Below are 72,089 nucleotides of genomic sequence, written 5' to 3' on the forward strand. Positions count from 1 at the left end.
AAGCGGAGCCTTTAGTCTCTCGCTCTGCTTTGCAGGCGAGACAAAAACGCCCAAATTCAACTATTGTTAATTTTGTATCAATCCTTTCAAAAGTACTCAGAATATTCACTTTTCAGAACGTAAAATTAAAAGATAAATAATTATTATCAAGCTTCGTTTCAATCGTTTGATTATGGCTACAAAAATTAGGCCTACTTTAGAATATCAATATTTCTAGTCGGGAAATCCAAAATTTTCAGCGACCGTAAAAATAGTTGAGTTGATAACTACCTTTCAATGATTACAAGAATTACATTTTCCGTTTTCTAGTCGAATGTGCTAAACGCTAAACATTGCTAGTTAAAAGTCAAAGATTTTCAAATTGTACTTCGCGCTCGCATCAGTTGTTAGATACCTATTTTGTTAAGGGTTACAAAAAGTGCTAAAATATGCAGTTTAAAAGTCGGAAAATCAATAAATTCCAACTCGCGTTTCGCAATCCCATAAATATTGAAGTTAGATACCTTGTCTTTACATGGTTACAAAAAGTACTCAAAAACCTGCAGTTTACAAGTCGGAGAATCGATTTTTTTCAGCCAACGCTTTGCGCCCGCATATTATTGTTGAGTTAGATACCTACCTTTTTAATGATTACGAGAAGTACGTTTTTCAGTATTCTAGTGGAAAATCTATTCTTTTTTTTTTGGGGGGGGGGGGCTCGCGATTCGCGCTCGTATAGATATATTTATTTTGTTCATATTTACCAAATGTGCTAAAAATTGCCAGTTTGAATTAAAAGTCGGAAAATTCAAACATTTTCAGCTCACATCAGTTGTTTAGTTGGATATCTAATTCTGTTCATGGTTACAAAAAGTGCTAAAATTTTGGGTTTAAAAGTAAAAAAATCGTACATTTTAAGCTCGCGCTTTACCCTCGTATCAATTGTTAAGCGAGACATCTATTCTTTTCATGGTGACAAAAAGTGTTTAAAGATTGCAGTTTAAAAGTAAGAAAATCAAAATTTCAGCTCACGCTTCACGCTCGCATAAATTGTTTAGTCAGATCCCTATCCTCTTAATAATTACGAAAAGTATATTTCCAGTTTTCTAGTCGGAAAATGAACATTTTAAGCTCGCGCTTTGCCCTCGCATCAATTTTGTTTGGTTAGATACTTATTATGTTTATTTTTTACTAAAGCGCTTAAAGGGGAAGTTCACCCTGAAGAAAACTTTGTTGTAAAAATAGCAGAAAAAATAGTAAAAAATATTGGTGAAGGTTTGAGGAAAATCCGTTAAAGAGTAAGAAAGTTATTAGAGTTCAAAGTTTTGGATTTGTGACGTCATTAACGAGCAGCTTCCCCATGTGTTATGTAATATAAAATGCATGAATTTCAAATTTTGTATGGTTCCTGATGACTTAATTTTGTTTTCCATTCATGATCGGGTGTGAAATGATTGGTCTATTGATATAAAAAAGGTACAGTGAAAACCATTTTCAATTTTCTGAGAAAATGACATTTCATTGATTTTTTACCATTCGCTATGTAGAAATGCTGCTCGCATATGACGTCACAAATCAAATAATTGAAATTTTAATAACGTTTTAATTATTTGATGAATTTTTCTCAAACCTTCGGCAATATTTTTTATTATTTTTTCTGCTATTTTTACAATAAACTTTTTGTCAGGGTGAACTTCCCCTTTAAAGTCATTTATACTGTTAGCACTTCGCGCTCGCATTATGGTGATATATACATGTATATCATTTTAACATGTTTAATGAGTAATTGGAAACCGTCATAAACAGGTCGCTTTTTAGATCAGTATGAAATATCAGCTCGAACTCGCACAATTCTAGAAGGGCCTACTCTGGTGAAAAGTTAAATGAAATTGAAACTCCGAAATGCTTAAAACAGACATTTGGTGGCGCTTCGCGCTCGCAAAAAGTCGTCTTCAATTGCCTTTTTTTCATGTGATTGTGAAATAAGATAATTCAACATGCATTTGAAGGCACTCATGTTTGCATAGCGGGGAAGGAGGGGCCGGGGAGTGGGCGTCATTTTTCGAAAAGTAAAAAGGGGCCCAAAATCAGGTCAAATTTGGGCCCCTCCCTGCGAAATCCTGGATCTGGGCCTAGGCCCTATTGGTTATTGGCCTGCTTGTAAATGTTAGCTTCGCGCTCGCATCAATTATTTCTTAATTATCTACGCATCCTGTCCTGACAGATTTTATGCGAACGAGAAGCGCAAGCTGAATTTTTTTGATATTTTAACCTGAAAATGCCCTTTTTCCATTCCATGATTATAATAATTTTCTTATTTAATAATATCACATCGCGCTTCGTGTTGCATTATATATTTAGGCCTTGTGAGATACCTCATTGTGTTTTTAAGAAAAAATCTCAGATTTTTTTAACTTCGGTCTGTACACCATTTTTTATCTTGGTCCCCCTATGAAATTTCACCCCCCCCCCCTCCATCCGGCATGCTCCTGCTGAATCAATTCTAGCTACATCACTGATGAGGAGATTAAGTCGATTTCCTTCGAGATTGAAATATTTCCAAGAGGTAATCAATTAAATTATTTAAGGTAGTTCTAAAACGACAAATAAAATAATACAGCTCCCACTCACACAATTCTAGAAGGGCCTACTCTGGTGAAAAGTTAAATGAAATTGAAACGCCGAGATGCTTAAACCAACAATTGCCCTTTTTCATTTAATTATGGAATAAGATAATTCAACATGCATTCGAAGGCATTCATGTTTGTCTGGCGGGGAGGGAGGGGCTTGGGGAGTGGGCGCCATTTTTCGAAAAGCACACATTGATTATTAGCCTGCTTCTAAATGTTAGCAGGCGAATAATACATTGACTTCAGTGGGGATAATTATGTATTCATGAGGTCCCCATGAACCGATTCCCATCAAATTTTGGTAGTGGGCATTTTTTTTCTCGGTTTCATGCCCTGCCGAGATATGGTTTTAAAACGCTAAAATGCAACAAAAAAGGTTGTTTTTGTTGTGACGTCACCACTTCTGTACTCTTTATCGTCACTATCGTCCACATACCTGAGCCGTAAACGATTTAGCAGCAACAGGAGGGGTATCCATGCTGTCACCGCAGACCGTACCACGATGGATATCTTTGACGGAAACGTTTTTGACATTGAAGCCGACGTTGTCTCCTGGTAGCGCTTCGGTGATTGCTCTGTGGTGCATTTCTACAGACTTCACTTCAGTGGTGATGTTAGCAGGAGCGAATTTAACAACCATACCAAGCTCCAGTCTTCCAGTTTTAATGAGACCAACCGGAACCGTTCCGATACCTTGATATTGAAAAAAGGAAAATATATACATGTATAAATAAGTTGAATTATTAGGGCAATCAAAGGAAATCATGCAACTTCCAGGATGAATATTCTAAAACCAGTCTTCCATGAGAATTCGCCCAGGGAACGAATTTTTTTCGACTGGGGGTGCTGATTTGATAATACCCAATTAGAAATGGTACCTTACACAAAATTTCTTGGAATAACAGTTGACAGTAAACTTTCTTGGAAAAATCATATTGAAAATATATCTAAAATAATTTCACGAAATATTGGTATTATTATTAGGCTAAATTTTGTATTCCCTCCACATCATTAATCATGCTCTACTCATCCCTAATCTTACCTTATTTAAACTATGGGATTCTTATTTGCGGTGATACCCATCAATATTTATTAGATAAATTGTTGCTTTAGCAAAAGAAAGCACTTCTTATTATTCATAGTACATGTTTCCGTTCTCATACGGACCACAGAACAAAGGTTCTGAAAAAATGTATATGATTTATAGTTAAGCCGTTGTGTTTTATTTTTAGCCTGTCATTGAACACTGGTTGTTTTCCTAGTAGTCTTAAAATAGCAAAAATTATTCCTATTTACAAAAGAGGAAGTAAACAGTCGCTTTCAAATTATAGACCGATATCCATTTTAACAACATTCACAAAGATATTCGAACGTTTGATATACAATCGTTTCATGCCGTTTTTTGTAAAAATAACATTCTGTATTCAAAACAGTTTAGTTTTAGACAGGGCTACTCCTCTTACATGGCATTACTTGAATTCACTTCCACAATTGCAAAGGCCTTTGAAAACAAACAATTCACAGTTGGTATATTCCTAGATTTATCAAAGGCCTTTGATTATATGTCATTCAATATTATTTTAAAAAAATTACAACATTATGGTGTAAGAGGAGTAGCCCTTGACTGGTTTAAGAGTTACCTTCAGGACAGAAAACAATGTTTCTTTTTAACAATGTCTCTTCTGAGATGAAACATGTCAACATCGGAGTGCCCCAAGGTTCTGTGTTAGGCCCGTTACTTTTTTGTTATTTTAATGATTTACAGCATGCTAGTAATATCTTACACTCTATATTTTTTGGAGATGATACAAACTTGTTTTTGTCTGGGGACGATATATAGATGATTTAACTTCAACAATTAATTTAGAACTGAAAAAATAAATGAGTAGTTTCTTGCCAATAAATTAAAATTGAATGTTGACAAGACATGTTGTATGATGTTTCAACCTAAAAATAAGAACATTTCATCTGACAACTTTGACATTTTTATTCAAAATATTAAAATCCCTGTAGTTAATTCTACGAAATTTTTGGGTGTAGCCATAGACAACAAACTGACTTAGAAAGACCACATAAATTATATATCTTGTAAGATTTCTAAATCCATTCGTGCAATCAACAGATTGAAAAAATTAATTCCATTAAACATACTTCTAATGATATATCAATCAATTGTCTTGCCTTACTTCAATTATTACAATATACTCTGGGGTAATTGTGCAATGGTCCATTTAAGTCGAATAATTGTTTAACGGAAACGTGCAATAAGAGTTATTACCAATTCCTCCCCAAGAATCAGTACACAACCTTTGTTCAAAAACTTAATTTACTTACTATTAGTCATATAAACAGCTATCAAATTGCACATTTCATGAACTTGTTTCTTCACAATGCTCTTCCCTCTTTTTATGATGATTTATTTGTGAAAAACAAATATGTTAGTAATTACATTACTAGACAGTCTGAAAACTTTTATTTTCCTAATTTCAAATATAATTTCTCACGAACTACAATATGTTGGACTCACTCTGTGGAATAGTTTACCCATTGATCTTAAACTATGTCCAACACTCAACTCTTTTAAACGAAAGTATAAAAAAAATTCTTGTAAATTCATGAATTGTTCTATAAGCCGTTTTGTTGTTTGCTTTTGTGTTTGGTTAGTTCTTTTTTTTTATCTATAATACTTTTCTTTTCTGCTTACATCCGTTTGGGACTTGCCTTTGGCCTTTGTTAAATTCCACACATTTGTATTCTCTGCATTTTGTGTGATCTCATGTACTATATGCCTTTTATCACTGTAATTGTATGTATTGTCTTTTTATGCAAATGTGAAATAAATTGAAATGAATTCTGTAAAATTGTACTTGATTTGTATTGTTTTGTATTGCTTTGTATTGTGTTTTGAATGGAAATGAAATAAAAGAATTGAATTGAATTGCTTTAAATTTGACAAGCAAAGAAAAAAAATGCTGTGATTTTCGTCCCGAGCTATTTGACAAAAAAGTGCGTTCGACAAAAAAGAAATCGAGAATTATCAATGATTTATAATTACTTAATTACAAATACGACAGACAAGCGACCTACCACTTTAAGGTTTAGAATCTCCTCTTTCATTTGAAATTACTTAGATTATTTCCCATTTAGGCATGAGTGAGCAAAAACAATTTAAAGAGGGGATACCAAAAAGTCATTTGGCGGGCTTTATCTGGGTTTCAAAACGAAAACCACATTTCCAAAAAGTTCAATATCTTCTCTTTAATTTGATACCTCAATTACAGAAAATGATAAAGGAATAAAAAAGTTCTGGTTATTTGAAATAAGGCTTGAATTTTAACAATTTCATGAAATGAAGAGGTTTTACAGGCTAGCGTCCATGCAGACTCACTCGAAAATCCATTTTGTTGACGATCAGCCATGCATTAAGTCTTTTGTTAACCATGCGATAGCTTCTGTGGAAAACCGGTGAATATATGTTTATTTAATAAAGTTATGGAAATACAAGCATTGTTTCGAGGGAACAGAACGTTTTTACTTCTTGACCATTTTTATACAAATAGCGAATAGGCACGAGTGCGATGGTGCGAGATTTCGCATGAGGTGAAAGAAAGATGCTCTATTCAACGAGGCGGTAGCCGAGTTGAATAGCCGGGGGGGGGGCACTTACATTGACGAGTGGATACCATGCGCGACCAAAAAACACATAAAAAGGATGTCTTTTTCACGATAGGGCACGTTACGTACGTACGTAACGTGATAAGGGTGTCAAAAACAAAAAAATGATGAAAAAGGGGTATCTATTTCGCTAGGAAAATTACGTGTTTAGGGTCGAATTTGCGGGGATGATAAAACAAAATTAAAATGTTTTATAAAGGATGTCCTTTTTGCCCCAACACTTCGTGTTTAGAGTCCGATTTGCGCGAGGTGTAGAAGGTGGGGTCGTACTAAACTAAATAAGGTGAAGCCAACGACCGAAGGACCCGTAACAATAAAACATTCGTTCTTGTTTAGGGGTTCATTTCAGGGAATATTTGCCAAGAGCATCGTTTTGTTTCCAATACATGTTAAGGGTAGTTTCACACCCCAATACTTGTTAAGGGTAGGGTTTCACACGCCAATACTTGTTAAGGGGAGCATTTTCAGAATATGGAAATTACGTGTTTAGGGTGCTTTTCAAGACCCCATGGTCGCGCATGGTATCCACTTGTGAATGGAGGTGGCCCCCCCCCCCCCCCGGTTGAATAGAGCGTTTCTTTCTTTCACCAAATGCAAAATCTCGCACCATTGCACGAATAAGAATATTCGCTATTTGTGTTGTACAACGCCTCGGAATCTAGCGAAAATATGAAAAAACAAGAGTTTTTCCCTCCGGTAATCTATGAAAAGGGAGCAAAAATATTGAAAGCAAAAAGCAAATCCCACAAGCGCACATTCATTTTGGACAGCATTGCGCATTTAGCCAGCGTTCTGTACGCGCATTGTCACCTTATTCATTGAAATCGCATTGTGACGTCACCTCCTAAAGCCGTGCAATGGTACATTTTCGACGGTACATTTTGGATGGTACGTCTTGTTATGTGTGCAACGGTACGAATGTGTGACATTCAGCCTCCCATTTGATCGCGTACAACAAGCTAAGTAGGCGTTGTACAACTGTGATTAAGGGATCAAATGAAAACACAGATATTGAACTTTTTAGGCATATGATTTTCTTGTTGAAATTCAGATACCCCTGCCAAAAGAGTTTTTGCTCATTCATGCGTGAATGAGGAATAATCTTAGTAATTTCAGATAAAAAAGGAGATTCTAAGCTTTACATTTGTAGGTCATTTGTCTATTGTATTTATGATTAATGTATGATAAATCATCGCTAAATCTCGGTTTCGTTTTTTTGTGGGACGCCTGTATAAATTATTTTGATTACATTTCTTGATTTTTTCACACCGTCAAGAATTCCGCGGGTGCTGCCTATGGAAATAATACACGCAGCACCCCCTAAGATTGTCCTTGGTGGGCTGCGTGTATTATTTCAAAAGAGGGGGCACAGCATGGCGCACACGGAAAAAGTTGCTTAATATAAGTCCCGAGGGGGCGCAGCGAGCGAGAACAAAATCTCCTTTTCATGAGTAGTCGATTTGACAGTCCAATAGGCTCAATACACCAACCTAGAAATGTTTTTTCCGATGAAGTTTTTTCTTGATTCGTGTTCCTATGGGGTTCTAGAATAAACTCAGATTGGTTGCCCAAAGTTGCCGTTTGAGCAATTTTGCTAATTTGCATAAATCGAAAATTGCCCCCAGACATGCCAGATGACATCTTGAAACCCTAACTTTTGAACCCCTTGACCAAAAATGATGAGAAATGACTCTTTTTAGGGGGTAAGGGGTGTGCAGAACAGATTTCTATTATCATTTTTGCAATATAATGTTATCTTCAGGTTTAATCCAGGATGGCCGCCAGAAGATGCCATTTTGAAAAATTGACTTTTGATCCTTTGTCCCGGAATCATGATTAATACCCATTTCCGTGAGTTATTTGGTATGTTGATTTCTGTTAATAATTTTGCAATATAAGATCATCTTCCGATTAAATCTAACATGTCCAAGATGGCCGCTAAACTAATAAAAAAAACTAGTTCCCGTGACTATTGAACCTTAAAGAAGAACTCTCCCTAAAAGCGTACACGCTGAAGAGGTTAGTATTATGTGTAGATCATGTAAGGGATTTTCAGTAAGAATGATTAATTTCTTTTAATCACTCCATTTTTAGTTCGAGGTCAAGTCATGTCTAAGATGGTCAGATTGTTGATAGATTTCATCATATACCGCTCACTTTAGAATGAAACCATTCAACATGACGAATATCTTGCTTTGAAGAGCAGTATACCCCAGTTTGGGCAGTTTCCCTTATCATCAAATCTCTTCTCCCAGTACTACAAACCCTATTGCCCTCAAGCATGAAATTTAAGTATAGAAACACCTGTTTCTTGACCTCGGTCCGAAGATAATACACCCCAGCATCAACGGTCACAGCAGGGGGCCACACACGATGGATTGCAATGTGTGTAGTTCTGGTGAGTGCATGGAGTTCCATGTATACACGCGTTGATAGAAACTTTTTCTTTCTCTCTCTCTTTCTCTCTCTCTCTCTCTTCCTTCCTTCCTTCCTTCCTTCCTTTCTTTCGTTAAGACTGTATCATTGCGTGAGTGAACGGCATGCATCCCATATTTTCTTGCTGGACGGACAGAAACTATATGGGATGCATCGCGGTCCTTGCATGCTAAGCATACCGTAATTCTTATTCCGCTTACTTTCCTTATTTCGAGGTCGAAATTGAAAATGGACTAGTATTGGATGTCTGAATGTAATATACTTGTTGAAAACGTGATTAATATCGAATACAATAATTTCATTCCGAAGATCCTTCTACAGGCAGACAAGTCTTACGTAATAGCACAGCTGCTGTTTATCATTTCGTCCTTGGCTCAACGCTCGTTTAGCTGGCCCTTGGTGGTTGAGACAAGGGGATTACCTGGCCAAGATGGGTTTATCGGGGTTGGAAATGTTGTTTGAGATTTTCCAAAAAAAAGGGTATCCGACCGCAGTTTGCAGTCCGAAGTGCGGTCGAGAATCAAACGGGAAATTTTCGTAATGAGGTTTTAGCTATGATCTATTTCGGGAGTTCTAATTCTTGTTTATGTCCTACCGTACTTTTCTAGTGGAAGGACTTGTATTATTGAATTAAAAAGTGATTTCTCCGTATTTTTCAGAAAAATAATTAGGTTGTTACCTTCCTTTATAACTATCATTGGACCTTTTGTCCTGACAAGAGCCATTGACTTGGTGAGCAGGAGTGCACTATTTAGACTCCTGCAAAAGTTCCCCCAAGACTGTTCCCTGGTCATATCATTCCATTGGCGAATGCACAGAGGACTTCTATATCCGTACCAACAGAGATGGGGAACTGAACATCGACCGACTACCTGCCAAAACAATGGTCAGGATGGTTGTCATTCGTGAGATATTGCAGGGAGACGATGTCGCCCTGCCTCTCAAGAAGCACGAGTACAAGACCTAGGCATACAGCCGTCTGTCCATTGCATGTAAGGAGTTTTGATCACCCATCAGCCTCTGAAACAAAAATCCTGATAGACTCAAGACACTGACTGTCCTCCAGCATGTCCAGATATCTCTATCAACAGCACGCACTCGGCTGGTTGTGATGGACTCCTTTACCTTGGATCACCTATCTATCTCTAGCTCCCTTTCACTGGATAAGGAGAAGAACCAGGATAGGAAAATCTGCCACAGTCATGGCAAAGCTCTTGTACGGAAGTAAGTCTTGGAAAACGTACGCCAACTAAGAAAAGCGGCTAAACACCTTCCATGTCAGCTGCCTCATACGTATCATGCACATTAAATGCAGGACAAAGTGAAAAATACAGAGGCCCTTCAGCGTACGTACTAGGCGGTTTCAAACCGCCTCGATCACAAGAATCCCCGTTAAATTACGAGAACTTTTTAAGGCTAAAAAATACCCGTTAATTATTCCTGCATTCACACCGCCCCAAAACACATCCTTCGGGATAAGTTCCCGAAGTTACGAGCATGCGCAGTGTGGTCTGATAAGCAGGCAAGGCGGGAGATTCAAAATCTCTAGCCCAGCAGCCACCCACGCCGCCAGGCCCAACGACACGCTGGGATAAAAGTTCCCGTAATTTGCTTTCACATCGCCAAAATACCTGCGACCTTGGAAAAATCCCCATGAAAGTTCTCGTAATTTCGCCAAGTACCTACTATTTAGCGGGTATTTTCTTTCGGGAGATTACGCGTAGTTTGCTTTCACATTACCAAAATACCTGGTATTTTCTGATCGGGTAAATTTCCCGATCAGAGAATACCTGGAACTGACGAACTTCGAGGTGGTCTGAAACCACCTTATGTCACCCCAGCTTATTTTCGCTCCTTTATGGTCAAAGGTGCCTCAAGTTGTTGGGGAACGTTCGCCGCATGAAACCTTGGCGAATCCCAGAAGGGATTCCCCAAGATAAGGTGAGCTGTGTGCTTGGTCTCACCCCATTTGTAGATCACAATTTCGTTTAGACACCTGCTAACTCACATAAAACTTGCCGGCATAGACACTAACACTTATGAAGATGTATATGATAGTCGCCATTCTATGGAGAGCTAATTACAGGGGTCAAGACGTCAGAAAATAATGATAAATTGGAAGACCAAAGACCTAGGAGGAAGGCTAGGTCAGCATTTGTACCTATACCTGTCTCAGCGCCATCCTCCTTCACCTGTACAAATTTGCTCTAGAGACTGCCACTATAGAGCTGAGTTCTACAGCCACTCTCGAAAATGTAGGACCTACCCAGGTAACAATACAGCGTTGGACAAACGTTGGATCAACGTTGGGAATTTTTTTTCCAACGTTGTGTTAACGTTGGCAGGCAAACGTTGCAACATCGTTAGAAGTGCACGCGCATACATCGTCAGACCAACAACATTTCCAACGTCAGTTCAACGTTGTCTATCAACAATGTTCCAACTTTGTCTGGCAACGTTGATCCAATGTTGGCTAAATAGTCAAATACAACATTGCTATAACGTTGGCAAGCAACGTTGCATCATCGATAGAAGTGCACGTCCATACATCGTCAGACCAACATTTCCAACGTCAGTTCAATGTTGTCCACCATCAATGCTCCAACGTTGATATAATGTCGGCCAAGTCATCAATAACAACGTTGCTGCAACGTTGATGGGCAACGTTGAAGCAGCGATGGATGTGCACGTGAATACATCGTCAGTCCAACTATGTTTACAACGTTGGTTCAACGCTGTCCACCAACAATGCTCCAACGTTGTCCGGCAACGTTGCTCCAACATTGCTCCAACGTTATTCCAACGTAATTAGCAAAACATTAATTGGTTTCAAGGTGAAGTCCACCATTATAACTCTATACTCTAATATTTATCATGTCTTATCCTATCCTAAAATCTTACATCGTAATCCTATTCTTATCATCCTACACCTAACCACTGAATCCTGTCATGGAATCCTATATAGAGAGCAACTTTGCTATACTTGGCAGAACACAGTTAAAGATAAATTCCAGTATTGGTAACGATCTCAAAATGACTTTTTACAGAATCTAATATAATGACCACCCAAGTGTCTGTTTGTATGAATAAAAAATATGTGCCAAAGGATTCTGGAAGAAATTGTGTAATTGCTGAGAAATAAGCAAAACAAGCGCGGATTCGGTCACTTCCGTCGGGTCTTTATTCCAGCAATAATAATACACTGTCCCACGTGTGCCTATCTGTGTTGGTGATCTTCAGTGTAAACATTTTTCAGCGTAGATTTCAAGATTTCACAAAGTTCAGTTTATGTAACTGTACCAGATCTAGATCCTCGATGATATACTGACAATTAAGCCTGGTTTTACAGACTTTCTCATGAAATCAGTGTTTACTGCAACTACTGGAATTTCTCTTTAATATCATTTTCCACACTTAACCTTGAAAATTTCACTTAGCATATGTTTTGATTATAAATGATATGTTAATGGAGCCACATACTTTTCTGAAAGTTTTCATGGTGGAAATATTGAATAAACATAAATACTCTAATTGTCGGGTGTGAAATATCGAGACTGACGTCAGAAGCGATGATTTCGAAGCGAAATACAAGTTGGAAAGTGAGGGCGTTGTCAAAAATTCTGAGTTTGGAGTTGTTTTGTTGCCCGACGATGCCATTGATTTTGGTTTAAAATTGCATACAAGCCCAATGACGTGAGTACACGAGCATTCAGTCTTGAAGTAAAATAGTTTAATTAAATATACAACCGATTCAATTGTAATTTTATGGGATTTAAGTATGATTATTTGAAGTGCCAAATTACTGTATCGTGAGTTTCAATATGTCAATCAAAGTGCATGTGACAGTGCACGCTATGTGTGTTACATAATGGATAGTGAATCGGGTACGTGGGCACTTACCTGTACGTGAATGTGTCGTAGAGTGCGCTATTCCTTATTGTATTACAACACCAAATACTTGTAGGGTTTTTTAATTACAAGAAAATATGACTATGAGTTCTTTGTTCACAGTTAATATACATGTATTATTAAAGGGCTATGACTAAAAAAAGGCCTGTATAAATTTGGAATACATTTATGATAATTAGTGTAGTTCATGTGAGACAAAAAAGGGCAATGTCAGACAAGGTTGAGATATTTCAAAGCTGGTTGAGGCTGATGAGAATGCCTTGAGTAGAGGTTTGATTTAATCGAAGAAGGTTGTGAGAATACAGCTGATGTAAGCCTAGGCTATATTGAAAGAATTACACTTGATACAACAAAATATTAGTATTTCAAGCAAGATAGATATTTATTTGCATGATGATATTTAATTGCATATAAAAGGAAAAGAAATTATTCATGATACATGTGAGAAAATGTATCTGTCACAAGACATGTTGACTTAACAAGTGTTTATTGCTTAGATTAAATTGCAGACTGATTCTGCACAGTCGCACGGTACTGTACATGGACTTGGCTAGTTCTGCAGTCGATGGTGTGAGGGGTTGTACGTCACACTAATTATTATAGCAATATTTTCTAAAATTGTGGTCATTTACTGATGTAATGAATATTCATGAGTGCATAATCATTATGTCCAGATGAGGCAGGTATGGCAGCGTTGGTCCAACGTTGGTTGACGTTGATCCAACGTTGGTCTAATGTTGGTCCAATGTTGATGGAAAGTTGATTCAACTTTGGTCCAATGTTAATGGAAAGTTGATTCAACTTTAGTCCCATGCTAGTCCAACTTTGCCGTAAACGTTGATTCAATGTTTGTCCAATATCAGTTAAATGTTGTTGTAACAATGATTCTTTGTTGGTCTAATTTTAAACAAATCCAATGATGTGCCATCTCCATCAAACAGTTTTCAACACTGTGCCATCATCATCTGTAACCTGTTCATGATTCTGTCCAAAAAACATTACAACTATTATTACAGCTATTCATTTTCTTTTCATTCTCTCTGTTTCAAGTCTCTTCACATAATCAAAGGTCAAGTCCACCTCAGAAAAATGATGATTTGAATCAATAGGAAAAAAAATCAGACAAGCACAATGCTGAAGATTTCATCAATATTGGATGAAAAATAAGAAAGTTATGACATTTAAAAGTTTTGCTTTATTTTTAACAAAATAGTTATATGAACGAGCCAGTTGCATCCAAATGAGAGAGTTGATGATGTCACTCACTCACTATTTCTTTTGTTTTGTATTGTTTGAATTATACAATATTTCAATTTTTATGAATTTGACGATTAGCATCTCCTTGCCTGAAGCACAAAATGTTAAAATAATGGAATTCCACGTGTTCAGGGAGGAATGAAACTTCATTTCACATGACTATGGCGAGAAAATCAAAATATTTCGTATTTCAAACAATGAAAAATAAGAGAAATAGTGAGTGAATGACATCATCGACTCTCTCATTTGGATGTAGCTGGCTCGTTCATATAACTGTTTTTGTGAAATGAAGCGAAATTTTTGAAATGTCATAACTTTCTTATTTTACATCCGATTTTGACGAAACTTTCAGTGTTATGCTTGTTGAATTTTTCTCTTTTTATTCAAATTAATTTTTTTTTGTTGGGGTGGACTTGTCCTTTTTAGAGGAATCAAGAGAATTACGTGTGATATTTATTTAGGCCTTTGTAGCATTCAAACTTTTTTGACAACCTCTTTTTCTCAAACAAGACTAATACCAAAAAACGTATGCATATGTAATAAGAATTAAGATGTATTACATTTTCTTGCGAGTTGCAATCTCTGTTTCTGTCTACAATTGTTTGATGACTCGGTATGCAATGCCAATTGCAATATCAGTAATCATCACAAAAACTCACATGTGTAATTGCAGTCTCTCAGTAATTAACAAAATCTAAAAAGGAGGTCGTGTAACTTGGCCTCACTTAGAGTAATGTAACTACGTACTGCCTACTGTAACTAAAGAGCGCCTCTTTCTGGTTAAGATAGAAGTCAACTGATATCTCAATATGCATGGCCATGGCCTAGTCTCGCTCGTGCCATAACTCTTAAATGATATTTCAGCGTCAAGTGTATATAAGCATGCCCAAGGGTGGTGGGGGGCACTCGACAAAAAAGTGGTAGGGGTGTGCCGCGGGCGAGACAAAAAACGGGGGTCTTGGAGCGGGCTTATTGTAAAAAGGAGGGTCCTCGGAACGGGCTTCGGAACGACAAAAATATTTGTAAAAATGGGGGTCCTTGGAACGGATCGCCAGCGTGTGAGTTTGTATGCATCCCTATGGAACGGGCATGCGTGCAAGATGCAGCTAGCCCGGCGGCACGGCCGCCAAGTGCGCTCACGCAGAGGCGATGGTCGGATGGCGCTCTCGGTCGCGTTTCACAAAAATTTCAGCTTATTGTAGCCGAAACAGCGTAACGAAAAATATGCGAAACATTGGAGCGGATTTCTTTCTTCCTTTTTTTCTCGATAAGAAGAAAATGCTATGCCTTGGAGTGGCTTTCTTTGTTCTTTTTCTCAATAAGACAAATATGCTATGCCTGAAATTTGAGTGTAAAAATGGGGGTCCCCTCCGCGGCACATACCCACTATGCATTATAAACTGAGTGCCCCCCCCCCGAACATGCCTCACGTAGCAACTACAGGATTGACTGCAGTTGGAAAACACTCGGTCCAGGCTAGGCCAGGCAGGACCGACCAGGGCAATTCAAGCTAGCATATAATAAATAATGCAGGAATGCCAGGTAGCAAGTCATTGGGTGATTTCAAGTACGGTGTACGGTGTTGAGAGCGCCAAATAAGGGCTGCTGAACTGAGCTCTAGCACCACGTGTAATATCTTTTTTCATTGAAATGTATTAAAACTCTAATGATTTGCTCTCATCTTACGGAGATGGTTCGTCGTGTTCGCCCCCTAACATGCTGTTCGTGAGCTACAGTTCATCAACATCAACACCAAACTTTAAATCACGATTCTCCCAATTCCTGGGGTCTGTGTTACTCTGTTAGGCCCCCATCTCACTAGGATGGCGATCATGGCGACCATGGCGACCATGGCGATCTGTGTAAATCCCGCAAATCGTAGCAGAATCGTCTTCGAATTCTATTTTTAGCCTGCGAGGCGATTGCACTACAACTTCACTGCGACGGACCTGCGCTGAAGGCGATGGTAATACGCTGGTCTACGACGCTGCCACTCTCTTGCCACGAATTGAGGCAGATGTGATGCGCTGCTTCTGCGATCGAAGCGACCTTACAACGAGGCCCATACGCTAATTAGGACCTCGGTACGGTGGTGCTACGAATGGAACGATTGTGTTACGTTCATGATGGGCTCTTGAAACGATTTCAAGCAATCGGCATATTGATCGCGGCACATGAGACATTTTTCAGTCGATTGCCAACCTCCGACCAAGATGGATGTCCAGAATTTGGTTGGACTTATACATCTTAGCAATATACAACAACTTCAATTAGAAGTTGAATACGAGGACCTGATACGAGGACAGTAGAAGGAGGAGGCCAAAAAGATACTGGGTCCGATCCTGGCTGTCACTTAAGTCATAATATACAACATATATTAAAATTTCACTCAAAAGATGTCGATGAGCCTAATAGTTAATATGAGGGATGCATCCAGAATTTCATAAAAGAGCATAAAAATGTTTTATATTTTGTTTATTTTTTTCCACAAAAGTTTGTCACTCAAAATTGTTAGGTAAATTCCTTTCAAATTTGCTTTCAAGAAGTAGTCTACTGATGTGAGAGCTCTCATAAGGGTGGGGGGGGGGCACAATGCCAGAATCCCCATAAAGTGTGCTTTCCCAACCAATACATCAGTGATCGAATCATTAAAATTTTAATATTGTTTACTGTCACTGTAGTTAGAATTCATTCTATTTTTAAAACATATTCAATTTATATATTTTTGCGGAGGTAACCCATTTCGTCATCAAGCCATGCGAGCGTCTTTTTTTTCTCTCTTTCAAGCTGGCTCAGAAGTTAGATTTTCATCCTCCTACTATACCTCCTCCTCCTCTACCACCACCATAACCTCTTGTTCGCTTCCTCTTGGACCGCCGGCATAACAGATTGGGCAGCTTCCCTTTTTGGTCCTTTTTCTGGGAAGTATATTTGAAAACGTCGTGGTGTCGCCTCGTAATCTGTTGAAAATGTGATAATCCGCTACCATCGGCACGTTGTTTCATAGCAGCGCAGACGGTCGCTGCTCAATCGCTGGCCAGTCATCAGCGGCGCAGCAAAAGCGCAACGCGAATGCCTGCAGCGGGCTGAGAACGTGTGCCACATGCCACCCAAAGGGAAAGCGTCGTGGTGGAAACGGTGTGAAGCGTGTCGAGCGCAAGGCAGTCGCCTCGTAAACGGAAGCAGCGTAGCAGAATTGTCTTGGGAACGGGCCTGAAACACACGGGCGATCGGTGCCGCTTTTAATGCGCTTCTACTACGCTTTGTGCGTTGGAGCTTCGTTACAGCTACGAATATGTCGTTTGTAATACGCTCTTGACTCGATTATGATGCGCTTTAGCACCTCCGCGATCTCGCTACGTAAGTTTTGAACATGTTCAAAATTTTGTGGCGACCAGGAAGATGGTGGCGATCCTAGCCGCTTCAGAAAAGATCAAGGTACGACGGAGAAGATTGAAAAGATCAATCCACGTTTAAGCTACGATATACCACGCTTTGTCGATTTTTGACGATCGCAGCGGAATCGCCATCTAGTGAGAGGGGGTATAATTAAAAAAAAATCTCAATTAAGGTTGAAAGGCTGTAACTAGCACATCAATGATGTGGAGCTCATCCGGCTTCTCACAACACAATTTAACACAAATTTAATTTCAGCCCAGTTGACACTGTACATAGTGAATTATAATGGTGACATAAATTGAGGATATAGAATTGAAATTGATGAAGAAATGACATAGAAGCATTTTTTGTGATACATGAATAAATTTCATATGAATTAAGTATTAATTATTATCTAGTCAAAGTTTCTTAACTCTGTGTAGGACCTTGGTTAATCTAATGTAGCTCTCAGATGGAACAAAAATAACCAAAATCAATCAACAAATAAGTAAGCAATTTTTGTGAGTTTTGAGAATATATACAAATAAACAGCAGATTCAATGAGTTTCAAAATTCTATGTTTAAATTTTGTATCACCACCTCGAGCTATCATATAAAGCAAACAAAACTGATCAACAAATGAAGAATAATTTTTTTTTTTTGTAATTTATTAATAAATTTTTCATAAATTAGAATAAATAATTTTCCAGACAAAATTTCAAAATTCCGTGTACATGTTTGGTGAACCTCATGAAGCTCTACCAGATGGAAGCAAAAAATATCAAAATCGGTCAGCAAATAAATCAGAAGAGGCATTTTATGTGAATTTTTAAGAATATGCATAAATTAGCAAAAAATTTGGAGGTCGGCCATCATCGAGACTTCGATAAACTTTCAAATTTGGCGCGAAAAGAACAGTTCCTACGTCTCGTCTCGACGAGACGTAGGCTACGCTCTATATGCAACTTAGTTAAATGGGTACTAAGTACGGTACGCGTCTTAGTGGTCTTTGTGAAACTCCCGCTAAGATGCATCTTACACTAAGTCCTATAACCGGACTTATGGATGCTTAAGACGCATGTAAGCGCTTAGTGAAACAGGCCCCAGGAACTGTACTTATAAGCTGCATATTTAGGACCTACAATCGACAATGGAGTTTTATTTGCACTTACAAATAATCGGTAACTGCAACCGTTGATCCCCTAGATCCGGAAGATCGCAGAGTCAACTTCTGTGCGCGTACAGTTCAACGCTAGTATTTTCGTGTAAGTACCGGAACTTAACACCAGTCACTGCAGTATAACATACTAATTAACCTCTTACTTGTGTGAGTGTTTAATACTAACCTCGCATTACGTGTGAGTGGGAACGAGTATGCGATACCAAGGGCAAGGCAACAGTCATTGGGTGATTTCAATAATTTTAAGTACAGTGTTGAAATCTGGTGTTGTGACAACACCGTACTTGAATCAGGCTGGTGTTGAGATTGACCATGTTTACCTTGGAAAATATGGTGTATTTCCGGCAGTTTGTGTTGGAGGCTAGTGTTGATTGTTATCTGCTGAACCCAACACTCCACTGCGGCTGCATGGTGTTGATGATCTACCTGCAATTTCCCCATTCAGTAATGGGTGTTGGCCATTGCAGTAATGGGTGTCCCATTCAATGATACAGAGTCAGATATCATACTCGTAGGCCTAGACTATATTCATGTACAGTAGACCTACGTATGGCATCATCATGATCAAATTCAGGGGCATGCAATTAATTAGACAGTGTGAATAATTAATGAGCCATAGTACTGCCATAGACTATATAGAGATCTAGATCTATTCTAGGTCTAGTCGACATCCACACTATTTCTCACGTACGACCAATTGTGTAGATATAGGCCTAGAATCTACAAAATATTAATTTCAATTTATAAATAGGTCTAGGGTCTAGTCTGAATCTAGGTCTATAATGCAGAAACATTTTCAGTTTTATTGCTAACACTAACACGAAGAGTAACAGTTAGGCCTACATTAACAATCTTGTCCAATTCCTAGGCCCTACTTCTATTCTAGTTCTACTAGCAGGCCTAGATCTAGTCCGGACACTTTATATTTTTGAAGCCTTCTTTTTCGTCTTTGGATTACACTAAAAATACAAATTCAATGGAAGTAATCATCTTCTATTTTGTTCTCTATAATATTTCCTAACATTTTGCACTAAAAATTAAAGAAACTTCGCTTGTAAATTTTTTCAAATGACTTTCTAAAATTGATCGTCCGGACACACAACAACTGGGTATACTGCCAATGGTACTGCTACTGCTAGTATTGATTATAGACCCTGTCCCTAGGCTAGGCCTAGTCCTAGATCTAAATAAATCTAAGAGTAACACTAAGTTGCTCACTAAGGACCGTAGGTCGGGAGTAGGCCTAGATTTACTACTAGACTTAGACCCTACTTGTCTAGGGTCTATAGTCTAGGCCCCAACTAAAAGTCTAAGAGTAAGACTAAGATTAACATTAGATTTAGATCTAGATCTCTACTAGATCTAGTAGTATCTAGAAGTACTAGGCCTTTTTGTAAGTTGTACTTGTAGGCGGCGTAGCCTAAGCCTAGACCGAAAAAAATGTCTCTTTAGGCCTAGGCCTAGACTAAACTTAGAATTTACGACTTTACTTAGTAAAGTTAGTTTCGTTCGTTAGCCTCCGACTCCGAGGCGAGGGGTTAGGGTCGGTCTAAAGAGAGGAGCCGACCCTACCCAAATCAGAGGCTAACGAACGAAAGAGACAAACAATTTAGGTCTAGGCCTACCGCCAGTACCTCGGGCCAGTACTATACTAGACCTAGGCCTACTACAACTTAGTCTACTTAATATAATAGTTTGGTCGTGCATGAGAAATAGCGTAATTGTAACGTAATCCACGACCACACTGTCCACAGACTGACAGCGGGCTCGCTGCCGCCACACGCACTGTTCACTGTTAATTAATTATTAATTATTAAATCGGCCGCGATTCGTCGAGGTATCAAATACAACTTCCATCAAAAACTTCCACTGCATACATTTCACTTTCAATATTTTACTTCTATGTTGTCTTAAGAAAAAGGTTAATACCATACCTTCCCCATTATCCTCCTACAGTAGGGCCTAGTAAAAAAAGTGACAAAATTCCTCCTTTCAATTTTTAGTCGCAGACGAAAACTTGCGGGAAATTACTTTGTTTTTATCTTCACACAAGGTCAAAGGTCACGAAATTAGGCTTCGTAGACTCAAAATCGAGACGTTTTATTGTTGAAGACGCGTCGCACACAGGACTTAGTAAAGAACTGTTTAGTGGAACTGACGCACCAACAGGACGTCAGTAAGACCCGTCTTAGTGTATGACGCGTCGCAGCGACACTAAGTCCCGTTACACTAAGTACTGTTTAGTGAAACAGGCCCATTCCGGAATTTAATTGTCTATATCCAGATCAAATTCTGCCAGATTATTCAAGTTCAAAATTGAAGGAAGCAGACTACACAGAAGTCCGACGTCGCGACTAATTCTGCGCATCAGAATAGTATGGTATTTTGAATAGGCACATTTGATGCTTGTATTTAGTTCTTCAATTTCTTCTAGTTATGAACTTATGTGGCGGTAGGCCTATATATATCTCGTACTTACTGTGAGAGGCCTAGCCAGCTGCAATTGAAAGGACGAGGGCGTTTCTGGAAATTCTGGTCTTGAACTACATTTGTTTTCCTGTTTTTCTCCTTTATTTTCTATATTTATCGACACATTAGCATCCGGCCCCGGTGCATGCAGCCTTTGATCTATTCTACCCCATCTTTATTTTTGTTTTCCCCTAGTTTTAGTTCCTCTTTCCCTTGAAATTATATATGCGAGTAGTCGTCTGTTTATCAATTCTCCAATGAACCAGTTTCTAACGTTCTCAACACTGTGTATATTATGCCGGGATATTATGTTGATTTTCAAACAAATATCCAACAAACTATAGTTTCCAACATTGTGTCAATGTTAACTGTCAACAACTCTCTAATAAACTATTCCAATTACGCTGTCCAAGAAGTTGTGCCATCGTCCGTTGTTCAACAACCCTCCAACAAACTAGTTTCTAACTTTGTCAATGTTGTGCCATTGTCGACCGTCCAACAAATCTCCAAGAAAATAGTTTCCAACGTTGTTCCATTGTCGGTTGTTCAGCAACTCTCTATCAAACTAGTCTCCGACGTAGTCAACGCTGTGCCTTTGCTGGCTGTTCAACAACTATCCAATCAAACACGTTTCCAACGTTGTGACGTTGTTGGCTGTCCAACAAATCTCCAACACACTTGTTTCAAATTTTGTGCCATTGTCTGTTGTTCAACAACTTTCCAACGTTGTGTCATCGTCGACTATCCTACTGATCTCCAACCTACCAGTTTTCAACGTTGTGCCAGTGTCAGTTGTTCAACAACTTTCCATCTAACTAGTTTCCAGCTTTATCAAAGTTGTATCATTGTCTACTATCTAACTAATCTCCAATCTACCAGTTTCCAACGATGTGCCATCGTCGACTATCCAACAAATCTCCATCGAACTAGTTTCTAGCTTTGACAACGTCGTGCCATAGTTGGTTGTTCAACAACTTTCCATCGAACTAGTTTCCAACGTAATTGCCAACCTTGTGTCCAACGAATCTCCAACAAACTGGTTTCCAACTTTTTCAACTTTGTCTCATTGTCGGTTGATCAACAACTTTCCATCGAACTGGTTTCCAACGTTGCGTAATTGTTGGCTGTTCAGCAAATATCCAACCAAACGTGTCTCCATCGTTGTGACATTGTCGACTGCCCAACAACTCACCAACTTACTAGTTTCCAACGTTGCCAACGTCGTGTCATTATTGATTGTCCATCATCTTTCCATCAAACTAGTTTCCAACGTCGATTCGACGTTAATCCATCAAGTCTGTCCAACGTCCAACGACTTTCAAGTTTCCAACGTTGTGCCAGCGTTGGCTTGTTACCTGGGTAGCGCTACGCCATCGTCTTTTAAAACGAACTGATGCCTACCAATCAATGGACACATTGATATAGGAAAAATTAATAAAAGATATTAGTATTCTTACTGAAATTCCTTTACATTAGCTCTCACACGTAGTAAGCCTGGGAAAGTAGTTTTTCAAGATGGCGTTTGGCGGCCATCTTGACTTTCATCTGAAGATTATCCTTTATGTGAAATTTAATAAATTGAAGCAACGTACCAAATGACTCACCAATGCAGTTAATGCTCATTATTATGGGGCAAAGGGTTCAAAAGTTAATTTTTTTAAGATGGCGTCATATGGCGGTCATCTTGGATTTGACCTGGAGATAACATTATATTGCAAAATAGATAGCACACACCCGAAAATCCCGAAACAAAGGTATTACTCATCATTCTGGGGCAAGGGGTTCAAATTTAATTTTCAAGATGGCATCTGGCGGCTATCTTGGATTTGACCTGAAGATGACCTTATGATGCAAAAATAATACTAGTAATAGAAAATGATTCTGCACAACCCTTAACCCCTAAAATTAGTTATTGCTCATCATTTTGGGGCAAAGGGATGAAAACTTAGGTTTTCAAGATGGCATGTGGCGGCCATTTTGATTTATGCAAATGAGCAAAATTGCCCAAAGTTGCCGTTTTGGCAACCAAGCTGAATTTGTTCTAGGACCCCACACGAACATGAATCAAGATGGAGCGTTGTGGCCCAGTGAATTAGTCTCCGGACTTTGAAACAGAGGTTCGTGAGTTCATATCCCAGCCATGGCGTAATTTCCTTCAGCAAGAAATTCATCCACTGAGTGCTGCACTCAACCCAGGTGATGTAAATGGGTACCGGCAGGAAATTCCTGAAAAAAGCTGTGTGCGCCTTAATCGGTTGCCTAGCTTGGCTGGGGTAATAATAATAGCAGTGCCTTTTAAAGCGCCATGAGCACCGAAAGGTGGACCTGTGCGCTATATAAGTAGCCACCATTATTATTATTATTATTAAGAAAAAAACTTCATCGGATAAAACATTTCTAGGTTCGGAAAATGTCAAATCGACTAAGAGTCTACCGTTGAAATTGATTTTGATATTATTTTCAGAAAATAACGCCATTACATCTTCCTTTCCTTTCCATTTCTTTCATCTTATCTTTTTTTGTTCTCGGTTGTAGAACTTTTGAGGTCCAGTGCTCTGCGGATCGAGTCTGAGTCAATGGCGGCACCAGGATTTTCAACATAGGGGGATTCAAAATAACACACAAATATTTTGCATATTTTACAAAATCGAGCGAGAAGTTATTTTTCAAAATGATTATAGAACCTACTGACTTGAAAACGGATTTGGTAAGGACTAGCTGTTTGAATTGGGTTAAAAAGATGATATCTCAACAAATAAATAATGCGAGCGCGCGAGCTGAGTTTTTGTTTATGTTTGGAAATGACAACTGGACGTTCTAAGCACTTTTTGAATGCAAGCGCGTAGCCCGAGCTGAAAATGTTTGATTTATGTGTATGTCGCTCAAAACAAATAATGAAAACTCTAATCGTGAGAAGAATATTGACTTGAGCATAGGATTTTTAAGCCCCATGTGAATATAATTTATTTATCTCAGTCAACTGTTAATGCAAACGCGTAGCGCAGGCGAAATTTTGAATTTTATATAACGACCTGAAAGATTTATGTTAGTGACAAAAATTGTTGGGAGCTAACAGTGAATGGATGAGAACATTTTCAAAATTTTAAGAACGACAAAGTTGTTTTAGAGCACTTTGCATCTTCAGTAGGATGCTTATCAGCTTATGACAACATCAATAAAATAAGGTGAGGGGAAGAATTAGATTTTTCAATCTTTCAGGTCAATTTATGAAATTGTTGCTCGCGTTTCGCGCTCACAATAAATGTTTAAGAAATATTAACCCATGCTTAAAATGTGCAGGCTTTGATATCAACAAAATTCACGCTCTCATTTGGCTTATTAGATTAATAAAAAGGACAATAACATTTTCAGGAATTCCTAATAACTAAATTGTCCTCTTTTTCAGAATTGAATATCGACAAATTTCATCTCGCACTTAGAAAGATGAATATAAAGATTGTCATCATCAGCTTAAGATAATAATTCATATTTTTCAATTCAATTTATTTATTCAAAATCATCAGGTAAGTAGAAACAATTGCACCACTACATACAATTATTTATAATCGTATAGTACAATAATGATATATTGCAAAAAAAATAATAACGGTTCGGTGACCTTGGAGAAGCAGTGATTATAAAAAAGGGCCACCGAGTAAAAAATACACACTGAAAATATACAATAAATATTAATAATTACACTACACCGATGCAACAGCAACAAAAAATGAGGGGTGGGGACTTTCAATGAGATACAAACAAATGACTAAAGGTTTTCTTTTTAAACAAGTCTCTTGAATATAGAGAGAGCGTTGAGCTGGATTCTGTATCAGAGGAGAGGTTATTTCATAACCTAGGAAAACAAGACAGTTTTAAAGGAATTTAAAGATATAGTTGATCAAGCTAAGGGTATATGAATTAGATTGCTTTGACGAGTACAATGAGAGTGTATGGCAGAGGTTTGGACAACAATATCATTGAAAAGGAGAGGCAAAATTTTGGCATAAAATTTATACATACAAAAGAGGGAATTAAATGATATCAAGTCATGTAATGGCATTGTGTTTAGTTGATAAAATACAGCCTTTGTATGAGTACAGGGTGGAAGGTTTGACAAAATGCGAATTACCCTTTTTTGTAAAATACGTAGTTTATCTAAGTGTGTTTTGTAGGTTTATCCCCAGACAACATTGCAATAATTCAAATGGGGTAGTATGATGCTATTATATAAAGTAATCAAAATTGATTTAGGAACATAATGTCGTAACTTGGACAGAACAACAATGGATCTTGATATCTTTGTACTAATACACATAATATAAGATCTCCAAGAGAGATGTTCGTTTGAGGTTTTGATAAAAAAAAAATATTAGCTCTCGCCTCGTGCTCGCATTATTTAATACGTGCGATCCACACACACTTCACAATTTTCATACACAGTGCTTGAAATAGAGCTTAAATTGAACCTTTTACAGATCGGAATATCAAATATTTTCAGGATTTCAGCTTCATGCTTTCTTAGCAATCAGGAAAAAAATCACCACCATTAAAACTTGTCGGACAAAAATGTTGATGAAACGGCCGGGCCCTGCGGTATAACGGTTAGCATCCCAACACTTTCTCTCTTTTAGGAGGTAACCCTACCCGAAGATGACCTGACATCAGAGGGTTAACCTATTAGCAAGCATCGCTTGTTTGTTAGTTTTTGCATTTCCCTGTTTAGGGTATTTGCACGAGGCGGAGGATCCCCCCCCCCCCCGCACGAGGCAAAGGATTGCGTTTGTCTAGCTGCATCAAATTATATTCTGCTTCGGGTAATATCATATTATTTTGAGCATTCCTTACACTTACTTTCAAGACACGCCCCGAATGTGGTTCAAATAATTACGGTGTTTTCTAGAGTGTGCATTGGAAGCATAGAGTTATTTATTAAAGGATTTTTTTTTGGGGGGGTGTTGCACCCACAAATGTAATAACGCCCACAAATGTAATAACGCCCACAAATGTAATAACACTTTACCCACAAATGTAATAATTTCACCCACAAATGTAATAATGCACTTTACCCACAAATGTAATAATTTTTGATCGCCCACAAATGTAATAATGACTTTACCCACAAATGTAATAAATTTGAAGGGATTTTTGGCAAATCCGTTCTGAACTAAAATCGTATAGTAATGCGTTCATATAGCACAAAAGTGCAGTCTCTTTTCCTGACCCGGTTAATTAACAAATTATAATATAAATCCAAAGTCTTTATTCCAGACCCGGTTGTTTCAAAAATTATAATATGAGCCAAAAGTCTTTATTCCAGACCCGGTTGTTTCAAAAATTATAATATAAGTACAAAGTCTTTATTCCAGACCCGGTTGTTTAAAAAATAATCATATGAGCCTAAAGTCTTTATTCCAGACCCGATTGTTTCAAAAATGATAATATAAGTCCAAAGTCTTTTCTCCAGACCCGGTTGTTTCAAAAATTATAATATAAATCCAAAGTCTTTTTCCAGACCCTGTTGTTTCAAAAATTATAATATAAATCCAAAGTCTTTATTCCAGACCCGGTTGTTTAGAAAATAATAATATAAGTCCAAAGTCTTTATTCCAGACCCGATTGTTTCAAAAATGATAATATTAGTCCAAAGTCTTTTCTCCAGACCCGGTTGTTTCAAAAATTATAATATAAATCCAAAGTCTTTTTCCAGACCCGGTTGTTTCAAAAATTATAATATAAATCCAAAGTCTTTATTCCAGACCCGGTTGTTTCAAAAATTATAATATAAGTACAAAGTCTTTATTCCAGACCCGGTTGTTTAAAAAATAATCATATGAGCCTAAAGTCTTTATTCCAGACCCGATTGTTTCAAAAATGATAATATAAGTCCAAAGTATTTTCACCAGGCCCGGTTGTTTCAAAAATTATAATATAAATCCAAAGTCTTTTTCCAGACTCTGTTGTTTCAAAAATTATAACATAAATCCAAAGTCTTTATTCCAGACCCGATTGTTTCAAAAATGATAATATAAGTCCAAAGTCTTTTCTCCAGACCCGGTTGTTTCAAAAATTATAATATAAATCCAAAGTCTTTTTCCAGACCCTGTTGTTTCAAAAATTATAATATAAATCCAAAGTCTTTATTCCAGACCCGGTTGTTTAAAAAATAATAATATAAGTCCAAAGTCTTTATTCCAGACCCGATTGTTTCAAAAATGATAATATAAGTCCAAAGTCTTTTCTCCAGACCCGGTTGTTTCAAAAATTATAATATAAATCCAAAGTCTTTTTCCAGACCCGGTTGTTTCAAAAATTATAATATAAATCCAAAGTCTTTATTCCAGACCCGGTTGTTTCAAAAATTATAATATAAGTACAAAGTCTTTATTCCAGACCCAGTTGTTTAAAAAATAATCATATGAGCCTAAAGTCTTTATTCCAGACCCGATTGTTTCAAAAATGATAATATAAGTCCAAAGTCTTTTCACCAGACCCGGTTGTTTAAAAAATTATAATATAAATCCAAAGTCTTTTTCCAGACTCTGTTGTTTCAAAAATTATAACATAAATCCAAAGTCTTTATTCCAGACCCGATTGTTTCAAAAATGATAATATAAGTCCAAAGTCTTTTCTCCAGACCCGGTTGTTTAAAAAATTATAATATAAATCCAAAGTCTTTTCTCCAGACCCGGTTGTTTAAAAAATTATAATATAAATCCAAAGTCTTTTCCAGACCCGGATGTTTCAAAAATTTAATATAAATCCAAAGTCTTTATTCCAGACCCGGTTGTTTCAAAAATAATAATATGAGCCCAAAGTCTTTATTCCAGACCCGGTTGCTTAAAAAATAATCATATGAGCCTAAAGTCTTTATTCCAGACCCGATTGTTTCAAAAATGATAATATAAGTCCAAAGTCTTTTCACCAGACCCGGTTGTTTCAAAAATTATAATATAAATCCAAAGTTTTTATTCCAGACCCGGTTGTTTAAAAAATAATAATATAAGTCCAAAGTCTTTATTCCAGACCCGATTGTTTCAAATATTATGATATAAGTCCAAACTAAGATACGATAATGATGTTCCAGTGGAATAAAAATGAGAATCGAGCTTAGTCTTCTCTCCAGACCCAGTTAATTAAAACTGGTGGAATCAAAGTCTTTGTTGTTGTTTTAAATTATACTGAACGTATTGTGAATATACGCGCTATGAGTTAATTGAGAATCAAGCATAGTCTTTTCTCCAGACCCGGTTATTTAAAACTAGAAACTAAAACCCTATAGTAATGCCTTCATATAGTTTTCAATTCAAGGTTTATTAAAAACATGAGTCGCAGCCAAATGGCTGAATTGTTCATGTATACAAAGTAAAAACAATAAAAAGACTCATTACATATTTCAAACATTAAAAAACAGTAAACTTTGTAAAAACTGACATGAGAAATATGTGTATAGGCAAGTAAGAAAATTTATATAAATGTACATAAGATAATGAGGAAATAGTAAATTAAAAATAATAAAAACAAAATACGTAAACGCTTGTAAAAGATCAATAAAAATATATGGATATTAAAAAGAGTTGATTTCCTCATTCATTAAAAAACTTGATGTTGCAAGAAGGCTGGTATTGCTTTCAAATGAGTAATGGGTTTATTGATTGGGCATGTCTTTATTCAGGAGATCTATGAAATATGGTATGGGGCTATTGCGAAATCGATTTGTCTTACATTTGTATTGCTGATATCTAGGAGTATGTCGGAGATTGATGGTTAAGTTTTTTGGAGGAGGTAACCAGGTACTGAAAGTTGGATGTTTGGTTAAAGATATTGCAAAATCCAGGCTGAGTTTCTCCCTTCTGTATTCCAGAGTAGGAATTTCACATGATAGGCAAGCACTGGCATAATCTGTGTAGTTTGGGCCCAACATGATTCTACAAGCTCTTTTTTGAATTTGCTCTAAACTTCTTACATGTTTCTTTGTAAGCCCACCATTAAAAACTGGGGTGCAATATTCCATAACAGGACGAATGTAGCCCATGTATACCAATTTCAGATCCGATAGAGACAGCCCATATCGCTTCAAAAGCCTAAACATGTACAACTTCCTGTTACATTTTTTGATGATTTCCATTATATGTAGGTCCCATTTTAGATTGGATTGGACGATTACACCAAGAATTTTAACAGATTGAAGTTTTTGTAGAGGTAAGTTATTAATATGAAAGCTTGGCTCAGCAGGAGGATATTTGGAGAATGTCACAGTTAGTGAAGAACATTTTGAAGGGTTCAACTTCATGTGGTTAAGGGAGGACCACTGATCCAGATTGTATAATGTAGATTGTAAGTCAGAAGGATAATTTTCTTTACGACATTCCAACAAAGTAAGATCGTCTACATATTTATAGCAATCGACTGATGTGTTTTCACAAGCATCATTTATCATAATCAGGAAGAGGATAGGGCCTAATTTAGTCCTTGGGGCACGCCAGCGTGATTGGGTGAGTAATTAGACAAAGTGCCTTGATATTTTACACATTGTTGACGATTTTCCAAAAAACTTATAATCCATTTAATGATACAAGGTCGAACATTGAGTTTGATCAACTTCCTAACGAGGATGTTATGATCCAGCCTATCAAAAGCCTTTGTGAAATCAGTACACACAATTGTGGATAGACTCTTGCTCTTTTCGCCATTCTCATACATTTTGTGGAGCAAACTCACAAGATAATGAGTGGTCGAAAAACCAGATCGGTTTCCGAATTGTCGTGAGTCAATTTTGTCAGTGATATCTTGAAGAAGCCATTTGGCTATAAAAGATTCTGCAATTTTTGCACAAAAGTCCAGTCTTTTTCCAGACGCAGTAGTTTCAAAAATTATAATGTAAGTCCAAAGTCTTTTTTCCAGACCCAGTTATTTCAAAAATTATAATATAAGTCCAAACTAAGATACCATAATGATATTCCAGTGGAAAAAAAGAAAATCGAGCTTAGCCTTTTCTCCAAACCCTGTTATTCAAAAATTGTAAATAACAATACAACAACAACAACAACAAAAACCGTATAAAGACCCCATAATCTTATTAATGCTGGATAACATGGACATATAGCGTAGTCTTTCAGCCAGACCCAGTCATTTGTTTTTCAAAAGGCTAAGAGTAAAAATATAAATAACTCCAAATCTAATACCAAGCAATCCTTGAACCTAAGAACATGTTTTTAAAAAGAGGTTTAGAATGTTGTCTTTATTCCAGACCTAATCATTACAAAAATTACGAAAAAAAAATCTTCTAACATAAGACCCTATCATATTCTCTTGGAATAACATGAGTTGTAAAACGTACTCTTTCCTCCAGACCAGGTTATCTAAGAAATGAATTAAAAAAGAAAATCAAATCTAAAACCAATTTTTAAAATTTACACCCAGTAAAAAATATGTCTGTACCCCACACCCAGATTCTTTTGTATAATAATACTAAGACCCCTACAAAACATTGTAATTATGCATTTGCAAAGAAAACGTCAATTTTCCAGACTTGGTTATTATTTAAAAATAAAATTGTCTAAAACAAATACCCAATAATCTAACTACTGTGGAATAACATGGAGATCGATTGTAGACTTTCCTCCAGACACAATTATTTCAAGAATAAAAAAACAATAAAACCCAACCCCAACAACGAATCTAAGAACCAACAATCCTCCAAATTAAGACCAAGTACAAAAGCACATGTTTAGAGCGTTGTCTCTATTCCAGACCCAGTCATTTACAAATTAATTCAAACAATCTTAAAAACATAAGACTTTGTCATATTCTTATTCCTGTTGAATAACATTATTATTATGCTTAGACCTTCGTCTAGACCTAGCTATTTATAAGATAAACAAATATTGAAAAAAATCAAAGCTGAGACCAATCTTTAAAATCAAACCCAGTTAAAATGCTTGGGTTTAGAGAGTTGTCTTTACCCACATCCAGTTCTCTTAAAATACAAATTAAGCAAAAGATTAATCTAAAAACTTAGACACCAGCATCTCCCAAACTATACAAGTGGAATGCCTCTGGCCGTCTCACCTGCATCACGCGGTTCAATATAGCAGCAGTGCTCACTTTGAATACTACTCTAACTCGCACAAGATGTTCAGTGATACATGGTTACTCTTATTTCCCTTCTTAATGAACTAGACCAATAAACTTACAGAGATATGATGGTTATTCAACAAAAAACCCCAACATGGCCATGGTCAAGTTCATTGACCTTACATGACCTTTGACCTTGATCATGTGACCTGAAACTCGAACAGGATGTTCAGTGATACTTGATTACTCTTATGTACAAGTTTCATGAATCAGATCCATAAACTTTCAAAGTTATGATGGTAATTCAACAGATACACCCAATTCGGCCAACGTTCATTGACCTTTGACCTTGGTCATGTGACCTGAAACGTGCACAAAATTTTCAGTGATGCTTGATTACTATTATGTCCAAGTTTCATGAATCAGATCCATAAACTTTCAAAGTTATGATGGGAATTCAACAGATATCCCCAATTCGGCCAAAGTTCATTGACCCTAAATGACCTTTGACCTTGGTCATGTGACGTGAAACTCATGCAGGATGTTCAGTGATACTTGATTAACCTTATGTCCAAGTTTCATGAACTAGGTCCATATATTTTCTAAGTTATGATGACATTTCAAAAACTTAACCTCAGGTTAAGATTTCGATGTTGATTCCTCCAACATGGTCTAAGTTCATTGACCCTAAATGACCTTTGACCTTGGTCATGTGACATGAAACTCTAATAGGATGTTCAGTAATACTTGATTAACCTTATGGCCAGGTTTTATTAACTAGGTCCATATACTTTCTAAGTTATGACGTCATTTCAAAAACTTAACCTCAGGTTAAGATTTGATGTTGACGCCGCCGCCGCCGTCGGAAAAGCGGCGCCTATAGTCTCACTTTGCTTCGCAGGTGAGACAAAAACTCTGTGATAAGGCATACCGTAAGTTGGTATTGAATACCACAAAAACGTCAAATTAATAAAAGGTGTAAATATTCAGATCTGAATGGTACGCGCCTTAAAAACCCAAAATAACAACAACAACGTTATTCTACATCAATGATATTGTGGCGTCTTTGTTAATATAGTTTGTCTGTTTTTATCGTTTCTAATAATTTCCTATTTTGAAATAACTGCATGGGTCTAGAGCAAAGACTACACCATATTTAAAGACTGGGCGTTGTGCGCCTGTAATCCAAGCTATGTGGGGAAATTACAAATTGATGCAGAGGTTCGAGGTTCGAGCCCTGGTCACGTCTTTCGGATGGCGACGTTAAAGGTCGGTCCCAGACGTAAATAATCATATCTGATTGAGACACGTCTGACAAAACTCAAACACACACACACACCCACACACGTTTGCCCCCTGGAAAGATTAAACCTCAAGATGTTGATGGACCTGAATCCACCGACGGGACAGCCTAACTCCGTAACTCTGGTACGGGTGTGGGAGGGGCTCTTTCTTTGCCTGTCTCTCTTTCAGTCATTTCAAATCAGTTTTTTTCCCATCTTATCACTTCTTGATCACATAAATCCCCTCTCTCTCTCTCTCTCTTTACTTAACGGGTCAATGTAACCCCAGAAAATATATCTTAGGCCACTGAGATTATTAGAATTGTAACTAATAAAAAAAATGCTGAATATATTACAAATGGTGCTTGGTACACTGAAAATTTAAAGTACCGAAGAACTTGTTAAAACTTTTTCCCCTCTTGCTAGAATGATTTTCTTTTATATAATATCTCATAGATCGTCGATTAACAACCTTATCGTTTACGGGAAGTAATCCCCATATTGTGTGCTGATATCTTATTCCTCAGTTTTTTGTTTTATATGTATTTAAAGGTTTTGTGTTTTTTTTTTTCATAAAAAAGGAATGAATATACAAGAAATAATAATAATAAACAAGTGGAATGCCTCTGACCGTCTCACCTGCATCACGCGATTCAACATAGCAGCAGTGCTGACTTTGAAAACTACTATAACTCGCACAAGATGTTAAGTGATACTTGGTTACTCTTATTTCCACGTTTTATGAACTAGACCAATACACTTACAGAGATAGGATGGTAATTCAACAAATACGCCAATGTGGCCAAAATTCATTGACCTCACATGACCTTTGACCTTAATCATATGACCTGAAACTTGCACAGGATATTCAGTGATACTTTATTACTCTTAAGTCCAAGTTTCAAAAGTCAGATCAATAAACTTGCAAAGTTATGATGGTAATTCAACAGATACACCCAATTCGGCCAAAGTTCATTGACCTTTGACCTTGGTCATGTGACCTGAAACGCGCACAGGATGTTCAGTGATACCTGATTACTCTAATGTCCAAGTTTAATGAACTAGACCAATAAACTTTCAAAGTTATGATGGTAATTCAACAGATACCCCCGATTCGACCAAAGTTCATTGACCCTAAATGACCTTTGACCTTAATCATGAGACCTGAAACTTGCACAAAATTTTCAGTGATGCTTGATTACTATTATGTCTAAATTTCATGAATCAGATCCATAAACTTTCAAAGTTATGATGGGAATTCAACAGATATCCCCAATTCGGCCAAAGTTCATTGACCCTAAATGACCTTTGACCTTGGTCATGTGACGTGAAACTCATGCAGGATGTTCAGTGATACTTGATTTACCTTATGTCCAAGTTTCATGAACTAGGTCCATATATTTTCTAAGTTATGATGACATTTCAAAAACTTAACCTCAGGTTAAGATTTCGATGTTGAATCCTCCAACATGGTCTAAGTTCATTGACCCTAAATGACCTTTGACCTTAGTCATGTGACATGAAACTCTAATAGGATGTTCAGTTATACTTGATTAACCTTATGGCCAAGTTTTATTAACTAGGTCCATATACTTTCTAAGTTATGACATCATTTCAAAAACTTAACCTCAGGTTAAGATTTGATGTTGCCGCCGCCGCCGCCGCCACCGCCGCCGTCGCCGCCGCCGTCGGAAAAGCGGCGCCTATAGTCTCACTTTGCTTCGCAGGTGAGACAAAAACTTGATATGAATAAAAAGAGAAAATTCAACAAGCATAACACTGAAAATTTCATCAAAATCGGATGTAAAAAAAGAAAGTTATGGCATTTTAATGTTTCGCTTCATTTCACAAAACAGTTATATGCACATCTCGGTCGGTATGCAAATGAGGAACTGATGACATCACTCACTCACTATTTCTTTTGTATTTTCTTAAATGAAATTATTTTCTCGTCATTGTCATGTGAAATGAAGTTTCATTCCTCCCTGCAACACGTGGAAATTTATTACTTTAACATTTTGTGCTTTAGGCAAGGAGGTCCTAATTATCAAATTCGTAAAAATTGAAATAATGTATAATTCAAACAATGAAAACCAAAAGAAAGAGTGAGTGACATCATCGACTCTCTCATTCGGATGTAGCTGGCTCGTTCATATAACTATTTTTTTTAAAATAAACAAAATTTTGAAATGTCATAACATTCTTATTTTACATCCAATTTTGATGAAATTTTCAGCATTGTGCTTGTCTGATTTTTCTCTATTGATTCATATCAACATTTTTCTGAAGAGGACTTGACCTTTAATGGTTGCAGGGTCTTTGTTTTGTTGTTATTGTTGTGTTTTTAATGACTTTTATAACTGGGTCTGACAGAAAGATTACGCTACATTTCCATGTTATTCATAAATAGGATCGTGGGTCTTTGTTTTTTATAATTATTATAATTTATGAAATAAATGGGTCTGGAAAAAAGACTTTTGATTTATATTATCATTTTTGAAACAACAGGGTTTGGAAAAAGACTTTGGATTTATATTATAATTTTTGAAACAACCGGGTCTGGAATAAAGACTTTGGGCTCATATTATAATTTTTTAAACAACCGGGTCTGGAATAAAGACTTTGGGCTCATATTATTATTTTCGAAACAACCGGTCTGGAATAAAGACTTTGGATTTATATTATAATTTTTTAAACAACCGGGTCTGGAATAAAGACTTTGGACTTATATTATTATTTTCTAAACAACCGGGTCTGGAATAAAGACTTTGGATTTATATTATAATTTTTGAAAAAACCGGTTTGGAATAAAGACTTTGGACTTATATTATAATTTGTTAATTAACCGGGTCAGGAAATGAGACTTTGCACGTTTGTGCTAAATGAACGCATTACTATACGATTTTAGCTTAGAACGGATTTGCCAAAAATTCCTTCAAATTTATTACATTTGTGGGTAAAGTCATTATTACATTTGTGGGCGATCAAAAATTATTACATTTGTGGGTAAAGTGCATTATTACATTTGTGGGTGAAATTATTACATTTGTGGGTAAAGTGTTATTACATTTGTGGGCGTTATTACATTTGTGGGTAAAGTGTTATTACATTTGTGGGCGTTATTACATTTGTGGGCGATTATTACATTTGTGGGTGTAACAGGGGGTGTTTTGTTTTTACATTGGAGATCGAGCTAATTAGCGGAAAAAACTTATTTTGTGTGTGTTCGTGTGTGTGTATGGAGCGTACCCTCCCAATTATTGTTAACACGGTGATCAACCAGAGACTGTCCCATCACATCCAATGCAAGGGATTATATTTACAAGAAACAGTGCTCTTACCACCAATTTTGTAGACATCATGGAGTGGTAGTCGAAGAGGCTTTTCAGTTGGTCTTTCAGGTTGTACAATAGAATCTAACGCTTCAAAGAGAGTAAAACCCTGTGCACTAGGGAATCTTCGATCACGTCCGGTAAGTTCCCAACCCTTGTACCATGGCATCTGCAAAAAATGGTAGAAAGAAAAAGAAAATTCCCATGATATTTTGTAAGATTTGAACGCCCGGGGGTACTCGAATTATAACATGATACCTATACGCCGCGCCAACTCGAAAACAAAGGGCTTTGCTACTAAATCTTTGTCTTAAAACGGGGGAAGCCCAAAAATTTAGGGGGTCCACTTGAAATTTTGTGATGGTCACAGGTAAAAAATTTGACAACCCCCCCCCCCCCAAAAAAAAAGGTTATCAACAAAATTTTTAGGGGGTCCACCTGAATTTAGGGGGGACGCACGAAATAAAATTGACAAGCAAAAAAAAACCAACAAAGGTCATCAATTTTCCATTGATAAAATTACTGCAACAAATTGTAGTTTTGTTTAATTTATATTCAACATTTGTTACGAAATGTCATTGATTTGTCTGTAATATCTATTATATTGAATATTTTGATTGTATTTTGAAAAAAAAAATTGTTGAACGGAAATAAATCTAAATCTAAATCTAAATAAAAATTTAGGGGGATGTCCCCCACCTAAAATTTTTGGGGGACCTGTCCCCCCCCCCCCCCCGCTTTCGCCGCCTATGCTCCGGAATGGCTCTTGGATCAACGATTGCTCAAAATGCAACGCTCTGGAACGGACCACATCAAACCTTAGGGTCTTCGGAACCCATTAGATCGTAGGCGTAATCGGTAGCGGCTATGAAAAAAAAATGAAAACGCGCGCGCATCTTGCTAGATTCATTCATATTATTATTATCATTATTATTATTTATTCGGGATAATCAAACACATGAACAACATGTACAAACAATAGGATAAGGAGAGTCACATGGATTCCGGGAAAGGAAAAAGATTAACTAAATAACTATAACCCGAAGGTAAACCTTTTCAATCCATGTGACATTACAAAGATAACACAGGCCTACATGTAATAGAAAATAGTAAATACAACTATGTAGTTGTTGAAGATGACAAGAAATTAAATTAGAATCAAATAACGAATCAAAAAGAAGAAGTGTCAACCTGGGTAGAAGTAGAGCTCACAAGAACAATTAAAAAATAATAATTAAATGTGAGCACGTGCCCAGAATGATATCGGGCCAGCGCAATAGTCCAGTCATTTTAACTTTCACTTGGAACAAATTGCAACATAATTTGTTCCCATGCATAACATTTCCTTGAGGTCCATAAATGACTACACTAAATATCCCCATAATTCTTAATAGGAGAAAGTGTTCTAATTTGCACAAACATAATGGTTAGTTTTGGTCATATTCGCTCATTTAGTTTACGTAGCAGACGACGCTAGTGTATATACTACGTACTCAGACCCGATTGCAAATCAAATCAATTCCAGACTCGATACTACTATAAACATGATAAACATTGGCCTCCTCAAACTACACATGTATCTAGCTATATCATAGATATCAGTAAGCAAAGATTTATACTACAAGAGCATTGGTACTATAAAATTAAATGCATAAATTTGATTCTGTTTGGACTGTATTAATTGTTATCATGATGGGGTCTAGGCACGGAAACTATCATATGCTAGTCATGTGACGTCGTACACCAAAATGATGACATTTTCTGCTTGCTCGATCTCAGAGTTCAAGAGCAAAATAAAATGTAGCTATAAGACATGCCACTATTATACTAACGAAGTCTCTCACCCGTTTTCCGTATTTTGCCAATTTATGAGAAAATCTGTCAATTTGGAGCCCCTGAAAACGGAAGGCGTCGATGTGCCAACATTTGTTATATGTAGCTGACAGAAAAATCCTTCTCTTTCATCTCCAAGTGGTTTTAAAAATAAAAGTGACTTTACTCTATAGTAGAAATGCATTTTGCCTCAATGGTGGGCTAAAATTGATTAATTTTCTAACAATTAGGCAAAATTAGCAAAAGTGTGGGGTGACTTACAGCAGCCCCTGAATTAGTAGCGTTAATTTGCCAGCATTTTTTTACATGTAGCCGATGGACGAAGCCTATTCATCTTTAAGTGGTTTCAAATAATAAAAGTGACTTTACCATATAGCAGAAAGCCTTTTTGCCTGAATAGGGGAGGGGGATAAAAAAAAAACTGTGATTCTGTTTTAATAAAGAGGGAAACTAGGCAAAAGGGATTGGGAGGCTTCGGAAACCCCTAAGGGGGTAGGCTTTGCTGAGCCAGCATTTTTTTTTTTATATACAGCTGATAGAGGATAATCTACTGTTTTATCTCCAAGTGGTTACGAAACAATGAAAGTAGTTTGCTACAGAGCAGAAACGCCGCTTTGCTTCAATGGGGGCTCCAAATTGGGAGATTTTCCCAAAAATTATAAACTAATAAATAGGGAAAATATGGACAAGGGTGGGTGATTTCGGCAAACCCCTGAGAGGTAGGCTTTGCTGTTTCAGCACTTCTTTGTATGTAGCTGGTGGAGGAAAATCCCATTTTGTTATCTCCAAGTGGTTACAAAACAACAAAAGTGGTCTACTGCAAAGGGGGAAACGCCTTTTACCTCAATGGGGCTCCAAAATGGCGAATTTTTCAAGAAATGCGCAAAATACGCAAAAGGGGTGGAGTAATTTCGGCAGCGCCTAATAGAGAATAATCTCCTTTTTTTATCTCCAAGTGGTTACAAAACAATGAAAATGGTTTGCTACAGAGCAGAAACACCGTTTTGCTTCAATGGGGGCTCCAAATTGGCAGATTTTCCCATAGATTATGAATTAATAATTCGTCGCACGCACCACGAACCGTCCTCTCTGCGCGCTTCGATGTGAAAGTTAGGCGCACTGTATCTATTCCACGAACCGTCCTCTCTGTTATACGTTGCCCACTGTCGCGTAAATAATTAACTTCAAGAAAATATAAAGATATGGGATGAAACTTTGGAACCTGCTCTTTTTAACGAAGATACAGGTAAATAATTTGCTCTCCTTGTAGGTGCACTTATTGCTGGTTAAAAAATCTTTTCTTTAAATGCGTTTTCTGCAAAAGTGACTTTCGCATCGAAGTGTGCAGAGAGGACGGTTCGTGGTGCGTGCGATGAATTAGTGAAAATATTGTGACGGCCTCAAATCCAACTTCCAGCTGACACGGTTTTCTTGTCAGGAAGCCACCATGCCTGACCGTCAGTTGTGTTTGTTTGGTCAAAGTATATGACTGTTGCTGATGGTTTGTGGAAAAGACGAGTTTAATGTGTTTATGTTCCTAATGGCCACCGCCTTCAACCATGATGGGGACCAGGGCCTCAAAAATTTGGCAAGCAAATAAAAAATTATAAAAAAAGAAAGGTTATCATAAAAATGTAAGGTCATTTCACCCCCCCCCCCCCCCGAAAAAAAGAAAGGTTTTCACACAAAATATAAGGTCATTTAGTCCAAAATACATGTCTGATTTCGATTTTGAAGTGATTTAGTTTTCTCCATCATAAGAGACAAAAATAGTAGGAGGACATTTGATATTGTGTCCCCCTTCTATTTTTGGTAGGGGGGACACGTCCTTCATGGATTTCCGCCCATGCCTTTAACCTTCTTTATTTTGATTTCAGATTTTAAGGACCAATCCCACCCCTCTGCCAAAAAACCTAGAAAAATTATGCTGAATGTGATTCATACCCCACACTCTGGCGTGAACATTTTAATGCAGTTTAGAACAGCGGTTCTCAACTGATGCTTCTCGGCCCACTGGTGGGCCGCGAAGCACTTGCAGGTTGGCCGCGATAAGCTTAAGAGAGAGAGAAAAAAATAGGGGAAACTATAGTATACATATATACCTGTCTGAACATGTTAAGATGTTTTGTCCGATCGGTCTACTTGGGTCAAACAAAATGTAAGCTCACTTTTTTGGTATCATGCATGTTGCAAAGCATATACATGCACACTACTGTATGATGACGTTTTCGATGTAACTTTGATGTAAACCCCATGTACATGCATACTGTGCATGCTGTGTATGTAGTTAATTGTCACCCATTTACCAGACATTTCCGAATGCAGATTAGTTCTCACACTGTTCGTTGCAAATGTGTGTTCAAATTTCATGAAACTTTTTTTTCATCAAAATTGACGTTTTCTTAAAGTTAGGTCGGTGGGCCTCGAAAAAAGTGGTCTTCGAGTAAAAAAGGTTTAGCGCTGGTTCATTTCGAATTTGATATGAATCTGTACCCCAAGATAAATATTTCTTTTATGAGCACTGACTAAAACAGGGAAGTAATTTGATCCACAATGACTGAGTTTTCCTACATTTCAGGCTATAACATGTGGTCACTGGCGGATCCAGGGGAGGTGGCGCACGGAGCGCCCCCCCCCCCCCTAATATTTGAGCGGCGCCGAAGGTGCCGCTCAAAAAAAATAAAAGAAAAGTAAAAGAAAGAAAAGGCACTGCTTGAAAAAAAAAAATAAAGGAAAGAAAAGAAAAGGCGCCGCTCAAGTTAAAAAAAATATACACTGATATGATAGTAGCAACAGTAAGGAAATAATATCCCCCAGCAAAGCACAATCATAATAATCATCTTCCTCATCTTTTCTTTTAACTACTATACCCTTTTCCCAACAACTTCGCCGATTAAAAATAATCAGCAGTGCGCTGCCTGCATATAACTGGCACCAATCAATAATAATCAGCGCCTCCGTATTCTAAATCGGCGCCAGACAAGAATAATCAGCGCCATTTGGTTATAAATCGGCGCCAGTCAAGAAAAATCGGCACTGCCTGAGTTCATAACCGGCTCCGATCAAGGATAGTCAGCCTCATCTAAATCTTAATCGGGGCCGGACAAGAATAATCAGCGCCATCTGGTTATAAATCGGCGCTGCCAGAGTTTTGACCTGCACCTGTCAAGAATAATCAGCTCCACCTTAATCTGAATCGGCGCCAGGCAAGAATTAACGGCGCCGGTAAAGAATAATCGGCGCCTCCTGGTTCCAAATCGGCGCCAGTCGATTATGAATTGCCGCTGCCTGAATCTTACGTGACGTCGGTAAAATAATCAGCACTACTTGTTCTAAATCGGCGCCGGTCAAGAATAATCAGCGTCCCCTGGTTCCAATAAATAGGCGCCGGTAGAATGATGAAGAAGGGCCTATATTGCCAACCAAATCTAGATCGGCGCCGCTCAAGAATGATCAGCGGCACCTGGTCATAGGCGGCGGAAGCGGGGGGGACGTGTCCCCCCCTAAATTTGAGGAGGGGGGGACGGTCCCCCCCCTAAATTTGTTGTTGATGACCTTTTTTTTTTTTTTTTTTGCTTGTCAATTTATTTCCTACGTCCCCCCTAAAATTTTTGGGTTGAGAACCTTTTTTTTCTGCTTGTCAAAAATTTTTGGGTTGTCCCCTCCTAACATTTTTGGCTTCCGCCGCCAATGCACCTGGTTATACATTTTATTGTTGAATGGTCATAACAAAGCTTATCGTATGCCCTTAAAGAGTGGACTGGGGGGGCAGTTGCCCACAGATGTCATGAAAGCTGGATTTATTTTAAAAATCCCAGAATCATACAAAAGCGTGTAGCAAATCCTTTAATTTTGATCTTATTTCGAATGCTTTAATTAAAAAAAGATCAGTCACTTTTCTTATTCACACATTGTGCCACCTCTATGGCCTTCAGTGTAAGACAGCTACTATAGTGTTTTATGAAGATGATTCGATTTTTTAGTCCAAAACTTTGCTAAATCCCCTTGCTTGTACCGGGAGTATAATTACGCAACCAGTCGTATATTGAGATTGAGCTACACACTTGTTCTTTATTTAAAATCGTGCACAAATTATCCGCTTCTCAGATTGGAATATAAACATTTTCAGCTCGCGCTTCGCGCTACGCATCATTTCTATAGCAAAACCCAATACTTTTCATGATTAAATAGGTGCATAGAATGTCCCATTTTCAGTTCTAAACGTCAAAAGAACTCCCGCTTCGATTTGCAATAATCTTTTACTGGATATAATCTTGTTCTTTATTACAAACGTCCATTAAACTGTCATTTTTCAGATCGAAATATCAAAATTTTATGCTCGCGCTTCGCGCTCGCATCTATTGTTTCTTTTAGATACCCATCTTAATCAGGGACATGCCGATAGACCGCGGTGTGTAAAATTATGATCAGATTATTCAGATATATCAAATGTCATCGAGAGGTCCAAAGGTCAAATGATACGAGACCATGGGGTTCTATCAGGTGTGGATCCATGGGGGGGGGGACGAGGGGCCACTGCCTCACCCTCCCCCCATGCACCCCCAGCTCAGAAGAGAGGGGGAGAAAATAAAAATAGAGAGGAAGATGGGATAAAGGAAGAAAAGAAAAAAAAGAGAAAAAAGAAAGGAGAAAGGAAAATGAGGAAAAAGAAGAAAACAAGGAAGAAAGCGAAGAATATTTAAATAGAGAGGAAGATGGGAAGAAAGATAAGAAAAAAGAGAGATAGAGAAAGAGAGGAAAAGAAGAGAAGAAAAAGAGTGGGATCGGAAGGGGGAGGAAGAGAAGAAGAAAAAAGATTAAAAGAGAAAAAAGGGGAAAGAAAAATAAAGAAAAAGGGAGAAGTAAAGGGGGAAGAGAAAAAAGAGGAAGAGAAAAGAAAGAAAAGAAAAGAAAGGAGAAAGGAAAAACGGAAAAAGAAAAAAAGAGGAAGGAAGAGAATAATTTAAAGAGAGAGAGAGGGGAAAAGAGGAGAAAAAAAGAGAGAGTAAGGGGAAAGGAAGAGAAGAAAACCGAGAAAAGAGAGAGGAAAAGAGAGAAAGAAAAGACGGGAAAAAGAGAAAAAAGATGGGGGGAAAAGAAAAGGGGTGAAAGGAAGACAAGAAAAAGGAGAAGAAAATGGGAAAGAGAGAGAGAAGGAAGGAAAAGAAGAGAAGAAGAAAAGGGGAGGAAGAGGGGATCGAAAGAAAGAGAGAAAGAAAGAGAAAGGAAAGGAATTAGGATAAGAGAATGAAAAAAGAAAGAAAGAAAATGAGATGGGAAACGAAAGAGGGAGATGTTGACCCGGACGTCGATGTGATGTTCGAATTAGGCGGCGCCAAAATGACGTTCGAACTATGGGGCGCCGAATTGATGTTTGAACTGGGAGGGGCGCCAAATTGATGTTCGAACTATGGGAGCGCCGAATTGATGTTCGAACTAGCGGGGCACCAAATCGATGTTCGAACTAGGGGAGCGCTAATTTGAATTTTGACCATAATGCGACAAATACATGTTTCAGAGGGGGGAGGGCAAAGTTATATTAAACATGGGGGCTCCACGTTTATGTTCAACCGAGGGCGACAAATTGACCTTGAACTTAGGGGGCTTCATGCAAATTCATTTTCGACCGGAGGCGCAACATTGCTCGTATTGCCTGTTTATAGTGAAATATATGTCCTGCCCAAAAGCTTAAATTAATGCGGCTGAATTAAAATATCCCGTTTTTACGATAATAGACAAATACAATCTTTTCGAGTTATTATTATTATTAGTACTTATTATTTGTACTGCGCTTTTCCCATTAGGCCCAAAGCGCTTACAATGAATAAGAATATTTTAAAAACTACAAAGTAATAAAGAGATGAGTTTTCAATGACTTTTTGAAGATTGCTAATGATGGAGACTGTCTAATTATTAGTGGCAGGTTGTTCCAGGATTTTGAAGCCGACACTGTAAAAGTTCTGTCACCAGCTAATGTACGAGTTAATGAATATGTGAGACGAAGGTGATCACTGGCCGATCTAAGAGCTCTGGTCGGTCTATACAGATTCAAGCAGCTACTTAAATACTGTGGAGCCTGTTTATTCAGTGTTTTGTAGACAATCACAAGTAATTTGAACGTAATTCTCTGTTTAAAAGGAAGCCAGTGAAGAGAATTAAAGAGTGGTTGGGAAGGATGATCCCGGGAAACCTGTAGAATTAATCGTGCCGCCCAATTTTGAAGTCGTTGAACACGGACTAATTGATTAGAGGGAATTGTAGAAAGGAGCCCATTGCAATAATCAATACGAGACAGAACCAATGAACGAACAGCATTGTGACAGGCAGACTGGTCAATAAACCTTCTGATTCTAGAAATATTCCTTAAATAAAAAGTGACTGTGCTACAGATATGAGAGATATGGTACGACATTGACATGCGGGAATCAAATATGACACCAAGGTTTCGTATTTTTTCGGATGGTCTAATGAGTGTACCATCAACATCAAGTTGAACATTTGGAAGATTGCGCAAGTTATAAGTAGAGGCCGCAACAAAAAATTCAGTTTTATTATCATTAAGTTTGTTAAGCGAGATAGATATCCTGTTCGCAATATTTGATTAATGATGTATGCATCCTCTGCATCAATCCCACATGTTTTTTTTTTCAGGTTAACATACATAGGCCGATCCAAAGGGAAAAGATTTTGCCCTCCCCCCCCCACCCCCCATGGTGGCGCAAAAAAGGGATAAGAAACAGAAAAAAGAAGGAAGAGAAAAAGGACAAGCAATTAGAATAGGAATTATACCTTAAAATTGTCCTTCTTAAGTCAGTATATAAAAAGAATTGAGCTCGCGCTTCGCGCTGGCATCAATGAATTGTTTAGTTATATACGCATCCCGACCTCACAGTTTTATATGCGAACGAGAAGCACAAGCTGAAAATATTTGATATTCTAACCTGACAACTGAAAATGGATTTTTCATTTCATCATAAAAGTTTTCAGCTAGCGCTTCGTGCTCGCATTCATTTCTTAATAGATATGTATCGTGTTCATCATAACAACTACTAACATAGGCGGATCCAGGGGTCCCGAGGACCCCTTCCCTAGAGCAAATAAATTGGGAAAAACGGGGAAAGACAAAAAAAGGTAGAAAAGGGGGGGGAGACGAAACATAAATGGAGGAAGACGAGTGAAAAAAATAAGGTCAGGAGAACACTTCGAAAACTATTTTTGAAAATATTTAATGTCACTATATCAAAGTTTCGCTCGCGCATCGCGCTCGCATTGCCTGTTCGATGAGATACATATCTTGGTAAATAGGCTGATATGTAAATTATAATATCAAGTTCTTATATCAATATACAAAACATCATTCAATTCGGACATCGATCTTTCATTATTTTGTTTGATTTACTAATTTATGGGTTTTTTTAAGTGCTCTGGAAAATGTCCGTTTTGTGGTGTGAATCAACATTTGCAACATTTTGGGCGCTAGCACTATTTGCCAAGTAGGCCTACCTATTGTCTTTTTGTATTTCATATAGGATTATCTAAATATCCCTTTTCTGGTGTCTCGATTGTAAAAAAATAAAGGCCTATGAGCTAGTACTGTGCGCTCGCATTTGATTGGTGAGTTATGTATACCTATAATTATATAACAAACTACTTAAATTCCCCCATTAAAAATTCCGGATCGCGATTTGCGCTCGCATTATTTGCCAAAAATATATCAACCAATGAATCCTATTCATGACTACAAAAATACTTAAAATATCCAGTTTTCAGGCCTCATGCACTGTCAACAAATTTCACACACTCATTAGGTTTAATAGATTAATAAATATGAAATAAAATTTGTTTGAATTCATAATAACTTAATTGTCCATTTTCAGAAATAAATATCGACAAGTTTTAGGAAAATAAATAGAAGAGAGTCATCATTCTTATATGATAACAACATGTCTTTAGGCCTAAAATGTCTCGATCCTAGGTTAAAATAATAATAAAATTTCATCTCGCGCTTCGTGCTCGCATCATTTATATAGTGCTATCAAATTTCCCATATACACACTTCTGTAAACAGTGCTTAATTTGACCCTTTTCATATCGGAATTTCAAATATTATTTTCAGCTCGGCTCTGCGCTCGCATTATTGATTTTTATGATGAAAAATGAAATGTATTCAGAATGCCAGGATTCTGTGTAACTCTAAAACACACGCACGCATGTTTTTTGAGATAATAGCTCGATCTTATTCAAAACGTGCTAAAATTATCCAGTTTCAGATCAGAATATCAATAATTTTCTGCTCGCGCTTCGCGCTCGCATTAATTTGTTGGTGAGATATGTGTCTCTATCTCATGAATCATATAAATATATAATACATATATAATGCATATGTGCGTGTTTTTTTGTGTGATATCGAGCGCCTTTGGAAAGTTGATTCACGATTTTGCCCCCCAAATCTGAAAAAATGATCGACGCCCCTGTGTGTATATATATATATATATATATATATATATATATATATATATATATACATATAGAAAAAAATAGACTTATCTCTATTAATATACAAAGGTATTGGCCTCATCGCAATAAAAGATTTTGACATTTTTGAAAATTTTAGCATGCATAATTTGTCTTACTTTTTGCTGTTTCTTTCCTTAATAAGTTTGTCAATCTCTCCATATATGTTTTACAAATATTATATGTTTAAATTGATGTATATTTTCTGTTATAATGAGACATGTTTAAGTGGACTTCAGGGAATGGTCGTACGCTGCAAGTGGGAAGGGGGACATTTGATGAATACTATGAAATATGTGCAAATGTGAGATGTGCACCATACGTTCGAGTCTTGCTCCCCTCCCCCCCCCCCCCCCCCCCCGAAATATTATCTGCGTGTGGTCATGCAAAATGGCATGACTGGAAATCTTACAATTTGACAGGGTCAGACTTTACCCCTTTTCAACATTTTTTTTTATGGCGCCGGTGAAGTGCAAAAATATGTGCGCCGCTCCGCAGTGCGCCCCCCCCCCCCCCTTCGCCAAAAGCTGGATCCGCCTATGTTAACTGAACCATAAAATGTTATAACAATAGTAATAATACATGTTCAGGGAGAAATAAAACTTTGTTTCACAGGATAATGAGGAGAAAAATAGAATAATTCATATTTCATATAATAAAATACAAAAGAAATAGTGAGTAAGTGATGTCATCAGTCCCTCATTTGCCTACTGACCAGGATGTGCATGTAACTGTTTTGTGAAATTAAGCGAAACTTCGGTGTTATGCGTGTTGGATTTTTCTCTTATTATTCAAATCAACTTTTCGTTGGGGTGGACTTGTACTTTAAAATCACTGTTATATTTTATCATAGGTTTCATTTAAAAAATCGGATGCAATTCAGACCTGTGCTGAACTCCAGAGGCAATTACCTAAAGGATTTATTGACGTCGAAATATCATAAGGATTTATGTTTTGCAACATAATAATTTGTTATAAACATTGTTTGGTTGCGAAAATAGTTAATTTCAACTTGTAAGGTATCTTTCAAGTTGTGACCTTTAACCCTGAAACTTTCAAAGGTCACTTTATTTTAGAATATTAAACTTAACTAATTTACTATCCAGCTTCTGCTGAATAGAACAACCCAGTACAAGCCACACCAAAGTGAATATCTTCCATGTGACCAGTCCAATGGAGACTTCACCTGGATATTTACATTGAAGGAACAAAGAAGGGAAAGGCAGCACGCTCCGGTGACATCCTTCTGAGTAAATGAGACATTTTGATCGTATTGCCAAAGTATGGAAGCTTAAAAGTGCTGCCCAGAATGATGTTCATTTATTCATCTCGTCATGTCTACATCTCTTCGGGAAAAGGAAAAGATGACAATATCTTAGATATCGTCATGTCTACATCCTGTCAGAGAGATGATCAGGGGCCTATTTCATAAAGAGTTGCTATCATAGCAGAATTGGTAGAATAGCAGCTTTTACTTGCTATACTAGCAACTTGCTTTGCTAGTAACTTTGCATTTCATAAAAGCACATTCGTTGGAAAGTCAGCTTGACTTTCCAGCGAATTATTTGAATAGTCATGTACGAGGCTGATTAGGGGAAATCCCCTTTCTCTCCACTTTTTTTTTTGTTTTCAATTCAAGTCACAAGTTAAGGTAGAAAGCACTGGCGGATCGGGGGGGGGGGGCACAGCCGGGCCCTGCCACCACCCCCCCACCTTTAAGAAGCAAAATTAGAAGAAAACATTTAAAGAGAATATATATATATATATATATATATATATATATATATATATATATATATATATATATATATATATATAATATTTGCTTGTTAACTTTTTCGGGAGCGAAATTATTATATAGCAACTGCAAACAGGGTCTGCAGCATAAGACTGATCCAATACAAAGGACTCTGGTGGAGACTTTGGTAGTGAACTTATATACAGGTTTATTATACAGGCCAGCTAGGCAGGTCAATCAACAGGCATGGTATCCATGTTGCGGGAGGTGTATGAAGTGCTTAGATATCCATACTGATATCGTAACATCCCCCTTCTTCTGATAAGATTGAGAATTTCAAATTTCAATGATATTGTTTTCAAACAATACTTTTGGTAGTCTGCAAATTTTGGTAATTTGGCTTAGTTATGATTTATCAGATAATAATATAGAAATTGTTTGGTTTGTGAGAATAATATCAATTTGTGATAAACTGTATGCATCTTCAATTTTACATAACTTCAATCTTGTGCAAAACTGAAAATAATTTGGATAACCGGATTGATCCTGAAATCAATATTTCCAAACAATAAGTTTTGGTTATAGTGTCTTTTTGATAATTTCGTAAACACTATCTTGACATACCAAAAATAATGTACAATGATTATACATGCATATAATAAAATTAAAACTACACTAATGTCTTCAGTGTTCTTCTTCTTCTCTTTCTCTTTTTTTGTTTGAGAGTTTAGAGTGTTCATAATGTTCAATCTTCAAACATGAATCTCTCTGGTTTGCGAATAGTGCGTCCAGACCTCGTGTTTGTGAGTATGTCTGTTGAGATTGATTTAGCGTTAGAGTTAATGTTAGTGTTCGTTGGACGTTGTCTTCCTCTGGTTGAGTTTCTGTGGAGTGGTCTTCTTCGAACCTCACACGCTTTGGAGTTGGTTTGGTGGATGGAACTTCCCTCAAGTGAGATCGATTTCTCCTCAAGATTCCTCCGTTCAGCGTTGAAACTTCATATGATCGAGGTTCTTCACAGACTTTGGATACTTTGGGTGGTATCCAAGTGTTGTCTCTTGGATGCAGAACCCTCACTGGCTGTCCTACATGCAGTGGTGGCAAATCAGAACCTGCATGTCGATCATGCACTTCCTTCATTTTGTCTTGCCTATTCAAGAGATTTCCGGTAGCAGCAGAATCTCTCGAAAGATAGTGACTTGGCAATGTGGTTCGGATGGGTCTTCCAAACAACATCTCTGCTGGTGATCTCAAGTTATTGTCAACTGGTGTTGCTCTCAGGTGCATCATGGCTAGTTGACTGTCTTGGCTAGTTTGAGAACACTTCGTCAACAGATTCTTGATTGTACGAACCATTCTCTCAGCTAATCCGTTGGATCTTGGATAGTGCGGTGAAGAAGTGATGTGCTTGATATTCCACTTCTTGCACATGTCTTGGAATGGTTTCCCGACAAATTGTGGACCGTTGTCGGACACAATCTCTTCTGGTGGACCGAACAAACTGAAGATTCCCGTCATCTCTCTTGCTATAGCTGCACTGGATGTATCGGTTAGCTTAGCAATGATCGGATACTTGGAATAGTAATCAGTAACGAGTAGATACTCTTGTCTATTGAGCATGAACAAGTCAGTTCCCAGTCTGGTCCATGGTGCTGGTGGTACATCATGGGGATGCAGTGGCTCTTTCTGCTGTCTTGCTTGGTGTTTCTGGCATGTTTCACAGTGCTTTATCAACTGATCAATGTCCTTGTTGATGTTTGCCCAGAACACTGTCTCACGAGCAAGTCGCCTCGTGCTTTCGATTCCCATGTGACCTAGATGAAGCTGTCTAAGGATGTCATTCCTTAGTGTCTTCGGTATGATGACTTGACTTCCCTTGAAGAGTACTCCGTGTGATACTCCGATTTCATCTCTGTAAGACCAAAATTGACGAAGGGATGTCAGCAATTCTTGGATGGTCTCAGGCCATCCCTGAGTGACTATTTGCCATAGTGATCTGAGAACAGGATCATTAGCTGTTTCTCTCTGAAGCTCTGTTCTCTTGTGTTGTCCGAAGTATATCAAGTCAATCTGGTGCGAATCTTCGGCTTCAGAGCAGATGGATTCCACTCTGACATCTAGCGGAACATCGCGTGCTTCCTTGGGATTAGGAAGTCGGCTCAAGGTATCGGAAAGAATCATGTCTTTTCCTGGTCGATACTTGACTTGACATCGGTATCCTTGGACTTTGATAAGCAATCTCTGTAGACGTGGTGGTGCACTTCTAAGAGGTTTCTTCCATATCATTTCCAATGGTCTGTGGTCTGTTATGACGGTAAATTCCTTCCCGAACAGATATGTATGGAAGCGGTTGATACCAAACACTAGGGCTAAGGTTTCCCTCTCTATGTTGGAATAGTTGGACTGTGCAGTGGAAAGACTTTTGGATGCAAATGCAACTGGTTTGCCTTGCTGGAGCAGGCAAGCTCCTAGCCCTCTCATCGATGCATCTACCTCAAGAGTTGTCTCTTTCTTTGGGTCATAGAATTGTAGACATGCACCTGATGATACTGCACTTTTCAGGCTGGTCAAGGAATGTTCATGATCATCGTCCCAGTGAATGGTACTTCCTTGAGTAGAAGTTCTCGAAGTGGCGCTGACTTCTCTGAGAAATTAGGAATGTATGCTGCTAGCTATGTGAATAATCCTAGGCATCTCTCAACATCTTCTTTGTCCTTGGGTGATGGCATTGATGTGATAGCTTCTACCTTGCTCGGATCTGGGTAGATACCTGATCTAGTGTACTTGGAACCGAAGAAGTTGATGGCTTCCTTCTTGATAGTACACTTGGAGCTGTTGAACACTAAGCCTTCTTGCTTTGCCGTCTCCATGAGTAAGTAGAGATTCCTATCGTGTTTCTCCTCCGTTCTTCCAACGATCGCTATGTCATCTGCGATGCATATGCAGCCTGGCACATTTTGGACATTCCTATCCATATGCTGCTGGAAGATATCCTGACTAGTACATAACCCAAATGGTAGTCTTTGGAAGCAGTACCTTCCAAATGGTGTACGGAATGTGGTGAGATCCTGGCACTCCTCTGCTAGGTGAACCGACCAGTAACCAGCCTTCGCGTCTAAATTAGAGAAGTACTGAGCTCCTGCGAAGACAGGTTGGACCTCTTCCAAGGTTGGTACCTTGTGCGGGCATCTCTTCAAGGCATCATTTAACCTCCTGGGGTCAAGACAAATCCTAATGGATCCATCTTTTTTCACAACAGTGGTCATGGAGCTGCACCAATCGGTGTGGTACTCAATTTTTCTGATGACTCCTTGCTGCTCCATATTGTCCAGTTCCGCCTTGATTTTGTCTTTCAAGTGTACGCTGCACTTGCGGGGTGCGTCTATGGTAGGTTTAGCATCATCCTTGACATGAAGCATTGCCTTCCCCCGGAAATTACCAATAGCATCAAACTGATTCAGATATTCTTGTTTGAGATCCCTTACACTTGTGATAGGTGTTTGCTTAGGTTTAGGATTGGTTGTAGGTGTTTTGTTGTGCATTGAGTGAATTGTGATAATTCCAAGGTCAGTGCAACCTAACAACCCTAGGATCGCTGGACCATTGACATCTGCTACATAAAATGTATGTGTTGACCATTTTGTACTCTTGTATCTACACTTTATGTCTAGTGTACCCTTACATGGAATTTGTGTCTCTCCGTAAGCTATAAGTTTTATTGTTGTTTGTTTCACTACTGATTCCCACTTTGGACCGTAAATTGCTTTGGCGGTACGTACTGTGATAGTGTTAGCACTTGCCCCCGAGTCCACTTTTAGGTAAAGCTTATGTTGACCTACTCTCTGTGGGCATATTATGTCAATGTTAGCAAATGCTACAGTACCTTCTGGATTTACAACTGTGTGTGGTCCATTAGTGTGTATGGTGTCGAATTGTGCTACGTTGAATGGACTATCTGTAGATTGATAATGATCATGATCTGTGGTAGTATCATGTGTTATGTCCATTTCGCTTATTGGTTTACTCTTTCGACTTTGATCGTGATTTGTTTTGTCTTGGTTTCCGATCATCAGATACCGTGTCGGATCTTCGGTCATCTGATCTACGATTCTGTTTACGACTACGATCATTTTTCGATTTACGACAGAATTTGGCCCAATGGCCCTTGGTGCCACAGGCACGGCACTCATCGTCATACGCAGGGCACTGACGAGGTTTGTGGAAACGTCCGCAGTTACCACATGCTTTTCGTCCCTGGTTACGCTTGAACGAATCGATATTCTGTTTAGGGTCTAGTGTCTCAAGACATTGTCGGCTCGCAGCAACTGCCTCGTATTTACGACCTTCTACCAAAATTTGTTCGACCTTGTAACCTTTCGGTTGATCTAGCAATGACTTTTGGAATTCGAGACTTGGAGTTGACGCAATCACTAGCTCCATGATTCGCTCATTTAACTCAGCTTCCTCGAAATCGCAATTTTTGGCTTTGTCCCTACACCTGGTTACGAATTCATCGATCGTTTCATCTGGTTTCTGCCTGTACCGCATTAGCTCTAAGCGGTGTATGCGAAAATTGATATTGACCTTTAACTGTGCCTCTAATGGTCTCCATAGCTCTTGCGGTTTTTCTTTATCGGTCTCTGATAGCCCCGATGCATTGATTCGACGCAAGCCTTCATTGCCTACAGCAATCTTGATTTTTATAGCCACTTTTCTCTGATCAGTTATGTCTTGGTCTGCTAGAATCAGCTCCATTTTTTGTCTGAAAAGCTGGAACTCTTCGGGTAGGTCTGTTGCCTCCCAGTTCATTTCTGGATATTTTCCACTACTCATTGTGTATGTTCGCTGTACGTATTAGGTATTTAAATGAATGAGTGTAGATATTAATGTCTGATTATATCCACGTGTGAACGCTCCTTACAGTCACAGGTCGACTGGTGATGATACCTGTAACGCACTCACAGCCCTGTGTGAATGTCATTAGGTGTTTCATGCAGTGAAAATGCTGGTCACTCCCACTCTTTTCTCACACTCCAGATTTACAATTAATATTAGGAAAATATTAATTCATTGTTCACACTCCAGTCCAGAAAATTAAGTAATTTAGGTTTTATCAACTTTTAGTGTATGTTGATCTTATGATGCAGACCTCTGTGCCAGTGATTGAACATGTTATAGTTATAACTTATTCAGGCTATATTTGATTGTTAACATTGCTATATTTGATTGTTAACATTGCTATATTTGATTGTTAACATTGCTATATTTGATTGTTAACATTTACCGTTCGCATCTCGCTCCTTCTCACAGCACTGTGTGATTTGCTGTGACAGTGCATTGGGTATGCAGAGTACGGTACAGTAGCGATGCGATAGCCGGGGCGAGCGGGCACCCGTTGGGTTAGTAGGTTATGAAGCATGCGAATTTCGGTAAAAAGACATGCAGTTTACTTCCCAACACTACAGTAGCTGGTTACTTGATCCTTGTCATTTCAAAGGCGATCACTGGTTTCCGCTGCCACCATGATCCAATACAAAGGACTCTGGTGGAGACTTTGGTAGTGAACTTATATACAGGTTTATTATACAGGCCAGCTAGGCAGGTCAATCAACATGCATGGTATCCATGTTGCGGGAGGTGTATGAAGTGCTTAGATATCCATACTGAAGCAGGGTGATATGGTTCTATGGTGATGGCTTGCAATTCTGGTAGAGTAGAAGAAAATATTAATTTTTCATAGGATTACAAAGCATTGTTTCTCCATGCAGAGGGTATGTTTTTAGAGAGTGTATGTATTTTAGCCCTGTGGAAGGGAAAAGATTATTTTGAAAGATCATTTTGAAAAACATGTCATATTATTGCCCGTCGAAATTTCACCTTCAACAAATTTTCTACCGTGCAATTTTAATCCCAGTCCCACACTTGACTATTTGTGATGTTGTATCAACAAGGCAGGCGCAGGCCACTGCTGGAGCAGTGCTGTTAAAAATCCCCTGAAGCAAGTAAATTTGTACGCTCTAAATATGCATGAAACATCGAAATGACCTTAAAAGATTATTCTTGTTCATAATGGAAATGATTTTTCAGTTATCAGTTTCAACGGCAAATAAAGTCATTCAGTAAATGGATTCAACAGACAACGCCAACGGCTACGACTTTTTTTGAGAAAGTCATAAACCGGGAAAAAAGCAATTTATCATTTTTTATGGCCATAGGGCCTTTTTTCAGGCCTTAAATTAAACACTTCCACATAATAGATCTACCTTCCTCCATTTTCATGATTTTTCCCCACAAGAGAAAAAACCCCTCTCCATTTGTCTTTTTATTTTAAAGTCTGTCTATAAGTAGTATAACCTCCCTTTTTTCCTTGACCTGCCCTGGGATAAACTGAAAAATTTGCTGTCTGGGAGGAATTTTTTAGCATTTTATTTTTTCGGTAGGTAGGACAAAAAAAAGCATTTCTAATAGAAAGCATTACCTTAATATATTCTTTATATTAGCATTATTATTATTAGACATTGCTCTAAATATCCGTTCTCCTGTAAGAGCCCTGTGGGCATGCCTGAGCACAACATACGCCATTCTTAATAATAAAAAACCCTTTACAGTGTCAACTTGACGCTCCCCCATGACCAGCGTCAAATATTTAACCCTATTTGACGCTCCAGTAAAAAGTTGGAGCGTCAACTTTTTATGAAATGCGCTGCAGCGTCAAATATTAAACTTGACCATGTTGACACTGCAAGTGGAAATTTGACGCTGTTTTGGGACTTGACGCTGACGCTCTACCTTTATGAAATGGGCCCCAGATGACGAGATCACAGATCTAGTCATCTGATCATCTCTCCCACAGGATGTAAAGATCTCGTCATCTGGGCCCGTATTCCATAAACAAGATAAGCTTTTTGCTTAAGTCTTAGCAATTTGTCTTAGCATTTTGCTTGTCTAAGAAATCTTCCCTAACAATATTCTATAAACTTTAAGACATTTGTCTCAAGTCAGGCAATATGGCTAAGCCAAAGTCTCAAATTCTATGACCTTCAGTGACCTTCTTAGTGATAAATTGCTGCAGAGGTCACTGCAACAAACTTACAAAAATGTGACTAAAGTTGTTTTTTCTTAAAAATTTGGATTTTATTGAAACTAATTACAACTATTATAGTAAGAGAAGAGCATTCATCACACATATAAGGTAAGCATTTTTAATTCAACTTATCTATATTTTTGTTAATTACCAAAACATTTCAATCCCAAACCGAGTGACTTGCACAGTTTTTTTGTGTATCAGTCCCATATATTACTTTTCATGTATTGTTTGTCAAAATATATATTGAATGTATATTCCTCTCGACATCTTTACTCTATCTTCAGTTTAAGTAGACCTAGGCCCCCTAAGGGAAAACTTTTGTAACTTTTGAGACTAGTCTTGGGTCTAACATTAGGCCTAGATCTAGCCTAGGCCCAATTAGATCTATAATATTCGTCTGTTTGCAGGAGTATTAAACATTGTCATTGTTTTTTACTTTTTTTTACTAGTTTCATGAAGGCTGCAAAACGTAACTTTGACCTTTGTTAGTCTAGTAGTGGCATGCCATAGCCCATAGTGGATCGAGCAACCGAGACTGAATCTATATAATACATCATATAGGCCTAGACCTATATTAGTATTGGTCTAGTCCTAGAACAACATTCAGGACTTAGCCTGGCTTAGCCTTACTTAGGACAGGGATATATTTACATGTAGAACTAGAATAGATCTGACTTAGAGTTAGGCCTAGATCTAGCCCTAGACCAAAAGCTTCTGTCTCCGACTGTATTTTGTTTTTTCTGCTAAACTACGAGTACGACACTCGACAGTCTAACAACATTACGTTGGACTAGACCCTAATCTCACCAATGTGATATGACAGTCAAAATTGTCAGAAACTTTTAAATAAATTCCCAGAAACGACGGTTATTCCTGTCTACAGTGCTACTGCTAGGCCTATCGCTATGGCATATGCATTGCTTGCCAATTACGGTCTACGCCTAAAGTTAGATCTAGGCCTAGTCCTGACCTAGACATCTAGGCCTATGTAGATTCTAAGTAGATCTAGGCCTAGGTCTACTTTTTTTTAGGTCCATATGTTTGTTTGGAGGAGTTCTTAATTTATATATTTTGGGGAGTTTGTTTAGATCTAGGTTTCTAGAAAACAGGCCTAAAGTAAAGCCTAGACCAATAGCTCAGTCTAGACTGGGGCCTAGGCCCACATTTATATAAAAATTTACTTTAGGTCTAGGCAACCTAGCCTATAGTATTATGGCTATACTTTCTTCTATTCATTCTAGATTCTATTTCTAGCCTAGCCGGTAGCCCTAACGTTAGGACTGGCTGATCTAGTCAGACTAGTCTACTGTTTGATCTAGAATCTCTAACGTAGGCCTAGATCTAGACGAAAAATAAGACTAAAAGCTAGACCCTATCTAGATCTAGGTCCTAGTAGAAGTAGAACTAGGCCTATATCAATCTAGGTGTTCATAGTTATAGGTCGAGATCTAGAGTAGAGACTTGTAGACTCTATCAAAATATAGATTCTAGTTCTAAAAAAATAGTAAATGTAGGCTAGTCTAGATCTATTTATCTAACATTAGGCCTGAAAAAGGAAGTAGGCTAGGGATCTAGCATTAAGTTGAATCCAGCCAAATGTGAATTTCTTCTTTTTGGCTCCAAAGTACCGGTACATCTTAGTAAAATCCACATCGACTCAATCTCATTTTCTGGCCTCACTGTAAAACTGTGAAGTTCTTGTTGCAATCTCGGTATAGTTTTTGATTCTCACATACATGTCTAATCACATTTCTTTTATTTGCAGATCAGTTCGCTACCAATTGCGAAATATTGGTTTTATTAGGAAATACTTGTCTCGACCGGCCACAGAAAAATTGGTTCACGTAACAAATTTTCCAATATAGACTATGTCTTGCAGATCTATACCTCAAAATCAATGTGTGAGCCAACTTTTATAAGAATTGGTTGAAAACTAAAAAGGGTTTCAGACCACAAGATTTTCACCTAATTTCATTATATAATATGTTGTTACCTTGGCAACACGATTTCTGACACAGACAAAAAATATTCTTGCACATTTTCAACTCAAGGCTGATGTGTGTGCCAAATTTCATGAGCATTGGTTGAAAAAGATGAAAGAGTTTGAACTACAAGATTTTCGTTATATAATATTTCGTTACCATGGCAACATGATTTTTGATACAGGCAAAAATATGTCTTAGACAGCTGCAACTCAAGACTAATGTGTATGCCAAGTTTTTAGGAGAATAGACCAGTTGAAAACTGATAAAGTATTTCAATCATAAGATTTTCATTTATTTTTGGTATTTTTTTGTTACCATGGCAACACAATTTTTTATGTAGGCATAAAATATGTTTTGCACATCTTCACATCAAGACTAATGTTTGTGCCACATTTAATGAAAATTGGTTAAAAACTGAGGAAGTAGTTAGAACAGCAAGATTTATACATAATTTTTGCCAATATATACCGTTACCATGGAAACACAATTTCCGACACTTGCATAAATGTGTCTTGCACATCTTTTCCTCAAATCCAATGTGTGAGCCAACTTTCATGAGTATTGGTAGAAAATTAATGAAGTATTTTAAACGGCAAAATTTTGGCCATAATATACTGTTACCATGGCAACATAATTTCTGAAAAAGAAAAACACCTTCCACCTCCTTACCTTAAGACCGATGTGTGTTCAAAATTTCATGAAAATCGGTTTAAAAAATGAGGTAGGAGCTCGAAATGCAATATAGGTATAAATTATAAAATTTTGTTGGCTGAATTACCTTGAAACTAATACACTTAAGACAACTCACAGCTGTCTTAAAGTTAGGGCTAAATTCTTAGCCATGTTGTATTTATGAAATACAGAATCTGCAGTTTTAAGAAAAGTTACTTAGCCATTCATCCTATATCTGGCTTAATTGTGCAAACCTCTTAGCCAAATTCTAAGACAAAATTCTTAGCCAATTCTTTATGGAATACGCGTTTTGGCTAAGATTTTTATCTTAGACAGAAAAATAAGACAAAATGCTTAGATTTTTTACTTAAGCATGCTTATCTCGTTTATGGAATACGGGCCCAGACCATCTATCCCACGTGATGTAGGCATGACGAGATCCAAGATTTCGTCATCTTATTGTTTTCCTAAGAGATGAAGACCTGATGAGATCCAAGATCTTGCCATCTGATCATCTCTTTCAAAAGATGTAGACATGATTAGATCATAGATCATGTCATCTGATTATCTACATGATGTAGACATGACAAGATCCAATATCTTGTCATCTGATCATCTGTCCCACAGGATATAGTCATGGCGAAATCACAGATCTAGTCATCTGATCATCTCTTCTAAGGGATGTAGACATGACGAGATGATTATAGGGACATCTGGGTGGCACCTTTAAGTTTCCATACTTAAGAATGACTTGTCAGCCTGTTTAACAATGTGCTACACAGTTCCAACTACAAGAAATTTTGAGGAAGGCTAAAGTGATTCCTCAAACCTGGGAAAGATCCAAATGTGCCTAAAAGCTACAGGCCAATCTCCCTAATTATTCTGATATCTCTACAAGCTACTTGAGCATCTTATCTTGAACAAAAAGATGGCCCTATTATAGAACAGCATATCATATTCCTAACCAGACTGGGTTTTAACTTGGGAAATAATATACAGGCTAGATTCTCAACCAGACTCAGTTCACTGAGGACTTCCGACTTAATACGGTAACTAGCTAACGGGTATAGAAAACGTTCTTGAATTACCAGCTGCATCTTATACTGTGGTCTACTCGTAAAACTATACACAACATTGATGACATCCATCTAACCAAACTCATCAAACTTCTCCTAGAAAACATAAATCTCTTTATGTAGCTAATCAGGAAGACTAGCGGGTAAAGATTTCAAAAGAATCGACAGTCACAAGTAGTGTTTTTGCTCGAGTCCAGTGTTCTTCAAACCCAAAGGCCTTGCATGGTCTGCTAGAATCCTCATGCTTTGAGGAAACTTAAAACAACCTATGGTTGGAATTTCACTCTAGCACTGCGACCATGCAATATATTTTGGTGTCACCCTTGATCAGTCTCATTAAGAGTGAAGCAGGACAGTGAGGATCCATAATAACCTTCTCCGGAACTGACAAACTCCTCCACCAATACTCTGCTACAGAGTATGCATGTGGTGTCTTGGACCTACCTCTAGACAACACTTGTGGGACTATCACAAACTATATAAGGCCAAAAAATGTGAAGAATCTGATATACGCAGATCAGTAGCTATACCACAGAGCTCTCAGCAAAGCGAGGATATTGCGTCCATCCAATCTATGATGCCAAACTAGTTGAAAAAGCCTTAAATCTTGTAAACATATTTTTAATTCTGTCCAACCTCTGGCAGAGTCACCATTATGACTAAGTGCAAGTTATGGGAAGAGAAGTGCAGTATCAACCAGCATCGTGGTAAGTTGCATCTACATTCTAAAGAGCAACTACACCAGGTTACAATCTAGATAGGAAAGCTTGCAAGTCTCTCGGGGAGTATACATACATGTAGATGATAACTGTAATGCCTAAAATTAATTGAGGCATTTCACATATCATGTCGAACCCCCCCCCCCCCCCCCGATGCTCTAACCTCAGTCATGAATATACTAGCCAAAAAAGACTTTGGGCCCGTTTCATAAAGAGTTACATCAGATGTCGGTTCTCATAATGGAAACGTACAACAGATTCTGCTGTACGTTTCCATTATGAGAACCGCCATGGTAACCTTGATTTTGATTGACTGCTGAATCCTGTTGCCATGGTTGTTGCCATAATGGCAAAGTTACAGCAGTTGTAACTCTCTATGATACGGGCCCCTTGAGTCCGTTACATAAAGATTTTCAACTATACAGATGATATAGTTTTGTTATTTTTAATATACCATTTGGGTAAAGATTGCAGATCTCAACATTTGACTGCTGAGGAAAGCGGAAGGTCAAATACCTCAAAAAATCAATTTATCATATCAACCAGTGATGCCGAGTACCAACATTTTTACATTTTAAGGTCTTTTTTTTTGAGATACTCAAATTTCAAAATATGTTGATATTCAAAATATTCAAACATGTTAATCAAGAACAATGGATGCAAAACATCAATATTCTGATATTTTAAAGACATTGACCTTAAGGTCACTGTACTCAAGAGGTCAGGAGAGGTCAAATCTGATTGGATTGGAATTTTTAAATGAAGATATGGTTAAAATGGTGAAAGTTAAATGATTTATTCATTACTTTTAAGTGCTATAACAAGGGTGAAAGTTAAATGATTTAATAATTACTTTTTTAAGTGCTATGATCAGACCTGTGTTTCATTTGTAAAAATGAAAAATTCAGCATTGTGCTGGAATAAATTATATTGCAATTTTTTTCACGAGAGGCTTGTTTATCACAAACCACTGACGCTAAGTATCGATATTTTAATATGTTAAGGTTATTGACCCTTGCCAGTGCTCCATTGCAAAAGTCAACATATATAATACTTTCTAGAATATCAGGTTACATTAAAAGTCAATATTGAATAACAATCTTGTTTGGATTATCAATACATTTATCATGAACTAATGATGCGAAACATAAATTTTCGGATATTTTGAGGTCGTTGCTCTTAAGGTCATTGACCTCGTGAGGTCAGCAAAGTTCAAATCTGACTTGCATCCTAATTTTAAGTCGAAGCCTATGGTAAGATATAACACTGGTGAAAGGTAAATGCTTTAATCATAATTTTTAAAGTGCAATGAACAGACCATGCAGTCTTTGTACTACTATTAGTAATCATGACTGAAATTTTTTACGTTGGCCGCCATTTTGGATTTAAGCAAATTAGACGTCTTTCCACTTATTGGATTAAAAAAAAAACTTTTAGTATGTAATTTTGGAGACTTCAAGGATGTGCATTGCGGTAAAGAATTCATGTTGGAATTTTTTTTGGTTGACCCCCTGAATCATTAATTTTTCCTGGACTTTAAAGCTCACATTTTTTTCACAAATTTGAAAAAATGAAATGTGGTTGCGTTTATTTTGATAGACACTAGCTCTACAACATGATATAGCCAGAGGGCGCGACTTTGACAGCCCCTTGAGAGGGTAGGCGTCAATGTGCCAGCCTTTTTATGTAGCTGATAGAGAAAAGCCTAATCTTAACTATCCAAGTGGTTAAAAAATAAATGCATACAATTTTTAACTACTGTCATGACTGTGAACACTACATACATTATACATATTAGTCTATGAAAATGAATACAAATCGCGACATTTGTGAAAGTTGAGTAGTCAATTTTGATACCTTATGATTTTTTTTTTAAATAATCGGGCCAAGTTAGAATTGTATACACATGATAATAGTATATCAATAAAGTTTTCTGGAACATTTCAAGGCAATTGCTTTATTTTTGTTATATTTATGTAAAATCATGTAAATCTAAAATTTTCAATTTTAAATGACAAAAATGCAGTTTTATACTTAAAATCTCGGCCAAATTATTTATTTTAAATAGTACGAAATTATAGGAAATTTATTTTTATTTCATATTACACTAATTTAGTGGCAATCTAATGTTCATGTCAAAATCTATGTACAAAAATTCAAATTTTCTAAAAATTCGACAGCCATTTTGGATTTATGCAATTTAGACGTCTCTCCACTACTGGGATTTTTCAGGACTTTTAGTTTGTCATTTTGGGGACTTCAGGGAAATGCATTGTGGTAAACATAATTATATTGCAATTTGTTTGCGGTTGACCCCCAAAATCAGTTATTTTTCTTGGAATAATAGCTTTTTGGGGGGACGCACTGTACAAATAATGCACGCAGCATTATAATTGAAAAGTAGAGCACGCGAGGTTTCTTTAGATAGGTGCCGCACTGTGCACGAGCCGCTGGCGGCGGGTGCGCAGTGGACGTGCACCATCTGAAGAAACCGAGCTTTCTCTGCATTTACTTTTACACACGACAGAGCAAGTGCATTGTTTGTTTTATAAAAAAACCAACACAGAAACAAATTCTTAAAAAGTTACAGTACACTTTTGTTTGACTTCTCCCGGACTTCAACCACACTGTTCTGCTTGAGCGTGTTGATTTTCGTTGCACACATTTTGCACGGCCGTGCAATGCCCCTAAAAAAAGAATGGATGTCATGTGACGCGTATTGGCCAATCGCAATGCTTGAAATAACACACCTATTCTATAAAATATTTTAATCAAAGTGATTTGCGTATTAATTTCAAGATTTTCCCATTATATTAAGGATAAGGCAAATCAATTAATTTTGACAGCCATCTTGGATTTATGCAAATTAGATGCCTTTACCCTATTCGGATAGTTTGGGACTTTTATTATGCTGTAATAGGGAACTCACAGAAAGTGGTGAAACAAATTATGTTGCAATTTGTTCCAAGTTTGGTCCAAAATGGGGCTAAAATGACTGGACTACAAGTTAGATGCGGGCGCGGGAGCCGATCGAACTCGCCGCTCTGACCGGCTGAATAGATCATGACGGGCGCTCTAGATCCCTGGAGCGAGAAATCACGAGGGTCTCACGGAACGGGAAAAAATGGGAATATCTCTGGCTTTTTTAATTGGTGATGCTCTGGAACGGAAATGTATAGGCTGAAAATTGGGGTCTCAACCGCGTCACATATACCCCCCCCCCCTCCCCGGTTAAAAATTAAGCAAAGTCTCACATCTTGCTTGAGTTGCCCCACTTGCATGAAATTACTTGACATCAAAGCGAGCGAGCAAAAATTAGAGGATTTGTATTATTTTATCAATTTTACTATACTATAATTTAAATGAATGCAATCTCTAATTATTTCAATGCATTGTGCAATATAGGTAGTGCTATGTCTTGCCCCCTCCCGATGCCTCCCTTTCTCCTTCCTCTGCACTTCTTGCCCCTCTCCTGTTGGGTAGGCGCGGGGAGGAGATGGTGCCTCGTAGTTTTCTTTTCTGTGTTGATATTATGTCTGTATATGGTGCACTATTTCTTTATAATTGTCGTTCATACTTTTGCATGTCTTCACTTATGTATTTTTAGATGTTTTCATGAAATGTATGTATGTAAATTCCAAAACAAATTTCCTTTATGGACTGGAATAAATTGAATTGAATTTTGTTCTCATACAAACCTAATTCATCTGAAACGGGAGAAAAAATCGTATTTCAAATTAAGATTCCAAAATTTAAATGCCAAAACAGAATACCGAATTAAAATTACAAATACAGATTCCAAATTAAAAATCCAAATTATTACCCTTTGGGAGGGGGCTGGTCGTTTCGCTCTTTTGCTCACCGCCAACCCCACCCTCTTTGAGGATCACATGCAAAATTTCCAAATTAAAAATCTAAATTATTTTCTGGGGAGGGGGTTGATCGTTTCGATATTTTGCTCAGCCCCCCCCCCCCCCCCACCTCCCCCTTGAGGATCACGTGTGAGATGGGAGATGTTACTGGCTGACTTACATTTACCGATTTTTCAAGCAAGTTATCACCAAGCCATCCAGATATCGGCACGAATGCGACGGCCTTTGGGTTGTAGCCGACTGTCTTGAGGTAATCAGAGACTTCATTCACAATTTCATTGAAACGGCTTTCGCTGTACTTAGTGGAGTCCATCTTGTTAACAGCGACGATGAGCTGTTTCACACCTAGGGTATAACAGAGCAGGGCATGCTCACGTGTCTGCCCTTCTTTGGATATACCGGCTTCAAACTCGCCTGTACCAGCAGCCACCACCAAAACGGCACAATCAGCCTGTAATAGATGATGATAATAATATTAGTAGTAATAATGATAATAACAACAATGATAATTAGAATAATAATAATTTTACCCGTATTTGACATCTGAGCTGGTAATCTATAAAACCGTATCGCCCGAGATTTCCTGAATATCGGGAAGGGATAGGTAGGTATATTCATGATATTTTTTGTATTTTGCTCTCTATGGGCGTATTGACTTTGCATGCAGAGACGACGCAAAATACCTTAGGGTGATTACATACGTGTCGATCGGGACGTTTATAGAACATTTGACTTGAAAATGAATATCATACCCTTGATGAATTTCAGCAATTGATATCAAATCTTAATAGATTACCGCTATATATTCTTTTACATTTTAATTGCCGTAACCTAAAAAGAAATTTGGATGCTCTTAGTTCATATCTACATCACATTAATTCATATCAATCCATTATCGCAGTTACTGAAACATGGCTCAAAGAAGGTGATGAGGAAGGTTATAATTTACCAGGGTTTTCGTTTACTGCAAAATCTCGTACAATGAAGAGAGGGGGTGGTATAGGTATTCATGTACGCAGTGATATACAGTTTAAAAGAAGACAAGATCTTGATATCTTCAATGATAATATTGAAAGCATGTCCATAGAAATCAATTCGAAACCAACTAATCATATAATATCCGTGATTTATAGACAACCAAATCAATCAAAGGTAAAATTTATGGATGACATAACCATACTTTTAAATAATATTTCAAAGGAAAAGAAACAGTCCACACTATTGGGTGACTATAGAGTCACCCAATAGTGTGGACTGTTTCTTTTACACTCTAAAGACTGTGGTGTTAAAACTGACACCAGTTCCTGTTAAAAGAGGACCACACCCTGAATTAAAATTACACCCTAGAGATTGAACATAACACCAAAGAGTGTAAATGTAACAACCAAAGGTGTTGTAATAACACCTATGGGTGTAAAACTAACACCGCCCATTCAACACCGGTGTAAAACATCTGGTTTGGTCCACTATGTACACCGATTAACACCTGAGTTTTTGCTGTGTAATATAAATATTCTTCACTATAACATAAATTCTTCAGATATTGATTTTGTTGATATTCTGGCTACATTTTCCTTCTATCCACAAATAGTAACCATGGTAAAATTGACAAGAATTACTCCAACATCAACGACCGCCTTAAAAAATATATGTTATATCCCCGAAAAGGTTTCGGGTATACTCACTGTAGATATCAGTGACCACCTATCTCCTTTTATTATTCTACCTGGCAATAATTCTAATAATAGTTTAGATTGTGTACAAGAACATGAAATCCGAGAGTACGCTGAAGCAAATTTATATCTATTCTGTAACCAATTGCCAGCCACTAACTGGTCACTTCTAGAAAATGAAAAAGATGTAAATAAGCAATTTGAAATGTTTATACACATGTATTCAAAACTCCATGATGATAGTTTCCCTATAAAAGTAAAAAAAAGAAACAATACTTTAAAAGAGATAAACCTTGGCTTACGAAATCATTGAAAAAAAATGTGCAAAAAGAAGCATTTACTATTTAAAAAATATGTTATAAATCCTACCGTCACTAACCATATGAATTATAAAGCACATAGAAATAAGGTGAACAGTGAAATAAGATATGCAAAACGTAAATACTTTGATGAAAAATTTCAGCATTTGAAAAATAATCCTAGAGCCACTTGGAAAGTCATCAATGAAATACTAAACAGAAAGCCAAAAGGTCAGAATATTAAGAACATAAACTGTGACGGAAATTACACCAGTGATGCTCATACAATTGCTGAATCCTTTAATATGTTTTTCACTTCTATTGGCAGTACTATGCGCAATAGAATTGCTGAAAATACCGATTGTATACATGACCACTCGCAATACTTTAAAGGTAACTAAGTAAAACCAATGTTTTTCACTGATATTACAGAAAATGATATTCTAAAGATCGCATTACAATTACAGTTAAAGAAGAGTCACGATTACGACGGCTTCAGTACTAAACTTATAAAGTCAACTATCAATTTTATTATTCACCCCCTGCATGTTATTATAAAAAAATCGTTAGAATCGGGTGTCTTCCATGATAGCCTTAAAACCGCAAGAGTTGCTCCCGTTTATAAAAGTGGTGACACAGATATTTTGAATAATTATCGCCCCATTTCGGTATTGAGTGTATTTAGCAAAATATTTGAAAAAAAATTGCTTGTGAAAAATTAATGTCGTTTTTAAGAAAAGTTGATATTTTATCTCCAAAACAATGGGATTCAGACAAGGCTAATATGATACAAATTTAGCTTTCATTGAGCTTGTTGACAAATTAGTGAAATCTTTTGAACAGATGAAGATAACTGTTGGGATATTCCTCGATCTGTCGAAGGCTTTCGATTGCATGGACTATCGTATTCTATTTGACAAATTATATGGCATTAGATGGTTAGTTCTTAACTGGTTTAAAAATTATTTATCAAACCGAAAACAATATGTTGCAATTATAAATATTAAATCTTCACCGGGATCCCTCAGGGTTCAATTCTAGGGCCAGTGTTATTCCTAAAATATTAGTACTCATACATCAGTGATACAATTTGCAGATGACACTAGTTTCTTCCTGTCAGGCAATAATATTGAATTGATGAAAAATAACTTACAAAATGAGTTGAAAATCTATGAGCAATGGTTTTTATGTAACAAATTACAAATCAATGCTAAAAAAATTTTCATATGTTATATTCCAATCGAAAGGCAGATCCATCAACTGTGATATGCAATTCATGATAAATAACATAAAAATAAAACGAGAAAATACTGTGAAATTTCTTGGCATATTGATAGACTCACAATTAACTTGGAAATATCATGTCGGTTATATTTCAGGGAAAATATCAAGATTTACTGGAGCATTATACAGAATAAGGGACCTCCTCCCACTGAGGATACTTGTAAATTTATATTATTCGATGATTTTCTCGCATCTTACTTATGGTATATCTGTATGGTGACAATGTCATAGATACTTTTTCCAAAGATTATTTCAACTTCAAAAGCAGTCTATCCGCATTATAACAAACTCAAATTATTATGCTCACTCCGAACCATTATTCAAAAAACTACAAATTATCCCTTTGAATGACCTTTATAAGTTTCACGTTGCAGTCTTCATGTATTCTATTATACATAATCTACTTCCTCTCTCAATGAATGAATATTTCCTCTATATCTATAACGTAAATAAATGTAACTGCAGAAATTCTACAGACCAATATATTCCACTTCTTAAATATGTTTCCAGAGCAAGTATATGCAATCAAGGGCCCCAGATTTGGAGCACCCTTCCAAATCATAGTCAATCATTAAACATACTCAAGAGAAAATACAAACATGCTCTCTTACATACTGTACTTTAATAGCTTACTCTGCTTCTTGCGTCATACAGCATGTTGGTGCAAATCATTTTTTTTTCTTCTTTTAAGTCATATTAATCATAAAATATAGAATAATTAAGTGAAATTCTAAATGTTATGTATACATCTGTATCAGTATATGTACATGTACTAATACATGTGAATACTCATTTGGCGAGGGGTATCTGGGTTTCAAAGAAAACACCACATTTTTAAAAAAGTTCAATGTCTGCTCTTTAATTTGATACTACTTATAATTATACCTGACGCACGCATGAATGAACAAAAACTATTTGAAGAAAGGATACCAAAAACTCATTTGGCGGGACGTATCTGAATTTCAAAAAAGAAAATCACATGCCTAAAAAGTTCAATATCTGCTCTTTTATTTGATACCTTAATCACAAGAAATGGTCCAGAAGTAAAAAAGTTATGTTTCCTAGAAACAATGCTTTTATTTCCATAATTTCGTGAAATAAACGTGTTTTGACCGGTTTCCCTCATAAGCACGGTTAACAAAAGACTAAATGCATGTCTGATCGTCAACAAAACGGAGTGTCGAGTGAGTTTGAACGCTAGCCTGTAAAACCTCTTCAATTTATGAAATTATTGAAATTCAGGCCTTATTTCAAATGACCAGAACTTTGATATTTCTTGACCATTTTAGGTAATTGGGGTGTCAAATTAAAGAGCAGATATTGAACGTTTTGGAAATGTGGTTTTCGTTTTGAAACCCAGATAAGGCCCGCCAAATGGTATCCCCTCTTCAAATTGTTTTTGCTCACTAATGCGTGAATGATTAATAATCTAAGTAATTTCAGGTGAAAGACAAGATTCTAAGCTTTACCATGGTAGGTCATTTGCAGGCGCGTACGCAAGGGGGGAGGTTAGGTAGGGGGTTCAACCCCCCCCCCCCCCTTCTTTTTTTTCTTTTTTTTTTTTGCTTGTCTCCCCAGAGGTCGGTCTGGTCAAGGAGTTATCGGGCAAGCGCCTGATAACTCCTTGGTCTGGTTACGGACAGTTCCCCTACCCAATAATGTATATGACAGCAATAATGAACAGAATCTCATGTATCCGACGAAAAACACAGAAATAATTTCCGCTCGCTTCGCTCGCTCCATTTTATTATATCTTTTATTTCCGCATGTCGCCGACATGATCACGGTATCGCCAGGCCATACATGATTATCATGATGTCAGAGATGCCAAGTTCAGAAAAATTTTATGCGTGAGATTTTCATGACTCAACGTCTCTGAGCGCGTGCGGCCAGTACTTACACTCGTACGTTGCGAAAAGTCGCGCGCGCGCGTTGCGCACTCATGAGATATGGGCTTCAAAACCATGCGATGCACGCACGCAATTCATCGTATCACGTACTAGCTGTGCGCTGACTGCACTCTTGATTCGTCTCGCGTGCCGGGCTAGACGCGAAGGCGGTCGGCCAGTCGTATAATCTGGTGAATAATGCTACTTTTTCTCTTTTTTTTTCTGTCAGGTGCCGATGCGTGAGAAAAATGGGTGCCATGCGTGAGATCGTGAGACGGACCCTGAATGCGTGAGTTTCACGCACAATGCGTGAGACTTGGTAGCTCTGTGATGTATACTTATGAATAGACAAAGACGTTATCTTACAAAATATTTTTTTACCAATATGAAAACCAAAATGACGGAAAACGCTAAAATGTCGGTTAGCTCGCTCCGCTCGCTCGTAATAATTTATGAAATTCCATAAGTATCTAGTCTCCTGTTCAAGGCCGTATTATGAGTGTTACGAATAGAAGGACATGTAGCATCGACTAATACTTGATTTACTAACAAACTATTGACAAGAAATGTATGTTTTGACGGGAAAACGCGAAAATTTCGGCTCGCTCACTCCGCTCGCTCGTAATCATTTATGAAATTTCTCAAGTTTCTAGTGTTCTGATCAAGGCCATATCATGAGTGCTACGATCCGAAGGACATGTAGCATCGACTATGATACCAACAAACTATTGACAAAAAGGTTATGTTTTCAACGCAAAAACGAGAACATTTCTGCTCGCTCGCGGGTCATGACCGCACTGTTACATACCCCATCCCCACTTAAATGTTATTGTCTTATTTGCAGCGCTGAAAAAAAAGGAAAAAAAATCATCACCTCCCCCCCCCCCCCCGCTCATCACTTTTTAGAGACTGGGCGGGAGATAAAAAAAAATCAGCTCGAAACCCCCCCCCCCCCCTTCAAAAATCCTGCGTACGCGCCTGGTCATTTGTATATTGTATTTGTGATTAGGTTATGATAAAATCACTGATAAATCTCGGTTTTGTTTTTTGTGGGACGCACTGTATATTTATATATATATATTGTACCGAACCGTATCGTTTCCGTATCTTCTTCCGAGTCAGTATTTTCAGTATCTCAGGAAAGTCGGTATTTTCCGTACTTCAGTAAAGTCAGTTTTTTCCGTACTTCAGTAAACATGGTAAAGTCAATATTTTCGGTACTTCTCACTTTTTCCAGTCAGTACTTCCAACATTTTCGTACTTCTGCTTTTCATTTCAGACCATGCATTCTGTAACTCCGTACTCAACATAACGACAGGCGTGAAACGAAATATTTCTTTCTTCAAACTTTATTAGACTACATGCTCACCCTGTCGCAGCAGGATTAAACAGAATTTAGGCAGAGTTTCAGGCAGAAAATACCACTTACAGGCCTAGTAGCCTGGTTTGTAATCGAGCATAAAGAAGACCTATATCGATCTAGCTCATTGATTCTGTTGGTTGAGTTCAGTGTGGACATGGTGGAGGTGGCGCTATCCATCGATATCCGATGATTTCCGCCAGGCTAAACGAGAGGGATTCCACCCTCCCCTGTACAGCTCTCGACATTCGATTTTGCTATATTGCACTGTGTGTGAGATATAGATTCACCGAGTAAAGGCGTTGTGTAGCATTCAGATCTAATAAGTATTTTGTTTAAACATCGTTTGTTAGATTTAACAGTTAGTACTCGTGCTTGTGTTTTCCTTTCATGGATGTGGGTGTTAGTTTATTGGTTTTAATAATGTGTCTTTCGAAAGCATTTATAAGCGCTGTACTCCATACCTTTGGTTTATTAAAAATCTGAGAGAAACAGAAGAAGAAAGAAAATGGTATCTATATGGAATTCCCAATAGAATCTCCAGATATAAATGTCTTGTCTTTTTTATTCTCTTTTTTTCCCCTCCTCCCTATTTACAAATGTACATACATTTAATGCGACATACTACTACAAAGTCAGCCTAAAAAATAAGCCTGAATATATATACACACAACAAAATAATAACCAGCCTCATATATAGGTATTCACATGTATTAGTATATGTACATATATGTATGTTTATATATTGTCTAGAGTTGGTTATATTTTCCGCTGCCTTTTATAAAGGCTAAAATGGCCGGAAAATTTTCTTCTTTGGCGAATAACGTCGTTAGGTTCTGGTTCGTTACTTTCAATTTGCGATAAAGTCGATCCCTTTGTCTGGCATATAAAGGACATAATAACATGAAATGCCCTATGGTTTCATGAGTTTGACAATTATTACAAAGTCCTGTATCGTGTTTTTTCATTATATAATTATGATAATTGAATCTGCATTTACCAAAACGGAATTGATGCAATATTCGTTCATCTTTCCTGCAAAAACCCTTTATAATACATTTATATTTCACCTCTGGTTGTATCTTAAAAAGGTGCCTTCCTTTCTCCGTGTTTTCCCATGAACTCTGCCATTCATTTTTATAAAAATCTGACCTTTCATTCAAGTATTCTTGTTTTTTTTGTTAATGTAAACATCAATGTTATTTTTTGAAGCCGCTTGTTTTGCTAAAGCGTCTGCTTCCTCATTGCCTGGTAGGCCACAGTGTGCTGGTACCCATTCGAAATTCACTTCTATTCCAAATCTGTTTAATATAATTAATTTTTCATATATTTCAACTATCATACTACTTTCTTGGAATTTTTTTATGGCTTATGGCTCAAGCAGAACTTGAGTTAGATAAAATTACTACTGCTATTGGAAGATATTCCTCTACCCATTCTAAGGCCATAATAATCGCTGACAATTCAGCTCTCATAATGTTTTCTTTACATAATCTGAACTTTTTTCTTACTTGTAACTTCGGTATGTAAAAGGCTGAACCCTTTCTTCCATCTTGTAACCTAAAAGCATCTGTATAGATTCTGAGGACATGAGACCATTTCTTAGTAATTATTTCATTAGCATATGTTTTAGACTCTATCGGTGATGTGAATTTCTTATAAATGTGTTCTTCAATAATCGTAGAAACATTTGGTGTTTTGTAGTGCCAAAAAGGTCTTCTTGGAGCACAGTCTACCTGTTTTTCAATATCATCATTTATTTGATTTCTTATCCTTTTGAAAAAAGGACCTTTTCCTGTTTTTCCTGTGATTATTTCGTACTGCCAACATGGAAATAATTTTTTTTTGTGGGATGCGTTTCTTTTGCCGCCTTTAGGTAGTAATTATATTTATCTACAAACATACTTCTTCGCGCTTGTAGTGAAATTTTTTCATTGCATTCCTCTTGTAGAGCATTTAACGATGTTTGGTGTGCTGCTCCCGTGATAATTTTTAAGGCTTGATATTGAATAGAGTCTAATTCTTTTTCAGATTACCACAAGCTCCGTCATAGGCCTCGCAACCGTAGCCAATTACTGATCTAATTCTGTGTATGGTCACATTTTCTCTACGGCGGCCGTACGGCTAGTCGAAAACAGCCGTTTTATTCATTTAATTCAAACCACCTACATTTAGCTGGTACAAAAATGTTAAAACTGCTGTTTTTGACTCGCCGTACGGCCGCCGTAGAACAAATGTGACCATGGTATAAACCTTTATACACCAAAAATAAGATGTCAGATTTTTGGCCCCAATCGGTGCCAGCTATACATTTTAAAAGATTGAGTCTTTTTTTACATTTTACTACTACTTCGTTTATGTGTTTTGACCAAGTCAGTTTCGAGTCAAACAATACTCCTAAGAACTTGTGTTATTTATTTACTGGATTTTTTTCATTATTGATTCTTAGATCAATTTGAAGTGTTTTTTTTCTACCAAAAGTAACT

The 72,089-nt window shown here is 37.4% G+C and overlaps 3 protein-coding genes across 3 annotated transcripts in view; all 3 read right to left on the bottom strand.

Moving 5' to 3' along the window:
• Positions 1-3,030: 3,030 nt before the first annotated feature.
• LOC121427944 (elongation factor 1-alpha, somatic form-like) lies at positions 3,031-36,441 on the bottom strand. The gene is made up of 3 exons (XM_041624521.1): positions 36,421-36,441; positions 35,612-35,771; positions 3,031-3,302 (listed from the first exon to the last, which is right to left on the bottom strand). The coding sequence occupies exons 1-3, from the start codon at positions 36,439-36,441 to the stop codon at positions 3,031-3,033; spliced, it is 453 nt and encodes a 150-aa protein (XP_041480455.1).
• An 11,930-nt stretch (positions 36,442-48,371) lies between these two features.
• On the bottom strand, positions 48,372-50,168 carry LOC121427945 (uncharacterized protein K02A2.6-like). The gene has a single exon (XM_041624522.1). It carries the CDS (start codon positions 50,166-50,168, stop codon positions 48,372-48,374), a length of 1,797 nt encoding a protein of 598 aa, XP_041480456.1.
• A 12,756-nt stretch (positions 50,169-62,924) lies between these two features.
• The window catches only part of LOC121427946 (elongation factor 1-alpha-like), a 57,520-nt gene continuing 48,355 nt past the window's right edge, over positions 62,925-72,089 (bottom strand). The window contains exons 4-5 of the mRNA XM_041624523.1: positions 63,259-63,549; positions 62,925-62,933 (exon numbers count right to left, since the gene is read on the bottom strand). Coding sequence (XP_041480457.1) covers positions 62,925-62,933; positions 63,259-63,549 — 300 coding nt within the window. The remainder of the gene's footprint in view (positions 62,934-63,258; positions 63,550-72,089) is intronic.

This window comes from Lytechinus variegatus, chromosome 14 (assembly GCF_018143015.1).
Source record: "Lytechinus variegatus isolate NC3 chromosome 14, Lvar_3.0, whole genome shotgun sequence".
Classification (NCBI taxonomy): Eukaryota; Metazoa; Echinodermata; class Echinoidea; order Temnopleuroida; family Toxopneustidae; genus Lytechinus; species Lytechinus variegatus.

Excerpts from the sequence above, each read along its gene's own strand:
- LOC121427944 (XM_041624521.1), bottom strand. The coding sequence starts at position 36,441 with ATGGGTTCCGAAGACCCTAAG. Across the intron at positions 35,772-36,420 it reads TGGGTTCCGAAGACCCTAAG|ATGCCATGGTACAAGGGTTG; the intron begins GTTTGATGTGGT and ends CATTTTTTGCAG. Across the intron at positions 3,303-35,611 it reads TGATGTCTACAAAATTGGTG|GTATCGGAACGGTTCCGGTT; the intron begins GTAAGAGCACTG and ends TTCAATATCAAG.
- LOC121427945 (XM_041624522.1), bottom strand. The coding sequence starts at position 50,168 with ATGAGAGGGCTAGGAGCTTGCCTGCTCCAGCAAGGCAAACCAGTTGCA.